Here is a 72089-nt window from a genome sequence, read left to right as displayed (position 1 = left end):
CCACTATGCCACCTAGCTGCCCACTATGCTACCTAGCTGCCCTTCTTTCCTTGTTCTAAAACCACATCACCACCTGTCTTTTTGTCTCAGAGACATCCAAAACATGGGACAGGAATTATTTTTTCTTAAATACTTGTACTTTTCAAATGTTCATATTTCTACGAATAACAATTTTCCAGTTTAACCTGGTTCTCAATTCCAGTACTGTCTTTGACTTCTCACTTGAACTTTTCCTACATATTCAACTTTCGAACAAGACTTATCATATCTCCTTTAAAATCATTATTCCAGTTCTTTTCCTCTTCTCTCCAGTCACATGGCCACCACCCTGGTACAAGTTTTCATCTCTACATGAATATAGTGATAGTTGGGGTTTTTTGCCTCAAAAGTTGGTCTTTTTGACTCGTTTCTCTTCACCCCAATCTGTCTTCTCAGCTGCCAAAGTGATTTTTGCTAAATGGCAATTCTAAACACGTGACCCTCTCTATTCAACTTCTAATGCCTTCTTATTACCTCTAGGATCAAATTTAATTGTTTATTTGAGATGTAAATTTCTTTGCAACCTGGAAATTTTTCTCCTACTTTTTCAATCATCTTACATTTTCATCCTTGTGGTTCCTGGCCTAAGGCACATCATTTATCAACTTCATGCTTTCCTACTAGTTGTTCCCTATTCCTGGATTACTCTTCCTCCTTACCTCTGTTTCTGACTTTTTATGACTTCCTTCAAGACTCAGTTCTACCCCACCCACTTCCATAAAACCCCAAAACCAAACAAAAAGCTATTCTTGTCCCCTCTACTGTTGGGGCCTTCTTACTGAGATTGCCTTCTAGGTATAGCTAGACCTATATATCTTGTATATACACAGTTGTTTGCATTTTGTTTCTGCCATTCTCTTCAATAGCATAGGTTTTCTTTTGTATTTCTAGACCTTAGCACAATGCCTAGAATATAATAAATTGCTTATTTATTGACTAAGAGACTGCTTGACAATACCTGAGAGAGGGAATTCTGAATTTGAAGTTGAGTGCTAAGAATTGAGAGCAGGATGAAATATTGTTCTTACTGGCCACATAGGGATGTGGTAACATCAACCAACTCAAGAAAAACACCATATACTGCCTTTTGCAAAAAAAAAAAAATGAGGCTTTCAATCCATGATTCAGAGGCTTTTTATAAAGTTTAATTAGAATCACCCTGAGAATAATGTGTAGACAATGTAGAAGTTAACTTTTAATTCAATATAAAAAAAAAGTTTTCTCAATATTTAGAATGATCTAGAAATTAAATGGGATTCCGCAAAGGCCTTTAATAAATACAATCATTGTTAGGTACAATCATGTATGTATTAGATGAGATGAAATGACTTGATAATCTTTCAATTTCTGGGATTCTCTGACTTTACTGTAATAAAATCTGTCCTACTTCTATTTGAGTTCCTATTTCAGGACTCTATTCCTTAGTACTACTACTACTACTACTACTACTACTACTACTACTACTACTACTACTACTACCCTTTCCAGCCCCAGATAACACCTATTCTTAGAACAACATGCCTTCCATCTAGCCTAATTCAAAGTCTAATAAGACTCAAAAGCCAATTTATGCAAGCAAAGTGCTTTACAAACTTTAAAAAGTACTATGTAAAAGATGTTGTATTATTAACATTAATTATTCTTAGCAATTGTCAACTCTGCAAAGGCGGTTTTCAGACCCACTATGACCTTTAATGAGACAGTGGAAACTATCAAAACATAGCATCATGATTTGCTCAGCTCTTAATTATTATGGAAAGGAAAGCCTCTCCAATATTTAATACACTGGACTTTTGTTTTCATTTTAAATCATTAGGAGAGAAAAAAAGGTAAATAAGCTTGTACATCAACTAGTGACCCCCTTCTGTTGTGACTTGTCGCCCAGTCAGCTTCTTTAGTGCTCCCTTGACATCCTTGTTCCTAAGGGTATAGATAGTGGGATTGAGCATAGGGGTGACAACATTGCCAAAAATCTGAACAGGAGTCACTAGCACTTCACTCAGAGATGGCTGGGTATAAATGAGTGCACAGGGCCCAAAAAACAGAGTGACAACAGAGAGATGAGACACACAGGTAGATGCTGCCTTGCGCCGGCCCTCAGCTGAGTGCATCTTCAAAATAGCAAGGACAATGCGGATGTAGGAAGCCAAGATAAGGAGGAAGCAGGTCATGGGCACAAGTCCAATATTGGTAAAGCTCACTGTTTCAATGATGAGGGTATTGCCACAGGCCAACTTGACCACAGGAAATATGTCACAGAAGAAGTAGTCTACTACATTGGAACCACAATAGGGTAATTGGAATGTTAGTGTGGTAAGAATAGTGGCATGGAAGGAGCTGGTGAACCAGGTCCCAGCAGCCAGGACAGCACAAACCCGGTGGTTCATGATGATGGTATAACGCAATGGGTGGCAGATGGCAGCAAATCGATCATAGGCCATCACAGTATAAAGCAGACATTCAGTACTCCCCAAGAAGTGATAGAAGAAAACCTGGCACATACAGCCACCCAAGGAAATGACTTTATTCCTCACCAAAAGGATTGATAGCATCTTGGGTGTACTAACTGAGGAAAAACCAATATCTAGCACAGATAAGTTGCACAAGAAGAAATACATAGGTGTGTGGAGACGGGAATCAGACATCACAGCCACAAGAATGAGAAGGTTCCCCAGCAGGGTACAGAGGTAGAAAATTAAGAAGACAACAAAGAGCATTCGTTCCTGCCCCTCAGTGTGTGGGATGCCAAGCAAGATGAACTCAGTCACCATAGAATGGTTCCTTATCTCCATAGGCATCTGATTTGTTCCTTTAGAAAGGACATAAAAAATAAACACATAGTGAGAATATTATTCTAGCTAATTGAAGTTTTCTTATAATTAAGTACTCTGGAGCCTCTATCAGGATGTGCCTTCTTCAGGAATTTACCCCCACCCCCTCCAGACATTCCATAGGTGATTTGGCCACATTCCAAAGATTCCCGGAGCCAGCCATTCCTTGGAATACACAGGTAGTACTGGGGAGAACTGGCTATTATCACAGTACTGACTTTATTCAAAGTAAAACCTTCTGGCCCCCTATGGCATTTCCTTGAAGTCTTCAAACTGCTAGACTTGTAGCCTTTTCCCATATTTCTGTTAAAGGAACTCAGGAATCCCTCCCAACTAAATTAGCAACTAGGCTTCTTTGTTCTCCACTGATAAATACTCTGAGGCTCCAAGCATTGGAGGGAATCTCACCCATGGTGAGCTGATTCTGCCTGGGACTGACTTTCTTTCTTTCTTTCTTTCTTTCTTTCTCTCTCTCTCTCTCTCTCTCTCTCTCTCTCTCTCTCTCTCTCTCTCTCTCTTTCTCATTTCTTTCTTTCCCAATCAGGACTCAAAGGCTGAAAAGAACACAGGATCCCCCCAGCCAGGGACTGTTCAGAGTTGGTGCTCCCCCAAATTGGTGATGTTATCTTTATCTTTTTCTTCTACTTTAATTATAGTATTACTAACCCATTGTCTTTAATATATTAGTTGCTGTATTGGATGTTATTGTAACCAATCTATTCCTTGGGTTGTGTAATTAAAATACTTTCATTCTCAACAGTGTCAGTGAGAGTGTCATTTGCAGGAATGAATCAGAACCTCATTTAAAATCACAATACATTTGATTCTTTCTCTTGCCACTGCTTCTTGGATTTTTCTTTTTATTTTATGTGAATGAGTTTAGAAGATGAACAGAGAAAGTTTGCAATGAAACCTTATATAGAGGTGGAGAAGCTTTGAATCTAGTCTCAGCTAATAACCCCAAATAGATAAAGAGGAAACCTGGTTTTGACATTTCAGAAAGTTCTGGTAGGTATGAGTGAATTCTAAGCACCCCAAAACTAATGATGGCCTGGTCCTTTGGGATTTGCTCAGTCTGAATTACAGACATTAGAGCCATTTGAATGGAGATTCTGCTATTTCAAAAGTTACCAACAACAAAATTCTAAACCTTACCTGATAGAGTGGTAAATCAGTTGGCCCTACCACAATCTTCCCTCTAAGTCTCCTTCTGATTCTATGTTTCCTAATAGAAATGGGGCTACAAAAAGGAGGAAGATAGTCTTCGACTTTAGAAAACTTGTTTTGCCTACATAGCTCTCAACTGTGTTGAAAGGCTGCATCAACACTCACAAAAGATTTTTCCCTAAAACAGAAACAATTAAATTAGATGAGTACTTCTTTGTTTTGAAATGCTTTTGTTTTTTACTTATAATTTGGGGTCTGCTATGGTAACCACTGTTTGAGTTTCCTTTTTCAAACATAATAATCATATTCAAATGAAGAAATTTTAAAACTTCAGAATTTCTATGTAATTTATATTTGTATACTTACATGCATACATATATATACATCTATATCATATACATATATAGATACACATACATACACACACACATATGTGTATACATTACAGTGGTTTTCACAATGGTATATTACAATGTTTTCCAGAGGACCTGGATTTGACAGCTAGAGTTCAAAAATTAGCTCTGATCTTCACCTTCTTTACCTGGAAAATAATGGATTTGCACTATATGATTTCTTCTAGTTCTAACATTTTGTGAAAATATTTGTTTATTAAAGTGATAATGAAAAGACAAAAAAAGAAAATATTTGTTATATCTGAGGATCTCAGGCACATCCTTCAGGAATGGAATCTCAGAACAGACTCCATATCTTGATGGAATCTGAATTACCTTATAATTACAGACTGAACCCTAAAAAAAAAATCTAACCCTCTTCATTCTATCCCTTAATAAGGTAAAAACCACACAATACTGTATAAGAAACAGTCAAAAGAGAAAAACATAAAACACACAGCTTCTGTTGACATTAACCAGCACACAAAAAGGGGTCACAGAGATAACTCACCAGAAAAACTTTTAGGAAAACAAATAACGCAACTTTGTTCTTTCTGAATGTGGTCATCTTATCTGACTCAACCATGAAATCTACCTAAAGGAATTGAATGTATGGTAAACTTATTTATTCTCACAATAGTCATCGCCCTTCTATGCCGTTGAGTATTGCAGTCTAATTTCCTACTTTCACACACATTTAAGAAGAGTTCTTGTTTCCAACTTAGTTTCTCTATTTACAGGACTGATAGTATTCTCTTTTCTAATATGACTTATTCTCCTATCTTATCCAGCCTTAAGGAGAGATGTTATTTGATGACCTTACATGTATCTGAAAAAAGATTAAATATTATCTCATATTTTATAATGTAATAGCCTCTCCAATAATTTAATCTACCCACTTATTCTTATTCTTTCAGGCTTCTGCCTTTGGAAGTAAATTCTGTCCACTTGATTTTTTTCCTCTTCCTCATTTCTAAACAATGTCCAAAGCTTAAATTTTACTTTTATCTGTTAGATTATTCTCTTGTAAGCAAGTGACTCAGAACTTCAATTTTGATGGCAAATAAGGTATTAGATTGCCCTTTATTAATGTCTGATTCCTTCAAACACGCCCATACAGAGAAGGGGCACGTTCTCAAAACAAGGGCTGCATGAGAAATGAACCACTTATAGTGTAATTCAACTTGGCAAAGAAAAATCAAGACTTGATTTATTGTTTCGTTGATTATCTAGACTTAAAGAAAGTGACAGAAAAAATCAATAATGTAAGATTAAGCTTTTAAACCTAACAAGTCTTTTTTGGAGATCCAGTTATTAAATATTTACTAACACATCCCTAGAGCTAATATATCTATTTTATCTATATTTTAAAGACTAGGAAATTGAGGTTCAAAAAATTATAAGGCCTACTTCACAAACACATAACTAACAGGTGTAAAAGGCAAGGTCTATCCCCAGTTCTTTCCTTATTCCAGTTCTGGTTCACTTTCAATGATATCATCTTGCCTCTCAAATAAAAATGGTACCAAGTGCTGCCATAAGACAATGTTAATTACACACCGAGACATGCATACTTCTCTAGCTTCTTCCCTGTCAGAGTGCTGGATAGAAGTTTAAGGACACATCCACATTAAGGAAATATCTCTTTGAAAAACACCAATAATATTTTAGAAGGAGGACTTGAAGACTCAAAGAAGTCTTAATCTATCATTTTGAACAAACTACAGCAGTTAAAGGAACAAAGATCAACCAATCAATCAAATCTATTTGCACCAGTAGCTTCTTTCTGTACTCCTTCTTAAACACCCACAGGAAAACTGCAGCTTCTCTTCCTATAACACATAAACTTCTATTGACACAGTAACAAGATTGTGCAGTAGAAACATGACTGAATGAGGATCCAGAGCACCTGGATTTGTATGAACTTTGCTACTTATCACTCACTACCTACTTTGCATATTATTTTCATCATATGTAAATTTATGAGGTTGGACATAATTAGCTGTAAGTTTCCTTCCATATCTAAAGGCTATGATTCTGTCATCCCTGGCAATGTCATACTGGTCAATAGTCAGTGGAATGGTTTTTCTCCTGGACTTTGACAACTTGGTAAAGAAAAATAATAATTTTTTAAAAAGTCTTCCTCCAATCTACTTTACTTCTATAGTCTACTTCACCACAAGAAGTATTAGTTTTTAATATTGGCCAAATCAAACATAACTTACATTTATCCAGCCAAAACACAATTGTTTACCACATCTCCATATGCATCAGACTTCTTTAGTTGTTTACTAATAATTGATTCTATAGTTGTGCCTGGTTCTAATTAATCAGAAAGTCTTCGAGTCCTAATCTGTTATTTGAATTGCATTACTAGGGAACTGGCTACCAGGTAATATTTTCCAGTCCTTGGCTACCAGGTAATATTTTCTAGTCATTGGAATTCAAATAAAGAGATAGAAAGGGTAAGGGGAGAGAGAGAAAAGAAGGGATAGCAATGAGAGAGAGAGAGAGAGAGAGAGACCTTTCATCAACTATTTGGACCTGAATGTTTGGGGTGAGTACCCCCAACCCAATTCCCAATTATCCATTTAAAATAAAGCATCCAGTCTAGAGTGTCTCCCCATTTCCATTCCTCAATACATTGCCCAGCAGGAATATGTTCAGAGTTGGAATAATATGAGTCCAAGAGCTGCCAGTTGTCTTAGCATTAGAAGAATCAGATTACCCCAACAAAATCTCCTCTAATTCTACCCTCCCAACATTCTGACTTTAGTGAATATTTAGCCACTTTACTCCCTGGATCCTAGTAGAAACTCACAGAACCTGTCATTCATTTCACTGTTTGCTTTGACTAAAGGGAAATTGGCTACTAATGATCACAAATGGTTTTGGTTCCAAGAAAGTAACTCAAGAAATAACACATAATTATGTGATGTATACCTTCCAAAGACATAACCATTGAGTTATAATTTTAAGGGAACAGGAAGTCAAGAAATATTTCCTTTTAATATGAGACTATATATTCTTTTTGCAGCAGTTAGGAAGGATTAACTGTTAAATATTTCTCAAAACAGGTGATGAAAGTCTTTAATAATTCTATAATATCCAGAGGATAAGAGCACTAGTGCTCCCTTCTTCTATGCTAAAAAATGGAAAAAGTGCAAGTTTCCTCCCTTCTTTCTCCATATACTGCTGAACAAGGGAAAAAACCCAGACAATCTTTTTCAACCACAATGTAAAGAATATATCAGGTAATAAGATGAAAAGTAATTATTTTCTATCCAGTTACATGGAAGATGTAATAAATGGGTTTGTCCTGAGAATATAGGAGAAGAAATTCAGTTCTGCTTTAAAGAAAAATTTCCTAATTGGAAAGACTACTGGAGGCTTGAGAAATGTCACTATTTGAAGGTCAACTATTTCTCTTACTATGTAATTCTGGATGCTAAGACTCAGTGAGGGGTGGCTAGGTGGCGCAATGGATAAAGCACTGGTCTTGGAGTCAGGAGTAGCTGAGCTCAAATCTGACCTCAGACACTTAATAATTACCTAGCCATGTGGCCTTGGGCAAGCCACTTAACCCCATTGCCTTGAAAAATCTAAAAAAAAAAAAGACTCAATGAAAGGTTATTTTAAGTTGCATTATGAAGGGTGTGACATATGCAAATATGTTGGAGGCAGATAATGGTTACATCAATTTGGGGTCCTGATAGTGAAGCAAGAAAATTATACTGTTATGATAAAGTCATTTCCAGTGCCAAAAACATATCTGGAAAAGTTAAAGACGCATATGCCTCTAACATTAGAGAAAACAATATAAAATTATCTATTTTTTCAAAACTTGGGGACAATCAATGTTTATTGATCACCCACTATTCATAAAAGGTTGGATAAATTATGAACCCCTCTGGAACAAACCCTTTGGGTCCCCACAATCACTGTCGTATTTTACCCTCAGCATGCTGACAAAAGTACATAGGCTAGGGTAAAGCATGTAAGTAAGCATTAACCTTGAGTACTTTGTAGGAGAGTGAAAATCTGAATGAAGAAATAACTTGAAAAGCATTAAGTGCTTCCTATGTATCAGTAAGTATGTCAAAAAATTTTTTTGAGAAATGACACTAAATTATCACATGAGATCTCTTTTCAGTAAGTACCACAGTAGTGGCATGCCAGAAGCAGGTAGAACGCTAATTATGGTGGAGTAAGGACACTAGTTCACATCTTTTCTTCAGACATTTACCAGCTGTGTGACATGAGACAAATCACATAAACACCTATTTGCCTATGAGGCAGTTATGTGGTTTGACAGATAGAATGCCAAGCTTGGAGTCAGAAGGAACTGAACTGAAATTAAACCTCAAATATTCACTATCTGTTCGACCTTGGGTTAGTCACTTAACCTCTATTTGTCTGAATACACTGGAGAAGGAAATGGGCAACTGACTCCCAATATTTTTGTCAAGAAAACTCATATGATCTATGTGGTCATGAGGTCAGAATGACTGAATGATTGAACAACAGTATAGTTGGAGCTAAGTCAGTAAGTCCAATGAAAACAATACTGGATTAGTTTCAGATCTAAGTCTGAGTTCAAATTCAAGCTCTTCCATTAATTTATCGTTTGAACTTAGATAAATCACTTCTCTGGCTCCCCAGTAAAATGACAAGATTGCGTTATATGATGTTTTAGTTCCTTTTCAGGTCCCTAAATTTTCATGATCACACCTAAAACTGATTTCTTACCTATTGACTAGCTAAAACTCTCTTCTCCACAGTAAAATGTCATTGTTTAAGCACAAAATACACTAGGTGAACTTAGATACAAACTTTAAGATCTCTTTTTAATTAAATGATTCTCCAATTTTCTATTTCTAATTGGGTTATAGTATTAATCACAAAAAAGTGACTTACCTTGCATAATTCTGAAAACATAACCTTACATAATCAATCCAACAAACATAAACACCTACCATATATGAGTTATTTTGATAGGTTTGAGGGAGGAGAGAGAGTTAGAAGACATAAAAAAATTGCCCCTGACCTCAAGCAGTTCACATTGTATTGAGGTGGGATGTTACATGAAAACAAAACCAAAAAAGTAAACACAAAACCTATAAGAAATAATTTCCAGAGTACTCATCCCTGAGGAGATAGAAGAGATCTCTTGAAACTTGTCTCTGAGACATGATTAGAAGGAAGCTCAAAATTCTGGGTAAAGAAAGGATTTTATTCCTAATATGGAGAAACCATGTTTCAAAAGCATAGAGGCAGGGCATTCAGTGTTAGCTAGATGAATAGTGAAAATAACATAAAAAGGATAATTGGAAATAGAAACTGGGAGTAATAATATAGTACCTTGTTAACATGTGAATTTCTTCTTTACATGGACTAAAAAGTACTATTGTATCATCAGAACATTGACTAAGGAAAAAAACTCACAAAGAGGGGAAGATAAAAAGGACAGACTAAAACAAAGAAAAACTAAAACAAATATTGAATAAGAAATGCTTACACCCTTCATTTGTGTAAGTCCAATAAGTCCACTTATTTCTGGTTCTTAGATGTTACCCAAGGATAGATCTTCTGAGTCAATTCATTGAAAGTGGTCCTATAATTGTGCCTGATTTCTTCAAATTTGTAATATTTCTTTTTCTATAATGAGACCATCAGGAAGCAAAGAATGAATGCCCCCACCATCATAGAGTCCCATGGAACCCCAGATCCTTCGTAAAGGTTCTGAAGCTTTCTAAGAGTTTGTATCAGAGGCCTAAATAGTATCACTGGCACTGAGGGACTAGGTCCCTTGAAACCTACCCAGGCTTCCAATGTTTACATCATTATGCTTTTTCTAATAAGTTAGGTGATACTAATGATCTAATATGCCTACTGTGCCTACTGTGGTGAAGTTTATAAAACACCCTCCATCAGCAGTTAATATTTTGAAAATAATGAAACTCTTTCTCAGTGCTATTTTGTATTCACAGCATAGGTATACTAATAACTGAGAGGGTCATAAACTGAAAGAACTGTAGCTGGAAAGGCCATCTAATGTGACTCTATTGATTTATAGATGAATAGCATATCATAGATGCCATGGATTTCATCTATGGGACAAGCTTTGCGTTGTTAAAGAGGAATGAATTGGGATTGAGGTACATGTGCATTTTAATTGATTGAAGTATCCCACCCAATCCATATATACATTTATTAAAATTTGCTAAGTGAAAGACACTAAGGTTACAAAAGCAATATGGAAAGTGGTCCTGACTTTGATAAAATCTAATCATTTCTCTAAATTTCAATTTCTCAAAAGTAAAACAATATTTTCTCAACTTCCAATTGAAGAAAGCTGAGAAATTTATAACAATGAAACTTTTTGAAAGAGAGAAGGAAAGAAAAATATTTGCTGTTATTTAAGAGAAAAATAATGGCAAGTGAATTATTTTGACATGGTTGCCACATATAATTTTACCCTTGATCCTTTGATTGCTTGTGCCTATTTTGTCCCTATGACTTTGTTCAAATATACTTTATATGTGAATATAACATTCAAGGCAAGTTTTATTTCATACTTATTTTATACTCCTTTCATACTTCAGATAGTTATTAGAAAGGTAAGAGTTGTCCAAATTTTCATAATTTCCTAACTTTTTTTTTCAAATCACATCATTAGGAGACCAAAAATTATTGGCTCACCTCTCATACTCTGCATATTATAGATGTTAATAAATGTTTAAAACAATGCTGTTATTGAATTCTCAGTCTTCTGTTTATATTATATGTGATTTTTTCTACTATTTGCTGTTATAGTCTTAGGAAGCTATAGTCTGGATGGAAACATGTATATAAATATAAGAATGACATCAATTTGATTAATTCTCCTAATAACCTTACGATACCTTTATCTGTAGTCATCTGAAGATCATCTTACAAGGATATAGGCATGTACAGTTTCTCCTTTGAGGACATAGAAATCCTTTTTGACTGACGCACAGTGACTAAGATTCAGGGGGATTTTATCAAGGGCTGACTTTGTCTAGTGTCTGTAAAAATATGAAAGTGGGTGAGTGTCTGTTTTTTTAACTCTTCAGGCTGCTTATCTGACTTTTTCCTTTGCTTCTTCTCTTCAAAGTAAAAATTAGAGGAGGATAGACACTTTTCTCTTTCTCCTTTCCAGTAAAAAGATGGGAGACTTATAGCAGAAATCCCAAGGCAATGTGAAACAAATGTTTATACATGACCTAAATAGTATAAAAATACCTTTCTTAAATTCCAGTTTTCTGTGTAGATAAGTAATTTTTCATTCCCTAGGTTGTATGACTCCAGGATACAGCCTTCTTGCTAAAGAAGGGAGGATTCTTGAATAGTATAAGCTTTGCGAATAGTCTTAATAAGTAATCCCAGGTTTAAGAGTTCTAGAGTTGAAATGTGTGGACAAAAGGACCTTATAAAGATGAATTTTCCTCAGCATCATGCTTCTTGGAAAGGGAAGAGGACCTTTCTAAAAATTCCAGATATCTCAAAACTTTCAATATATTCAGAGATACCAATATAAAACTTAATTAGTACTATCTATTACTCCATGCTAAGCAAGTGGGTTCAAGAGACCTATGCTATCTTGTATGCCTTCTATTATTTCATAATACAAACAAAAAAAAATTATCAGTCCTGAGATGCCATACCTATGTTCTTGGTTGTATATCTTTCCTGTTTTGTCAAAGTCTCAACTGGAAGATATCATTCTGACTCTTGTATAAGAAAGGTTGTTAGACTGCTCTAGTTTGGAAGTACTGGTCTTTGATCAAATCTGAGGCAATCACTTAACTGCTCTTAGTACTTTTCTCTTGCTGATTTTCCTCCCTGTAAACTAGGGAAGCTTTAGTTTCATTTTCCCTTTTGAATCTCAGTCTTCTTGTCAGAAATTTATATTTTAAGAAAAAGAACAAATAAAATGCCAAATGATTGGACTGCCATCGTCATACACCTCATTTCTCTGACACTCTTTTAATAGAAATTGAACCTGATCCAATGAATGACACTTTTAGTTCATTCAAAGTTGGCATAGGTAGGCAAATCTAAGCAAAATAGAAACAAACATGAGCCAAATAAATAATTAATTTTAAGAGACTTTTAATTTCATTTGTAATAAACTAAAACCTGTGTTGAGTCAAGGAATGACTATTTTACAATTTACTGGTATGGAAAAATTACTTAAAACAAGAAGTCAAGAGAGTTTCACTCATGCAAAGTGGAAATGAAGTGAAATAAGTTAAGTTTGGATAGTTACCTGTTGGGTTGTGCAAGTATGGCAACCCAAGGAGGTGTTAGAACAAGGGACCTTTGAGTAGAGCACAGACTTAAATGAGAACTTAAAAGGCTGTTCCATGTGAGCAACTGTTGAACATGGTTCAGGCTCTGAGAGATAGGTGAGTACAATTCCCAAGGGATGGTTTATGACCTCCATTATCCTCAGTAGACTGAAAGGGAGTCAGGTGGTCGTAATAAAACCTGGTTAAGAAATAGAGTAATGGATAAGTGGATTAAGATAAGTTCAAAAGAAGCCACAGTAAATGTCTACCATAATCTGCTTTTTGTGAAACCCAAAGACATCAACTTCTGGTAAGAACTCACTATTTGATAAAAATTGTTGGGAAAACTAGAAAATAGTATGGCAAAAACTGGGCATAGATCCACATCTCACACCTTATACCAAAGTAAGGTCAAATTGGGCACAAAATTTGGGCATAAAGAGCAATAGTTAAATTAATAGATAATGAGATATTCAATCAAACAATGTAAAGACTAAGACTACCTTCTATAAGGGGCTGGGGGGAGGGAAGCAAGAATAGGGGAAAAATTGTAAAACTCAAAATAAATAAAATATTTCTTAAAAAAAATTAAAGTAAATGACCTTTTTAAAAAAGGGGGAGAGATATTCCATCAGATCTAAGAATGGAGATAAATGGATGACCAAACAAGAATTAGAGCACATTGTAAACTGCAAAATGAATGATCTTGATTACATTAAATTAAAAAGGTTTTATACTAATAAAATCAAAGCAGCCAAAATTAGAAGGAAAGCAGAAAACTAGGAAAGAATCTTCACAATTAGGAGTTCTGATAAAGGTCTCATTCCTAAAATATAAAGAGAATTGCATCAAATTCATAAGGTCACAAGTTGTTCCCTATTTGATAAATGGTCAAAGGATATGAACAGACAGTTTTCAAATGAATAAATTTAAGCTATATACATATTATATATATATATATATATATATATATATATATATTATATCATGATAGGAAAAAATGCCCCAAATCATTATTGATTAGAGAAATGCAAATTAAAAAAACAGTAATGTATCATCTCACTCCTATCAGATTGGCCAAGATAAGAAAAAGGGAAAATGATCAATGGTAGAGAAGTTGTGGGAGGATTGGGACATTGAAGCATTGCTGGTAGAATTGTGAATGGATCCAACCTTTCTAGAGAGTAATATGGAACTATGCCCAAAGAGCAATAAAACTGTTCATACCTATTGACCTAATTCTAGGTCTATATCCAGAAGAAATTATAAAAAAGAGAAAAGATCCATCCACATGTTCCACAATATTCATTGCAGCTATTTTTTGTAGTGGCAAATAATTGGAAATTGAGATGATGTCCATCAATTGGGGACTAGTTAAACAAGTTATGGTACATAATTACTATGGAATACTATTGTTCTATAAAAAAACTATAAATGGCTGAACTTGAGAGAAACATGGAATAACTTATGGGATCCGATGATGAGTGAAGGGAGTAGAACCAAGAGAATAATGTACACATCAACAATAACATCGCAAGATGAACAATCTTGATGGAAGCAGCTCCTCTCAGCAGTACAGAAGGCTAGGACAATTTGTATTAGACTGGCTAAGGATTATATTTTCCCCATTCAGGGAAAGAAAACAAAACAAAACAAAGCACACACAAATAGATACACACACAACTCTTTAGAATCTGTTGAACACTTTAAAAAAATCTCATATATCTCTTTCCCTTAATCCTAATTCCTCAGACCAAAAATTACTTATATGTAAACACGTTTATCAAAATATGTTTGTACAATGCTAACTTAACTATTCATTGCTGAGGGGAGTTGGGAGTGGAAAGGGAGAGTGGAAGTAATTTTGTAACTTAAATATGTACATGTGCATATGGATGAAATTTTTTACAAAATGAAATGTTAAAAAAAAAAAGAATCCGGGGGGGGCAGCTAGGTTGAGCACCGGCCCTGGAGTCAGAAGTAGCTGAGTTCAAATCCGGCCTCAGACACTTAATAATTACCTGGGTGTCTGGCCTTGGGCAAGCCACATAACCCCATTGCCTTGAGAAAACCTTAAAAAAAAAGAAAGAAATCTAAAGGAGTCAGGTTCAGATCCTTGAAAGCAGAGGAGTGAGAGGGCTCTGTAAGGTGTCTAATATTTGGGTAATGTGACTGATCCAGGAGATGCCAGAAGGTTCCTTGGGGACAGACATGGTCACCTTGGAATGGGTGACTAGGAGTCCCTGGTTCCATTTCAGGTGAGAGTGAGCTCTAGGGAGTGTGCTAACAGCAAAGCAGTCTAATCCTATGAATGGCAAGCTAACAATGCCTTAGTGTCAAAGATGTTCTCAATCTGAGAATGTCTGAGAGAAAAGACTGAGAGACAGTTTAGGATTTGTCAGGTTGTTGCATTCTATCACCTGATATCACATCCAGATTTTGCCTATTGTGGATGGTGATCCATGGTGATTTTCTGGTATTTGAGCAAAAGAAACCAAACTAAGGTCAAAAGACTTCCAAAGCAGCGAGACCATCTCCAACAGTCCTGTTTCCTATCAATCAGGTCAGGGGGTGGAACAATTCTGGTAAAGAAAAGTGAGAAAGATCCCTTGCACAGCATACTCCTCACTAAAATAAACATAATTGTGAAATTCACACCTCCAATCACTTGGTTAGTTGGTATGATCCTCTGGCATACTGAAAGACCAGTAGTATTTAAATTTTTTTAAATGCTTGTTAAAATGTTTAAAAGTTATTTACGTTTTTAACTTATTTAACACTTTGTTATAATTTTCATATATATGTGTATATATGTATATATACATATATATATATATATATATATATATATATATATATATATATATATATAAATATACAGAGCAGGGTTGTCCAACCTTGCTTATCTTAGGGATGCATTAAAATAAAATAATTATTCAAGGACTGCCTCCAGAACAAGAATTACAGTCCATGGAGTCCAGTGGAGGTATAGTTATGTGTGGGCTTTGGGGCCAAGGTTTTTAGATATAAAAGGTTATCATCAATAAGACATGCAAAGGTGCAAAGCAGGAAAGCAAACACAAAACAACAAAGTGACAACACAATTGTATGAAGATAGGTGCATTCTGACTAGTCTGCATTGTACAGATGAAAGGAAAGGCATCCCACAAATTGATTGAAAATTCCATGTGATATGTTCCATCATAATACTGCATTAAAACACCAAAGAAAATTAATATCACTGAGATTATTTATTAGTGATGAATTTAAAAATCTAATATGCATTCCAAGCAAATAATTATTATATTTTTTCCCTTGAGAAAATTAAAACCCATAGGCAGGCTAAATAAAAACACACTGTTGGATGCAGCCTGTGGGTCATATTTTGGACAACCCTGACCTAGAGTATACTAGTCAGTAATAATTCCTTGGAAGGTATGGTATGGTCTTCATAATCTTTATTAGCTTTGGTCTTTTTGTCATCTCACAAGTGTTTCATTTCAGAAATATTAACTTCTTCTGCAGATGGTTGCTCAGTAACATCTAAATTTTCAAACATTGTAAGCTCAAACCTCTTGCCTCATTAGCATAAGTTTTCACATATTAGGTCTTTCCTCTCCTGAATATCTGAACAAATGGGGGATGGGGTCAACATGGAATGCTGTTAGCTTGCTAAATACGGAGTATGAAAACTTGTGTTTTAATATCATCTGATGTCTAGTTTTGTGACCATGAGTGAATCAAATACATTAACCTCTGATTGACTAAGTATCTTCAGTTATTAGATTATCACATATGATTGCTACAGAATTCAAAATATAAAATAATTCCAGAAAACATTGATTTTAAAATGCAAAATAAATGTTAATTATACTTCTTATTAAATATATAAATATTAACCTGAACATAAATATTATTTAGTTGAGCAATGATCCTCTTATATCACAGAATCCAAAAACAGCACACTTGGGAATACAATCAAATGGAACTTCAGCCCATTAAAAACTATAATGGAGAGGAAGAGAATTTTGAAAAATGTTTTCTCATCACCATGTTTTTGATTGTATCCATTTAGATTTCTTTTAGGTTGTAGGCATATAATAAGGGTTTCTTTTCAAGATTTGTACCAAAGCTCATTATGTCATAAAAACCAGAGTGATAGTAATAATAGAATATATTTTATATAGTAGTTGATATATAATTTTATTTAATCTTGATAACTATAGATGTAAGTAGTGTATTTATCATGATCCCATATTTACAGAAAAGTAACCTGAGGTTTAGAAAATAAAAGAAATTGACCAAAATACTTCAGCTTAAAGGCAAAATAAAGAGTAAGAAATCAGAATTCAAAACTATTTTTGACTTTTTAATAGAGCACATAAATACGAATGAAATTCATTTTATTATATTTTGGGAATACAAAAGTAAAACAACAGAGTAAGAAGGTGAATTGTCATTTATAGGAAAGACTCTGGATTCTTGAATTCCAATATAGTTCTGATAGTCTATTGTTACATGTTGTGACATTTCAAAGAAGTCATCCAATAGTGTAATGGGTGATGTTTTCAGTGCTCCAGATACCACAATATCTTCTAGGCTATTGGTTTAGTCAATCAATGAATATTTAAGAAACACTATTTTACTAGACACTGTGCTAAGACCTGAGGATATAAAGAAATACAATATATAAATCCCTCTTCTCAAGAATCTCATAGTCTAATAAGGGATACAGATGTTACATACAAACTATAATATACAAACAAAATATATACCAGCTCAACAGAAGGGAAAACTTCAAATTTTTTTAAATTAATCTTTTTTTTCAAGGCATTGGGGTTAAATGATTTGTCCAAGGTCACACAACTAAGTAAATATTAAAGATCTGAGTGTGGAGTTGAACTCAGATCCTCCTGACTCCAGAGTTGGTACTCTATCTACCACACCACCTAGCTGACCAGGAAAACTTCACAACTAAAAAAAGATCAGGGACAACTACATGACACATTGGAGAGTGTGCCAACTCTGGAGTCAGGAGGACCTGAGTTCAATTCCTCCCTCAGACCTTTATTACTTACTTGGTTGTGTGACCTTGGGCAAGTCACTTAACCCCATTGCCTTGCAAAAACCAAAGCAAAAACCAAAAAAACAGAAGAAGCTTTCTGAAGGGTGATATTTTACCTGAGATATAAAGGAAATCAGAAAATTCAGTGAGTATAGAAGAAATGAGAGAGCATTCTAGGCACAGGGAACAGTTACTAAGAATCTTGAGAGTTGAGTGATGGCACTTCTTGTTTGAGGAAGTACAAAGAGGGTGAGTGTCACACTTCTGCAGAATATGTAGTAGAAAGGGAAGGGTTAAATAAAGGTGTAAATTTATAATAAGAATGTAAAGCTGATGAGAGAAGCTTATAAAGGGCTTTGAATATCAAACACAAAATTTACCTAATAATAACTGCTAAAATTGTATATAAATTTATTCTATAGCAGATACTGTGTTCCATGCTTTATAATTAATATATCATTTGGTCCTTACAACATCTCTGAAAGTAAGGTACTATTACTAAATCTGTTTCACAGTTGATGAAACTTAGGTAGGTATCCCACATTATTCTACAATGTTTTCCCAGTAAAAGATATCTTCTACCATTTCCTGGGTCTCTATACTTCTACCTATAAAAACACAGTAAATTGTTTCTAGGCATTAATCTGGTTAAATTATCTAAGTGAATAGTTAAAGTAGATAATCCAGTCCCCATTTCCATACACTGAAATCCCCTTTGAATTTCTAAAAAATGGCAGTGTGTTTCAAAATAACCAGAGGGTTACCAGTTTCCTTTTCCTGTGGATGGGTAAATCTGGTAGCTCTTGACACTCAGGATATAGTCACAAATTTATTGATGATTTGGGGGATATCAAGTCACTCTAACCTAGAATATAGGAATTAATTGGCATTTTCTATCTGCAATCCCTGATTTGTACATTCATTCTTGCTTATTGCCAATTTCATGGTAAAGTTTTCAAACCATAATCAATTGAGTGAAATTGTCTCCCAATGGCAAAACTAAACTGGGAAATTCCCAGATTCTACATACTAGTTTGCTGTTAGTGAACATGTCCTATTAAATGTTTCCTTTTTAGAAGTAGAATTACATTAGGGGTAATCAGCTAAGACATTGAGTCACTAGAGAAATCAATATGAACTCAGTGTTAATGGTGCAGGTGCATGTGTTCCTACTTCTTTAGGACTTAGCAATGCTGGGGAGCAACACTGCCTATACAATATCCCACTACAAGCATTTTAACAAGGCCCAGTGCAATGTCAATACAATTCCCTTGTTGAACAAATCTCTTGGCTCATAACTCACAATTAGAGACCAGGAATGAAGATGTAAAAAGGAGAAGTTATAATGAGTCTCAGAAGTCATGCATTGATGAACAAGTACCTTAGAGATTCATTAAATAAAAAGTTGTGCTTTCAATGAGTACCTTGGAGAGCATTTACCAGGGTGATGTAAGAGTGAGGAAATGCTTTTCCTGACTGAATTTCATTTCTGTTACCCCACATAAGGTCCTTACAATCATTTAAAAATATATTTCATCTAAATCATATTAATTAACACTTTGACTACTACTCATTAGGATGCTGAAACTGGTATTTTGAAGAGGTATTCTCAGCAAAGAAAAAGGAAAGGCATCCTTAATCATTCAACATGATTAATATTTCCAAAATCTCTTCTTTTATTTATGTCTAACTATATGTTAGTGATGCAAGCTTCACTTCTTACCACATCTTCTCAATTCTTGCTTAATCTAAGTAAAAAGTAATTCTTCCCTTTTTGCATCTTACTGTATTTACCACCCCCCAAAATCATCTTCTTTAGCAAATAAAACTAATTATTAAAAAATTGTGCAGTATATTGCTAAATTTTATTATTTCAACTTGAGAAGAGGTCTCATTTATCATTCATCCTTTTTGGATCATTATTTCAAAAATGTAAGATCATAGGTCTGGCTATGGAAGAGAACTTAGAGGCCATTTATTCCAAGGCTCTTCATTTTACAGATCAGAAAGGCAATCTAATAAAAGTGACACAAATTCTCCAAGATCATACATGTATTAAGAAGGAGATTTGAACCCAGATCCTCTGATTCCTAATCTAGTACCCTTTCTTAGCACCCCACACTTACTAATGCTTTGACAATAGATATCACAAAGGTTCTACAAATTTGCTTGTTATGGCTAAAATTGGAATTATGGTTTTAGCATCAGTCAACTTTAATCAATTAACTTACATTAATAGTCATCATTGTATGAAAATGATACAGATGCAAATAGACAAGTCATGCAAAAATCCAGAGGACTTACACTCTAATAAAATCATAATCTCACTGGCACAGATAATTCCCCAATCAGAATAGAATACTTTTCATCCAGACCTTAATATCTTTTGTTATTTTTTATTTATATCCTTCCCCAAATCTGCAGAGTATTTACCCATAGTCTTAGGCCATTCTCTGTGGGTTTAATACTTTGAGCATTCCAGGATTAGATTTGGTCTTACTAAATGGCAACAATGGATGAAGAGCTGGGTTAAAAGTCTCTAGTCAAGGCCTTAGCCTATCTGAAGACAACAAGAACAGTAACAAAAATATTAAACAAATACTAGTATTTTTATGGCACCTGATATGTATTAGACATTGGATTAAGCATTCTACAAACAATATCTCATTTGATTCTTACAATAAACCTGGGAGGGGTTATCATTATCTCAACTGAGTTGAGAAAATTGAAGCAAACAAAGGTTAAGTGATATGCCCAGCATCACAGAGCTAGTAGTATATGAGTATCTGAGGTTGAATTTGATTCCAGTGTCCTATCCATGACATTGCGTACCTGTCTCAAGACACTTACAGCCTATATCTCTCTGACCAAGTAATTTACCCTCTCTTGGTCTTCGTTTCATTATTTGCAAAATGTGAGCACTGAACTGGATCACCTTGCAGAACATTTCTAGCTCTAAATCTAAGACCTTATTCTCCTCTATTGTTCCCTTCTTCAACTACATGACCATTTCTCCTGTGTTTCCAAATATTCATTTGTTTGAGGATTTCTTTTTTTTTCATTTACCATAGTAATGACATTAGGAATGACATGGTAAAAGTCTATTTATAGTCATGCATCTTTTTATTTCTTTTCATTCCATTAAAATCATAAGGTTAGAGCTTTGTAGCAAATCTAGATCTAGCCAATCATTAAAATGTAGTGTATGTTCAAGACATATCTATATATCTGTCTACAGATACAACTATCTATAGAGAAATATAGTTATATAGAGTTCATTACTTAAAAAACCACCCATCTAACCACACAGCATAATAATAATAGCATTTATTTTTATTCTCTCAATATTTTCTGTATGGATTTTTAGGATATAAATAGATATATAGATAGGTACATGCATAGTTTCATACATAGATTACTTAATAAACTATCCATCCAACCATACACTCTGATTTGAACAATATTCGTTGTAACTATTTAATATTTCCTACATATATTTCTAGGATGATATCTTTTAAGTGGCAATGGGTTTCATCACAAAGATTCTAGTGTGTTGAATACATTGACACAATCAGAACATCTGCAAATAGTTGCTTCTGGCAAATTTCATCAGTTATAAAAATTCCTCTTTGAATTGCCTGTTTGCGGAGGAAACATGGATTGATGATGGCAGCAACTTTCTTTAAATATAAATGTTCTTAGTTTGTAACTCCCTTGATATTGAAAATTTGAGTATATAAATAAGTTTGTAATTGTTGTCAAAATATGAAAGAAACTTATTTTTTATATATGTGCATGAGAAACATCTTGTTAAAGGATTATCTTAAAAGTGTTTGTTTTATTTTATGTTTCCTTTAGTTCTTTACTGAGTGTATAGTTCAAGATTTCTGTGTACAGGAAAATTTAGGAAATTTTAAAAATGCTTTTCCACTAAATTCCAAGTAAAATTTATCACATTTCCCAAGTTTTTGAAAACAATATTCTAATATGGCGTACATAGGCTGCACTAGACAGTTGGTGTGGACTGAGACATTCTGAAATGGTTAAGAATTCCTGCTTCACTGATTCTATTTGCAATAAATAATAGATTAACTCAGCAGCAGCTAATAGTTTGTGTGTCTTTCCATACACTGAGTGACTGTTAAGATATGGTTTACCATGGAGAAAGGTGAAAAAAATTAAAAAAGGTTTCAAATTGTCACTTCCAGCCAAGATGGCAGAGAGAAGAGACACACTGTACTAAGGTCTCCTGATCTTCACTCATATATAATATGAAACAAACTTCTTAATGGAAATGCAATCAACAAAACCCAGAAAAAGAAGCTAGAAAAAGAACATCTGCCTCAAGGTTTGTCTTCAGTCTTCATGGGTAAGCCGGGGGCAGAGAGAATAGAGCCTGCCAGGATGGGCTGAGAGCGAGTAATATGGGATGAGAGCTGGAGTAACGTAGGATGAGCCAGGGAGGCATTAACTATGGTACCTGTATTCTAAGCCGCATCCAAATAGGGCATAGAGGCAGGGCTGGAGGACTAATTGCATGTCTTCAGACATCAGTCCTCTGGGTTACCCTTGTCAGGAGGACCTCAGACTCCATATTTTCACTTCAGCAGATTCCTCTTCCCAGAACAAAAACAATAACAGCCCCCATCCCCACCCCCAGGTTCAGGCATGGGCAGCAGTTTCCTCAGCTGAATAGGAAGAATAATCACCTTGCCCCAGGGCATAACCCACACTTTTCAAGGATAAATGGATCCAGCCCTGCAGTGCCACCCAAACCTCCACATGAAGGGAAGGGGCCTCAAATCAAAGTCACAGACATGGCAGGGAAAGCAACCAGCACCCCCTACTGGTTGGTCCACTTGGAGTTGATAAACCCAGTGAGTAAACCCTCCAGGGATCTCTAGACCAAACTACTGTCAACCAGCCCCTCCCCCAACACAAGATCTCAGGAAAATGAAGAAAGGCCAGCAAAAAAGGGGGTCCATAGAAAACTACCAAGAAGTTAAAGACCCTAACTCAGGAAGATCTAGAACCTCTGAGAAGATTATGATTTGGTCTCCAGCCCAAAATGATTTCCTTGAATAAATCAGGAAAGAGTTTAAAAATCAATTGGAAAATTTGGGAGAGAAAATTAACACCTTGCCACAGGAAAACAAATCCTTTGAAAATACAATTGGACAAATTTAAAAAGAAAATAATTCTCTCAAAATCTCAATTGGGCAAATAGAAATCTCTTTCAAAAATAGAATTGACCAATAGGAAAAGGAGTTGAAAAAAGCTAAATGATGAAAATTCTTCTCTTAAAAAAACAAGAAGAATCTTTTAAACAAAAACAAAAACACACAAAAAATAGAAGAAAATTTAAAATACCATCAGCAAAACCCCCGACCTCGAGAATAGAACCAGGAGAGACAAAGAATCATTGGGCTTCCTAAAAAATATTGAAAAGAAAAAAAAGAATGGACTTAATATTAATATTATGGGATTTAATGATGGAAATTTGCCCTGGCTTCATGGAAACAGAGGGGAAAATAGTTATTGAAGGAATACATTTATCCCCTCTGGAAAGGGATGACAAAATGAAAACACCAAGGAATATTGGGCCAAATTCCCAAACTATCAGATAAAAGAGAAAATCCTGCAAGCAGCCAAAAAGAGACAATTTAAATACCAAGGAACCACAGTAAGGATTATACAGGGCCTAGCTGCATCTACATTAACAGATCGAAGGGACTGGAATGTGATATTCCAAAAAGCAAGGAAGCTTGGAATGCAGCCAAGAATTCACTATCTGGCAAAACTGATCTTTCTCTTGCAGGGGAAAAGATGGACATTTAATGAAGTAGGAGACTTCCAACTTTTTCTGATGAAAAGACCAAAGCTTAATGGAAAATTTGAACTTCAAACAGGAGACTGAGGAGACACATGAAAAGGTTAAAAAAAGGGGGGGGGTATGGTAAAGAAAATATGCTATCCAATAAGATAAAACTGGCTATATCCCTACCTGGGAGAAAGATTCTAATAACTCAAGAATTGTAATTCTTTTAGAATATACTTAGCCCAAAATGATAGACACTCAGGACTTCCAGAATGATTTAAAAACAATACCTCCTTAAAAAGGGTGACAGTAAAGAGTTGGGAGGATGGAGGAGACTGAATGGGGTAAATCTCATTACATTAAGAGGTACAAAGGACCTATTGAAATAGAGGGGGAAGAATGGGAGAGGTGGCAACCACCTGAATCTTACTCTCATCAAATTTGGCTTGAAGTTAATATACTCTCAGTTCAGTTAAGAAACTTAATCTTACCTTTCAAGTATTAAAAGGGGAAACGGAGAGGAGGGAGTAAAAGGGAAACTAACAGAAGGAAGGAAGGAATAAGGGGCAAATGTAAAGGATTGTGTGTGGGAGTACTAAGCAAACTTTTAACACCTGCTATTAGCAAGTATCAGGCATATTTGACTTGTAATTAGAGAATTCCTTAGGATGGAGTGAAAAAGAGTATTTAAGCACTTGTGTTTTGTTGAATAAATGGAGAACTTTCCATCTTTGTCTCCTGCCTCTTCAAAGTTCACTTGAGTAAAGGAGAAGATAGCCAAAAGGAACCCAACAAATGGCGCCCAATGTGGGGCACAAAGGCAAGAAAAAATCTGATTTCATGGCTATCTCCTCAGAGTCCAGGATAAGGACCAGCAGATACAAACAAGGAAAAAAATTCCAGGCAACATCCTGGAGCAAAAGACTTCAGAAAGGTAACAAGCTACCATGGGGCAGTTATTAAAGAAGTTGGAATAAGGAGGTGTGGAGGAAAGCTAAGGGAAAGGGAAAGTGTATTCACATCCATGGCCTGAGGTAGAAGAAATAAATATTATCAAGAAAAGCCTAAGATCAGCCCTAGTGAAGAAACTTCAGCATTATAAAAGGCCATTGAAGGGCAAGAGATCAGGGAGAAAGTTTGGGGAATTTAGGAACTGACTTTCAGTCATATCCTGTTATTAAGGATATCCAGGAAACCTTAGGCAAAGACATAAGCCACTAGATATAAAAGCAGTCAGAGATTTAAAGAAGGCTTTGGAGGAATGCAGGGCAAGATTACCTTTTGTCTGGCTACAGTTGGATACTCTTGTATACTCCATATCATCACCTAATGATTAGAAGCAGATAGAGCATGTTTATCACCCAGATAATTGGTCTTTTTGATGATGAAGTTTATAGAACAGTGTAGACAGATGGCTTTGAGATATAAACAAGGTCCTAATGCCTCCATCATCCAGCTCTACAGGAGTGTTTCTCTTTTTGTCATTGTTGGTAACATTCTTAAAAAAGTCCTTCACCAGGAAGATGCTAACCTCCCTTAGAGCCAATGTCGCTTCAGAAATGGGTGAGGAATAGTTGATATGGTGTTTGCTGCCTGATAGCACCAGGAAAAAATGCCAGGAACAGAACAGAGGCAGAACTGAACCCAGGTAACCAGCAGCTACATTTTTGTGAGTTTTATGTAGTTGCTCAAGGATATATTAAAATTACTTTGACTATTTCAAGATTTTCATGAATATATGAAGTTCCTCAAGAAATTCTGTTTGATTCCAAATTATTTTTTGTTGATTGGTCTTAATTGGCGCATTATGTGTCTGTATGTGTATTTTGTCATCAATATGACCTTTTCACATCTCTCTACTGACCTGGGGAGGTGGGAACATGTTTCTATATTCTGAGGTATGGTACTGGCCAGGCCAGGATATCAATCTCAGCTTGGTAAATGTATTTCAAGAGAGTTGTTTCTGTTGTGTGTGTGTGTGTGTGTGTGTGTGTGTGTGTGTGTGTGTGTGTATGTGTGTGTAATTCAGAAGGAAATTATATTGGAATGGATTGTATTTCTAGGATTTGGGGAATATAGAATCATATAATTTATTGATTTCTTTTGGGAAAGAGATGTTTGTACTACCTGATCTGTTTTGATGTTAAATTGATATAATTGTCAAACAGTTATGTAAAATATTACTCCTTTTGGTATCTGTTTTGAATTTAATTGATTTGGGGGAAAATAACAAGTAAAATTGATAAGGTTTCATTACAAGTTCTTCCTCCTGATCATGCTGAGTCTGAAAATAATCTGCCCTCTTGTGGATGGCTTACAGGAAATTAGCCTCAAATACAAAAAAGGGGGATTTGTAAAGGACTGTTGGATGTGGGAGTACTAAGTAAACTTTTAACACCTGCTGTCCAAAAGCACTGGGAATTATTTGACTTGTAATTATAGAATGACTCAGGATTGGGAGTGAAAAGGGTATTTATGCACTTGTATTTGGTTAAATAAACAGAGAACTCTCCATCTTTGTCTCCCACCTCTTCAAAGTTCACCTGAGTAAAGGAAAAACTAGCTGGTAGGAACCTAAGAGGCAAAGCGAAAGGGGAAAGAAAGGGGGGGGTTGGATATAGGGGTCAAATACATGAAAGGTGGGGGTATTCAGAAAGAAAGTACTGGAGAATATGGATAAAGGGGAAAAAGGGGAAAAATACACACAGTGGGAAGATAGCATGAAGGGCAATAAATAGCTAGTAATTGTAACTTTGAATGTAAATGGGATGAACTCTCCCTTAAGAAGTGAGTGAATAGCAGAGGGAATCCTACAATATGCTGCTTATGTGAAACTCATTTTAAGCAGAGACCTACATATAGAGAAAAGGTAAAAGTGTGGAGCAAACTATATTTTGCTTAAGCTGAAGTGAAAAAAAGCAGGGGTAGCAATCCTTATCTCAGACAAAGAGCTGTAGCTCAGCTGCAAAAGTAGATATTGTTAAAAGAGATAGGGAAGGAAACTATATCCTCCTAAAAGGTACCATTGACAATAAAGTAATTTCAGAACTATATGTGTATGCACCAAATGGTATAGCATCCAAATTTTTAGAGGAGAAGTTGAAGGATTTACAGGAAGACATAGACAACAAAACTCTCTTTGTGGGAGGCCTCAACCTCCATCTCTCAGATGTGGATAAATCTAACTATAAAATAAACAAGAAGGAAGTTAAGGAGGTAAATGAATAGATTTTTAGAAAACTTAGACACGATACACCTATGGAGGAAATTTAATGCGGATACAAAGGAATATACTTTTTATCCTGTAGTACATGGCACTTACACAAAAACTGACCATGAACCAGAGCATAAAAATCCAATAAACAATTGAAGAAAGGCAGAAATATTGAATACATCTTTCTCAGTTCATAATGCAATAAAAATCACATGGAATATTGGTCCAGGGTGATATAGACCCAAAACTAATTGGAAGCTAAATAACCTCATTTTGAAGAATGAGTGGATCAAACAACAAATTATAGAATTAATGATTTCATCTTTCATAATGACAATAATGAAACAACATACTAAAACTTATGTGATATAACCAAGGCAGTTGTCATGGCATATATTGTATCTTTAAATACTTACATGAATAAATTAGAGAAAGAAGAAATCAATGAACTAAACATGCAACTAAAAAAGTAGAGAAAGAACTAATTAAAAAAACTCAATTAAATATAAAATTAAAAATTCTACAAAATAAAATATATCACTAGTGAACCATAGAAAATTATCAATTTAAAAATTAGCCTGCTATACTTCATAAACATTTCATTAATCACTCCTAAATTTCATTTAATTTTATTGAATTTTGATTCCCAGCTGTAGTTGTTGTAGAAATGCCAGACCAAATGATTTCATGTGCCTTATATGCCCTATGAACTGAATGTTCCCTCTCTCAGAATTAAATGATGATAATCTAAACATGAGATCCTTATCTATTGCCTGGAGAAATGATACTAATATGATGATTGATATTCATCCAATAAATTGAAATTAAATAGATAGAAATCCCCCATAATTTGGAAGAGATAAATAAAAAAAGTAAATGGAATTGATTTTGTGATACATGCACAGACCAAAAAAAGAGACAAAAACTTAATATTTTGAATATGGAGAGTACTTATTTCAATTATGCTGTGATCTAAAACTTCTATATCTAAAGTGTGACAATTTCCAGGAATACTTGATCATCTTGTTTTACAGTACTTTCTTTAGGGTTAAGGTTTAGCAGAATAGAAGAAGCAGAAAGACAATGAGATAAAGATTTAAAAAATGAATAATGCATAGTTGAACTGGTCAATTGATGCATAATAATTATGAAGGAAGGAAATTTCATCTGGAACAAGGGATTTTAAAATTACAAAGATAACTTTATAAAGAAAGAGCAAACATACAAATTTAAAACTATTATTTTATTTCCCAAATTCAAAATACAGAGATTACCTATTCTAGTTAGACTTTCTTGTTTAAACATCCTTCCCACTTTTTTCCAACCTGTTTGTATGTGGAAATAGTAATGAAATTAGGTATTCCAAGGCATTCTGATGAAAAGACAAGAATTCTTTTAAAATTTTGGCACAGAAACACATGCATCCAGAGTATCACAGAAAAAGTAAACATGAGCATGAAATCATAAAGTACAAGAAAATTTTAAACTGTTTCCATTCTTATATGAGGAGAAGATACATACACACACACACACACACACACACACACACACACACACACACATATATCTATATATCTAGAGTATTCCATTATTGTCAGGAATAACTAATAAAATATATTAATAGAGAATCAAAAGAGATACTGGGAGTGATTCTCTTATGTTTTTATAATTTAATTTAATTTTATTATTTGTTTATTTTTATTGAAAAAGCAAGCAATCTGATATAGGTTATTAATGTGCAGTCATGCAAAATATTTTCATATCGTCGTGTTATAAAAGAAAACATAGATTCCTCTCCCAAAAAATACAAGAAAAATAAAGTAAAATAAAAGTAAGCTTTAGACATAATCAGTTCTTTCTCTAAGGATGGGTAGCATTCAGAGTTGTCTTGAGTTACAATACTACTTTTTTTTTTTTTAGGTTTTTTGCAAGGCAGTGGGGATAAGTGGTTTGCCCAAGACCACAACTAGGTAATTATTAAGCGTGGCCGGTTTTCAAAGTACTCCTGACTCCAGGGCTAGTAATCCTATCCATTGCACCACCTAGCTGCTCCAAAAGTTACAATATTACTGAGAAAAGCTAAATGCTTCACAGCTAACAATTCTACAGTATTAGTGTTACTTTGGACACAATACATTTCACTTTTCATCAGCTTTGCTAAGCTTTTCCAGGTTATTCTCAGTATTTTTTATAACAAAGAAACATTCCAACACATTCACATACCCCAAATGATGGACATCCATCCCTTTACTTTCCAATTCTTTACCACAAGAAAAGAAAATTGCTATAAATATCCTGATACATATGTTTTGTATTTTATTCTTTTCTTTTTCATCATTTTTGGGATATATAGACTATGTAGTGACTTAGTTAGGTCAAAGCATATGCATGGTTTTATAGCCCTTTGGGTATAGTTCCACATTGCTCTACAGAATGGTTCAATCAGTTCATAACTCCAACAATAGTGTATTAACCTCTTATTTTTTCTCACATCCCTTATAACATTTGTCATTTTCTTTTTCTGTCCTATTAGCCAATCTAATAGATATAATGTAGGATTTATTTCAATTTACATTTTTGCAATAAATAGTGAGTTAGGACATTCTTAATATGGCTATAAACAGCATTGTTAACCTCATGTGAAAACTACTCATAAAATCATTTATTAATTGGTGAATTACTCTTATTTTTATAAATCTTGTGTTATCCTTACTGTGACTCCATGTTACTTGAATTGTTTTTATTTTGGTTGCTTGTGATATTTTCACCTTGACCTGGGAGTTCTAGATTTGTCTATAATATTCCTAGGAGTTTTCATTTTGGCATCTATTTCAGGAGGTGCTTGGTATATTCTTTCAATTTCTATTTTACCCTCTGCTTCAAAAACAGTTTTACTTGATCATTTCGTGAAAGAGACTGTATAGGTCTTTATTTTTTTGATCTTAGTTTTCAGGTAATCCAATAATTTTAAAATTGGGTCTTGTACCTACTTTCCAAGTCAGTTATTTATTCAGTGAGACAGTTTATATTGTCTTCTATTTTTTCATTCTTTTGATTAAATTTTATTGTTTTTTGACTTCTCCTAAGGTCATTAGCTTCCATTTGCTAAATTATTATTTTAGGTAATTATTTTCTTCAGTGAGTTTTTGTACCCCCCCTTTTTATTTGGTCAATTCTGCTTTTTAAGGGTTTTTTCCTGCAATGAATTTTTGTGCTTTTTGCATTTGACCCATTCTCCTTCTGAACTGTGCTGGTGGGGCCACACTGGATTGTACTCCTCTCACACCCTGACACAAAAGATCTTTGTTGTTCTTCATTGTTTTGTATTGAAAATTGTTTCATTCCATTTTTTGGTGCATTCTGCCACTCTATAATTTGCTTAGATTCATTTTTTTTTGCAAGTCAATGGGGTTAAGTAGCTTGCCCAAGGCCACACAGCTAGGTAATTATTATGTACCTGAGGCCAGAATTGAACTCAGGTCCTGCTGACTCCAGGGCCAGTGCTCTATCCACTGCACTACCTAGCTGCCCCTTAGAATTATTTTTTAATGTATTTGGATGGGTTTGAGGGTTAGCTCTGGAGTTTCCTTGCCTTAACTCAGCTTTCTAGGGTTCCAATAATGGATAACTTTAATATAGTTTCAAGATATAAGGTAGATTCACATAAATCATCATTTCTTTATAAATCCAACAAAGCACTGGACCAAGAGATAAAAAAGGAAAATTCCATTTAAAATAACTTTAATCAATATAAAATACTTGGGAGTCTATCTGTCAAAATAAACCTAGAAACTATATGAGCACAATTACAAAGCACTCATCACACAAATAGTGGTATTGCTGGATCAAAGGATATACACATTTTTGTTGCCCTTTGGGCATAATTCCATAATTCTGTAATTCCATAATTCCAAATTGTTCTTCAGAAAGATTGGAAAAATACCAATTGTTTATTGATGGGTTGAGCCAATATAACAAAAATGTCGTTTTGGTCTAAACTAATTTACTTATTCAATGTTACTTATTATTTATTATTTACTTATTCAATGTTAATTGAACTTCCAAAAATTATTTGATAGTCCTAGAAAAAAAATGCCAAAATTTCATCTGGAAGAGCAAAAGTCAAGAATGTCAAGGGATTAATAAAATATAAAGGAAGGTGACCTAGTAATACCAGATCTCAAACTATCATTTAAAGCAATAATCATCAAAGCTATCTGGTACTATCCAAGAAATTGAACTTTGGATCAATGGAACAGATTAGGTTCAAAAGTCATAGTAGTCAATGACCATAGTAAACCTAGGTTTGACATCTCAGATTTTGGGATAAAAACTCACTGACTCAAACTGAAAAGAAAACTGAAAAATAGGACACAAAATAATTATAGACCAAAATCTTTCGCTGCCACAAGGCAAATGACTACCAGAAGAATTAATGGCAAGAATGTCCATTGGTCAGGGTCCATGAAAAAGGTCTTTTGATTTATTCTCTTGTGACTTTTTAGCGTCAAGTCTCCACAGTGTCACGAATGATCCATAATCACTTCTTTTGGGTGTCACTCCCATTCACCAGTGCCACTTTTATTAAATTCTGACTTGGTCAGAATGCTAAATATCATGGAAAATCAGAACTAGAAGAGACCTTGGAGAAGTCTTTTAGTTCAGCTCCCTATCTTATTAGTGGGCAAACAAATCCAGCCAGGGTAAGCATTACTGGAAAAAAATATATAGGATGAGAACCCAGATGTTTTGACCCTTGGTCCAGTGCTCTTGTATTCCATGCTTCTATATGAAGATAATATGTGGCTTTTTAAATATGAAGTATTTATGATGGTTTTTAATTGTTTTGGGGGGTAATTAGATCAGAAGGGACCTTTTCTTACTAAATATCTTAGTTAAGGAGGGTTAAAGTATACTATATCAGAGGATGAAAGGATAACTAGAATAAGACATAGATTAGGAAGTTATATTTTCTTAATCCATACTTTGATTAACAAGGATTTAGTACCATGATTGGGTTCGTAAATGGACAAAGAGAAAGACTGTATCTGATACTTTGGTTGGAGAGAGTTGTAGGGCTATGGTTGAAATACTATGAAGAAGGGAGAGAGTGTACTTAGAGGGACTGGACATGAAAACATCATGAAGACATTTTGCTTGGCTTGACACTTTGGGAACATTTGGAGGGAGTGTGCTTGTGAGAGGGAAGTACAAATGGTTCATGAAACAATTTGACTTTGTATGATGCTTTGGTTCAGGAGGATTGTGTACCCATGGAGGGTACTTTAAAAGGGAGTATGGTATAAATTGGCTATAATTTGATGTTATGACTCTTGTGAAGTGTATTGCTAATGAGTCATAAGAGGGGAGGGTGCTTAGTGACTGTGAGGCAGTACTGCTTATAAACCAATCAAGCAATCAATCAACCTTTGAGAACAGTATTTCAAGAAGGTCCAAAAAAAAGAGTATTCATTTTTTCTCATCAATGTTTTTCTCCCCTTCCCTTCTAACTTTTCTTTTAAATTTTGGCATTTGACATTTAACATTTGACAAAGGAATTGTAGGTACTAGAAAGGGCTAAAACAATTAAAAAAACATAAAAAGAAGGATTATACTAGAAGGCAAGGCATTTGTAGATAATTAATACCAGCTGAAGAGGTACAAAGACCTATTATAGTAGAAGGAAAGAAAGGAGGATGTGAACACAGAAAATTCTACCTAATAGATTTGGTCTAATTGGGTTTTAAAAAAATCTATCTTACCCTACAGATAAGAAGAGGGAAAAGAGAGAAAAAAGAAAAATATAGGAATAAGGGACTGATAAAAGGGAATGTGAAGGTAAAAGTGAAAGCAAAGCTGAAGTTAAAATTTAAAAGAAAAGTTAAAAGGGAAAGGGAGAAAAACATTGATGAGAAAGAATAAGAGGAAAATAAATAGAAAAGTATAAATGGGGGAAGATAACATGGAGGGAAATACAGTATTAGTAATATTTACTATAAATGTGAATAGGATGAGCTCTCTCATGGAATAGAAGCTGCTAACAGAATGGATTAAAAAAGCCAGAATCTTACAATATGTTTTTTACAAGAAATACATTTGGGGGCAGCTAGATGGTGCACTGGATAACGCACTGAACCTGGAGTCTGGATGAGTTCAAATCCTGCCTCAGACAATTAATAATTACCTAGCTGAGTGACCTCAGACAAGTCATTTAACCCCATTGCTTTGCCACCCCCTCAAAAAAACCCAAGAAATGCATTTAAATCAAGAGAGATACACACAAAGTAAAAATAAAAGGACAGAGCAAAATGTATTATGCTACAGTGGAAGTTAAAAATATCAGGGGTAGCAATTGTAGTCTCAGATAAGGCAAAAGCAAAATTACATCTTAATAAAAGGATAAGGAAGGAACCTACATTTTCTTAAAAGGTACTATAGGCAATGAAGACATATGAGTATTACACATATATGCGCCAAGTATTATAGCATACAAATTCTTAGAGAAGAAGTTGAATGAATTGTAAGAAGATATAGAAAGCAAAAAAATGATAGTGAGGGGCCTCAACCTCCTTCTCTCAGAAAAAGCTAAATCTTAATATGAAATTAACAAGAAGGAAGTTAAGCAGGTAAATAAAATCTCAGAAAACTAAGATAAGAAAAATGAAAAGGGTGAATTCACCATCAATGAGAAAGAAATTAAAGAAATAAATCAGTTATTTTGCCCAATTGTATGACAATCAATTTAACAACCTGAGTGAAATTGATGAATATTTACAAATCTATAAACTGTTCAGATTAATAGAAGAAGAAATACTCAATCTCATATGAGTAAAAGAAATTGAAGAAACCATCAATAAACTCACTAACAAAAAGTCTCCAGGCCTAGATGAATTTACAAGTGAATTCTACTAAACATTTAAGAAACAATTCTAATTCTACATAAACAATTTTAAGAAAATAGGAGAAGGGGCAGCTAGGTAGCACAGTGGATAATGCAATGGCCCTGGACTTAGGAAGACCTGAGTTGAAATCTAACCTCAGAAACTTATTAATTGCCTAGCTGTGTGACCTTGGGCAAGTCACTTAATTCCATTGCCTTAAATAAATAGAGTTTAAAAGGAAAATAGGGGAAGAAAGAGTTCTGTCAAATTCTGATCTTGGTATTTTGCTGATACCAAGAAGAACCAAAACAGGCAAAGGAAATTCTCCCTAACATTGATGCAAAAATTATAAATAAATTTATAGCAAAGAGATTACAAGTTATTACTGGGATAAAACACCATGATCAGGTAGGATTTACATCAGATAAGTAGAGGTGGTTCAATATTAGTAAAACACTCAACATAAATGAGCATAATAACAAAACCCACAAAAATCAAATGATTATCTTAATAGATTCTGAAAAAGCCTTTGACAAAATACAACATTCATTCCCACTAAAAACAGTAGAGAGTATAGAAATGAATGGTGTTTTCCTTAAAATAATAAGCAGTATCTATCTAAAACCATCAAAAAACATTATATGCAATGAGGATAAACAAGGAACATTTCCAATAAGATTAGGGGTGAAACAAGGATACCCATTATTACCACCACTATTCAAGTATTAGAAATGTTAGCTTTAACAATAAGAGAAGAAAAAGAAATCAATGAAATTAGAATTGGCAATGAGGAAGCATAACTTTCAATCTTTGCAGAATACATAATGGTACATTTAAAGAACACAAGATTAGAATAGATTGAGCTAATAGAATAAAAATGGCAATTCTTCCCAAATTAAATTATATATTCAGTGCCATACCAATCAAACCACCAAAACCCCAATGTATAGAGCTAGAAAAAATAGTAATAAAATTCATCTGGAGCAACAAAAGGTCAAGAATATCAAGGGAGAGGGCCAGATAGGTGGCACAGTGAATAGAGCACAAATTCTGGAGTCAGGAGGACATGAGTTCAAATCCAGCAGCAGACATTTAATAATTACCTAGGTTTGTGACCTTGAGAAAGTCACTTAACCTCACTGCCTTGCAAAGCCCCCCTCCCCCAAAAAAGAATATTAAGAGAATTGATGAAAAATGCAAAGGAAGGTAGCCTAAAGTATACTTATAAAGTGGTAGTCATCAAACTGCCCAGCACTGGGTAAGAAATAGAGTACTGAACTAGAGGATTAGAACATACAAAAGATACAGCAGTTAATGATTATGATAATCTATCATTTGACAAACTCAAAAACATTAATTTCTGGGATAAGAACTCATTAGTTGACAAAAACTGCTGGGAAAGCTGTCAAAAACTAAGCATACACTTATATCTTATACCCTAAACCAAAATAAGGTCAAATTGGATACAGGGTTTATACACAAATGATAGTACCATGGAACAATTAAATCTATCTGTTGGATCTATGGAAAATGGAAGAAATTTATTATCAAACAAGAAGTAGAGAACATTATGAAATGCAAAATAGATGACTTTGACTATATTAAATTAAAAGGATTTTGCACTAATACAACTAATGCAGTCAAGATTTGAAGGAAAACAGAAAGTCAGAAAACAATTTTCACAGGGAGAGGTTTTGATAGTCTCATTTCTAAAACATAGAGAATTGAATCACATTTATTAGAATACAGATTATTGTGCAATTGAAAACTGGACAAGGAATATGAATAGGCAGTTTCAAACAAAGAAATTAATGCTTTATATAATCCTATGAAAAATGATCCAAATCATTATTGATTAGAGAAATGCAAATTAAAACAATTATGAGGTTGTTTCCATTCATTTCTATACTATCAAATTGGCTAAAATGACAAAAAGGGGAAATGATCAATGTTAGAGAGGTGTGGGACAATTGGGACATTAATGCACTTATTTTTAGGTTTTTGCAAGGCAAATGGGGTTAAGTGGCTTGCCCAAGGCCACACAGCTAGGTAATCATTAAGTGTCTGAGACTGGATTTGAACCCAGGTACTCCTGACTCCAAGGCCAGTGCTTTATCCACTACACCACCTAGCCACCCCCATTAATGCACTCTTGAGAGTTGAGAACTTATCCACCCATTCTGGAGAGCAATATGGAACTATTCCCAAAGAGCAATATAATTGATTGTACCCCTTGACTCAGCTATGTAGACCTATATCCAAAAGATTTTTTTTAATGGGAAAAATCACACATGGTCAAAAATATTTATAACAGGCTCTTTTTGTAGTGGCAAAGAATTGGAAAATGAGGGAATGCCAATCATTTGGGGAATGACTGAACAAGTTATGGTATCTGAATGTTATGATGTACTATTGTTCTATAAGAAACTATGAGTGATGGAACTTTAAGAAGCATGGAAACTTTAAGCATGTATCCTGTGAAACTCTGGTATCTCTTTTTCTAGAAAAATAAGATTCTAGTCTACCTGAGTTTTGTCTCTTTTATAAAGTCTCAGAACACCCACAGTTTAATTATTCCCCCAGCTCAAGAGATTTGAATTTCTGATATATCCAGAGGTGAGATCCCATGGGGCTATCAAGACCAATTATAAAGGCACATTTCAACCCCCCACTCAACTCCTGGGGTTACTGAAGTCTTGGAAAGAATCACTGCAGTGGATAGGAAAAGTCACTTCTGTGTTCTCTAATTTGGGTAATTTGGTCTAATAAGCAAAACATCTACAGTTGCCAGCTACATACCCTTGTTATACCTCATGGAAACTAAAATAGAAGGCACAGATGGTAAAACTACTATCTTTCTTCCATGAGAGCATTGAGAAAAGAAAGAATTCTCATCCCCAGTCAACTGTGCTCTCTTATGAACATGTAAGTTTACCCAATTTTTATCTATTATTGCTCTCATGGTGAGGATTGGGGAAACATAGATTGGGTCGCACTATTGAATGACTTTCAAGTATAGAAATCATTTTCCTATAATTATCTCAAGAACAGAAAATGCAAGGAGAAAAATACATTCTATCATCAGGATCTGGGAATGATTGTCTTTGCTCCTTAAACCTAGAGAATTCAGCAGTTTTTTACCTAGTTACACAGAAACAAAAAACGAAGACAAAAATTTTATCATACTTCCTTAAAGAATCACCTCAATTTCCTCTATCAGCAAATCTTTTGTTGATTATGGAAAACCAATGACAGAATTGGCTCTTTGTTTTGGGGTTATGATGCCTAATCTAGCCTCTGATATTTAAGCTTTGCAACTTTCCCCAATTCACTTATTCTCTTTGAGACTATTTTCTTGTCTATCAATAAGCATAATGATACCCATAGTCCCTACTTAATAAGGTTGTTCCCAAGCTCAAAGAGATAATGGAGATAAAGTGTTTTATTCTTTAACTACTGCGAATGCCATTAGTCATGATCATTTTCCATATTATAAAAGAGAAGTCAATGCCTGAAGCAGTGTTTACTGGGAATTTTTGAAAATTGAGTTTTAGGATTAATTCTCCAACTTCATCTTTTTTGGATTTAAATTTCTAGGAATGCTACTTGATAAAGGAGGAACATCTTTGCACTCCTGTAGGATTACTTTTAGGTCAGAATATGGAAATGATTTTTCTACTTAGTGATGGCATATTCTCTACAACTGATGTCCCCTACTCTGTCCTAGGCCTTGGCTGAGACTTTCACACAATCACTGTCAAAATTACTCTAATATCTGTAACCTTTTACTTTATAAGTAGGTGTCTAGGGTTGATGATCTTCTAATTCATAGGAATGGTAAAGGAAACCAGCATAAAATAGAAGTAAGGAACCAAGACTGGTGGATTCATTCATTTTGGCTTCTTTTTTTCATTTTATGTGATGGACAATTTTTCTTCTCTTATTTCAGGTGCTTATTGTATAGTATTCTTTGATTAAGAGCAATAAATCAAATTTTTCTTCTCTTATTTCAGGTGCTTATTGTATAGTATTCTTTGATTAACAGCAATCAATCATTCCATTCATTTCTTTGTGATGCCCTAAATTCATACACTTCATAACTCCATTTTACTTGTCATGTTGATTGAAAATTGAGGGTAACAGTCTCAGGTTAATAAGGTAGATTTTCTCTTAAAATGCTATAATCTTTCCAAGTAGTTCTACTAAAAACTTTTGAATATAAACATAAATTGGTGATCAAAGATTGTGTCTTGCCAAACCAACTCACCCTTTGTATTTGATATTTGAATTTACCCTGGACTTTTTTCTGTCTTACTCCAGGGCTGACTTTCCTATGAAGATAAACAATTACACAGAGGTGACTGAATTTATACTCCTGGGAATTCCTCATACAGAAGGACTGGAGACTGTGCTCTTTGTCATCTTCTTATTCATCTATATCTTCACCCTGCTGGGGAACTTCCTCATCCTAATGGCCATCATCACCTCTTCTCGACTTCACACACCCATGTATTTCTTCTTGGGAATCTTATCTACTTTTGATATGTTCTTTCCTTCAGTGAGTTCTCCTAAAATGCTTGTTTTTCTTTCAGGAAATAGCCGAGCCATTTCTTATAGGGGATGTGCCTCCCAGCTCTTCTTCCATCATTTTTTGGGGTGCACTGAGGGTATTCTATACTCTGTGATGTCCTATGATCGTTTTGTTGCCATCTGTCATCCACTTCGCTACACAATCATTATGAATCCCCGACTTTGTGTAATCCTTGCCACTTGTACCACATTGATAGGATGTATCCATGCCACTATACTGACATCACTTACTTTCCAGTTGCCTTACTGTGGTCCTAATGAAATAGACTATTACTTATGTGACATTCCTGTAGTTCTACCTTTGGCCTGTGCTGACAGCTCACTGGCCCAGAGGGTGGGTTTCACTAATGTTGGGCTTTTGGCATTAACATTATTTTTCACCATTATTGTCTCCTATACCCGCATTGGGATAGCAATTTTGAAAATCCATTCAGCTGAAGGCAGAAGAAAAGCTTTCTCTACTTGCAGTGCCCACCTTACTGCAATCATGTGTGCCTATGGACCAATTATTATCATCTATTTTCAGTCCACACCCAATCCTTTGCTTGGAGCTGTGGTTCAAATTTTGAATAACATTGTGTCACCTATGCTAAATTCCTTAATCTATTCTCTGAGAAATAAAGAAGTAAAAAGAGCCTTGAAAAGAGTTTTATGTGGGGCAAAATTAACTTTAGAGGACTAAATTAGGAAGCTTCAATCTTACCGGTCAGTCCCTGTTTTAACTGTATATGGAAACTGTTGATTAGATATCCTTCATAAAAGGGTTACATGTCCCTACTCTCTCTCTCTCTCTCTCTCTCTCTCTCTCTCTCTCTCTCTCTGTCATCATTCTCTTTTCTCTTTTGTGTATGCAAACATAAATTAGGGCAACATTGGGGAAAAAAGAACTAGTTGAGTTCTTTTTTCTCTTAAGGGACTTTTCTGTGGGAATTCACTTTCAATTTGGAGTTCATGAAGTGTCTGTGACCAGAAAGGCAATTCTTGTCTAATAATTCATTTGAAATAATTACCTTAAGATAAATTCATTTTTGAAAGCACAGATCATTTTTATGGAAATAGTTTTTTAAAGTGTTTTCCTCAATCTTAAAAAAAAATCTGCTTATTTTTTTATCAATTTATACCCTTAAGGTTTTATGCTTTACTTTTCTTCCTTGACAACTGAATTCCTATAAAAAATTGTCTATATTTTCTCTCTCAATCACTTTTCAGACCTTGCTAACTAGTTCCTAATCTCATTATTCAATTGCAATAGCTCTAAAGCTACAGGGGATCTGCTTAATTGTTCAATCCAATTGTCATTTCTCAGTCCTCATTCTTCAACTCTGCATTATCTTTTACTGTTGAAAATCCTTTCTCACTGTATACTTTTTCTTCTTTGCTTTTCATGACACTTTTCTCTTTTAATTCTTTTCCTATTTGTTCCTTCTCTCTCATGTTTCTGGTTCATCATTCCTACCTTATCCTCTAACTATGGATATGCCTCAAGTTTCTATCTTGGGATCTCTTCTCCCTCTCCATCTCCTTTTCTTTTGGAAAGTTCAAAAGATCCTAAGAGTTGAATTGTCATCTCTACCTGATAACTTCTAGATCTAAATATGCAACTCTATTCTCTCTCCTGAACTCCAGCTCTGAATTTCACCTTGTCCCTCATTCCTGGAATTCACTCATTCCCCACTTCTACCTCTTAAAATTTCTAGCTTTTTTCAAACATCAGTACAAAAGGTACTTTCCAGTTGAATACTTTCCCCATACACCCCATCCTAAGATCTTAGTGCTTCTCTCACTCCCTGAAATTAACTTATATTTTACTTTCTGAATGAAATTCTCTGCAAGCAGAGACTGTTTCAGTTCTTGTCTTTGTATCTTTGCCATTCAATGCTTGTTGATTGGCATACTAAAAATGTAAATGTCAAACTTGATTTATTCCACAATGCAGATCTTCAATTTATCTGTATTTTTTTCTGCCATAACAAACTACCTGAAGTACTGAGAAGATAAATGATTTTATCTTCATAAAAGAGCCAGCTTGGTCAAAGGCAGGACTTTATCTTCAGTCTTCCTGACTACAAATTACTCTTCTTGCCCAGAACAAAAGGGGAGAAGTTAATGATCATGGACAATACATAAAAGAACAATATAGTCAATTTCCATTTGATCTGCCTGGAACCAGGAAGGAGACTCAAGGGTCTGGGTGGAGGACTAGATTCATTGCCTTGTGAATAAGGCAATGATATATGAGGGGTTTTTTTGTTCTTTTTTTTTTTCCTGAGGAGAGAAACAGTGAAATTTTGTTTCATGTGGATACTCATAAGATTTTTTTTGATTCTTCACACATTTCTTCTCTTATGAAGTGAAGATGATCACAGTAGAATCATTACCTCCAAATTTTGTTGTGGAAGAAATGTCTACTATTTAGTTTGTATAATTCATGTTATTGTTGCCAAATAAATCTTCTACAATACAGAAATTATAAAAGTAAAATCTTTTGTCTTATTATGTGTAAGCACAGGTTCATGAGGTAGAAAAATAATTCTGAATAAAGATTAGGTTTTTCAATGAGGTTTCTTAAACAAAAAATTATGTCAGAGAGAGAAATTATTTTGCAAATACAATAATCTAGTACTTCTTAGTCCTGCAAAGTTAGAAATACAGATCAATAAATCCATGTTTCTCTCAATGTCATTAAGGTTGAACAAATTAGTAAACAGACTAACATAGATTTAAACACTGAATTTTCATAAAAACTATATTTATAGAACAAAAACAGTTATGTTTTATCATTTTAAGGATAACATCATTTATTGCTATGCTCCCTAGTGGTTTTTTTGGTAAGGCAATGGGGTTAAGTGGCTTGCTCAAGTCCACACATCTAGGTAATTATTAAGTGTTTGAGGTGGGTTTTGAATTCAGGTCCTTCTGACTCCAGGACTGGTACTCTATTCATCTCGCCACCTAGCTGCCCCCAAAAGGTTACATTTTAAAGAAGTCGTGATGGGTTAATTGGGGGAAATGATGCATATATTATAAAGATAACCATAAGCTTTGGATCAGAGAAATAATTCCACAAATAGTTATCTGAGAAATTCTTCCACAAAAATCTAAATCACTTTGGGAAATTCAGAATTTTCTTTGATTTCTTTCTTGGGGACCTATCAAGATGCTTTCCCTTACTCTCATTATTCCATGAGTCAGGTTTTTTTTTTCAGTTCTAAGTTTATTGTCATGGAGAAAAATCCATGAAATCATCCTTAAATATATTCTGTGTCCTGTCTTATGCCTTTAATCTTTTCTTTTTCCACACCCTAGTAATCTCCCATCTGATTTCACTCTCTTTAAGTAAGTATTAAAAAGCAAAGTGCTCAATTTAGTACTGCAAGAAATGTATTAATCACATGTCTATTGGTCCAGGTGTGTGCTGGTAGATGTTTAATATCTGATGGCTTTAGATAATTTTTTTATTAATTTAAAGAAGTATCCATTTATGCAGTACTTTCAAATGAAGTTGTAATTTATCAAAAGTCTTTTTTGCATCTATTGATATAATCCTATGTTTTTTTCTTTTATTAATTGAGGTAAAGAATTATGCTAATAATCTTTCTTATGTTAAGCCATTCCCGAATTCCTGTTATAAATCTACTTGGTTATATCTTAACTTTATAAAATTGTGTTGAAGTCTATTAACAAATATTTTATTGAGGACATGTTCATACATATTCAATAAATTGTCTCTGTTTTGACTCTTCCTAGTTTAGAAATCAGCAATATATTGATTTCATAAAAAGAGTTGGTAGGATCCCTTCTTTGCCTATTATTCCAAATACTTTATTTGATATTGGAATTAGTAGATCTTTAAATGCTTCATAGAATTCACTTGAAAATCCTTCAAGACCTACTTCATTTCTCTTAAAAAGCTCATTTATGGGGTGGCTAGGTGGCACTGGGGCAGCTAGGTTGCGCAGTGGATAGAGCATGGACCCTGGATTCAGAAGTAACTGAGTTCAAATCTGACCTCAGACACTTAATAATTACCTAGCTGTGTGACTTTGGACAAGCCACTTAACCCCATTGCTTTGCAAAAAACTAAAAAAAAAAAAGCTCATTTATGATTTAATTTCTTTTTCTAATGTATCTATTAGAATATTTCATTTTCCTTTCCAAATGTGGTCAATTCATATTTTTGTAAATATCCTTCAGTTTCACTTCAATTGTTAAATTTATTGGCACATAAATGGACAATTTAAGCTACCATCTCTTAAAGACAGTATTTTCTGATACTCATAATTGCTCATTTTTCTGGTGGATATAGCACTAGGGCTTGAGTCAAGAGCATTTGAGTTAACATCCAGCCTGACACACTTGCTAGCTTTTGTGACCCTGGGCAAATCATTTAAGTTTTGTCTGCCTCAGTTTCCTTAACTGTAAAATAGATATAATAATAATAATAATACATACATACATACCTCCTAGGATTGTGAGAATCAAATGACATACTATTTTCAAAGTTACAATTGCAGTTGAAGACATAAGATAAACACTTGCTTCCTTCTGTCCCTTCAAAGATTACCTTTTTTATTTAACTGTTTAAATGTGTATTTCTAAGAAAGATGTAAACTTTTTGAGGGTAAAAAATGTTTTGTTGTTGTTATTGCTATTTGTGTCACCAGTGGCTAGAACTTTTTGCTTTGTTCCAACTTCAATATCACTTGTGCAGAGAAATCCTGTGAAAGAAGCTCTTTCCACTAATACAGATGATAACTCATATTTAATATATGGTCTCAGAAAGTTACCTGAGATACTGGGAATGAACTGATTTGTTCAGAGTTATACAGCTAGAATATAGATAATTTTCCTATCTGCCTATTCTAATTTCAAACTCAAATAATTTCCTACAGGTCACAGATTGATATTAAAAACTGCAGATCAACATTATTTATATAGTATTTTTGTGTATTTTTTATCTTTATCAAAGATTTCTGTTACATTTTAATATGATTCAGAACACTGACTGTTTGGGACCCCTGTGGTAAATTTGATACCCATGCACCATGATGATATAAAAACATATTTTTTATGTTTAATAGGGATTTTTTAAAGTTAAGGAACAATGAGGGAGTTCTGGTTTGGTGGTGGTGAGGTAATGGGGTGAAAGGTCAGGGAAACCCTTTTTTATCATTTATTTCTAATCCCCTCAATTTCACCCTCTCAAACATAAAAGACATTAATATGGAATTTTTGCTCTCTATAAAAATAGCTCAAAGTATGCCTTAACAGAACAACAAAGGTTGGGGAGAAAGAGAGATACAGATTTTAGATGCCAATACAAAGTCAATGCTTGGGAAGAAACTTTTGGAAGGAAGAACAAGAAGAAGCAAAAGTTCACTTGAAGAGCAACTAGGTGGCGCAGTGGATAGAGCAAAATGGCACTGGAGTCAAGAGTACCTGAGTCTAAATCCGGCCTCAGACACTTAATAATTACCTAGCTATGTGGCCTTGGGCAAGCCACTTAACCCCATTTTCCCTTCAAAAACTTAAAAAAAGTTCATTTAATTTCACAATTTCAATTGAAACTTAGTATGTAGATACTGTTTTCAGTTTCTGCATTGCTAAATGAAAGAGTTCTTTCATCTACTACTTTACCTACTGGCAAAACTTCTTTTTTCCCCTTCCTGTTTTTGACTCTATGCCTTACTATAAGAAAATGAAAGTTTAGTTGAAAGGTTCTTTATCAGCAAATAAAGCATGGAAGGAAAATTCAAATCCTTCATTAAAATGAAGTAAAATATGTTCTATTTGGCATTTAGATATTAAAAAGAATTCACTTGACATAAAGTAGCAAGGAAAAGAAGTTTAGGTAAAATGATGTATCTTATTTTTTATCTACTTGAGTTATCAGAACTGTATTTACTCATTCATAATTTATTCTTAATGATGTATAAACATATATTTCAAAATTGAAAATGATTTTGATATTTTGAAAAATTCATAATTTGACAATTGATTAGTCTATAATACTAGAACATTGGAATGGGTGGGGTTATAGGCAGTATACTTTCACCCCACCTTCATTCCCCCCCTCAAAACATCCTTATTCCAACTTCTCTGCTTGATGGTCAAATAATCTATATCAATTTCTGACCAAATAGATAGATAAGATTAGGATTCACCTCAATATTGTCAAATAAACTTTTCCAATTTTTCTTATTTATACATACCACTTTATCCCCTTGATCATATAAGATACCACAGAAGATAATGAAACAATGAAGATGTAAGATTCAAATGTCTGGATAGCAGTAAGGGTTGAAAATAAAAGAAAATCAGAGACAGAAGAAACTTGAGCTCATTCACTCCAATTGCCTCTTTCAAAGATGTTGAACTAGTTATTGCTCAGAGGGACAGGTCTTAGTAAGACATGAAAACAGGTCTCATGATTTTTAGTACAGTTTTCCTTTTAGCACAAGTGAGAAAAAAATTGGCTGAAAACTGACTTTCTTAAGAAGACTTTTGTGCAATAATAGCTGTGTAAGGTATTTTCTTGAATTAGTATATTGGTAGTAAACTTAATTGCACATGCAATCATCTAAGCAAACCTAGGAAATCCAGATAATAAAATAAAAAAAAATAAATCCCATTAATAAAAGATCAGATTTGTGGCATTAATTTGAGTTAAAAAGTTTTGGTAGAGAAATCAAGACCTTAAGTAGATACCATAGTCCAAACAACAAAAGAAAGAAAAATTAAAAGAAAATGTGAAATATCTCATTGAAAAAAACAACTGAACAGAAAACAGATTCAGGAAAGATAATTTTAAAATTATTGGGCTACCTGGAAGTCATGATCAGGAAAAAGAGCCTTGACATCATTTTAAAAGAATTACTACAGGAAAATTGCCCTGATATCCTAGAAGCAGAGGGTAAAATAGAAATTGAGAGAAAATCCACCAATCTTCCCCAGAAAGAGAGATAAAAAAAAATCAGGAATATTATAACCAAATTTCAGAACTCCCAAGTCAAAAAGAAAATATTACAAGCAACCACAAGGACACAATTCAAATATCACAGTGGATAGAGCAATGGCCCTGGAGTCAAGAGTACCTGAGTCTAAATCCGGCCTCAGACACTTAATTACCTAGCTATGTGGCCTTGGACAAGCCATTGACTTAGCAGAGCACTTTCACACTCAAATTCAATTCATGTGCTTGTCAATAGCATAACTTCCCTGATGTCCTGGTCTTCTTTGAGAATGAAGGACAAAACTATTAATGATACAAGGCTTCATGTATATAAGATGTCAATTTTTTCTCTCCTTCCATCCTTCCCTCTCTCCTCTCTCTCTTCTCTCTCTCTCTCTCTCTCTCTCTCTCTCTCTCTCTCTCTCTCACTTAACTGTCTCTTCAAGGTAGAATCTCCAATAATTGCTTGGCTAACTTAATGACAATTTCATCCTTCAAAAGGTAAATGAACCAATATGAAAAGTTATTTTTGCTGTAATTCTCACCAAGAAGTAGAAGTTGCTAGATATAGTAGAAATGATTGAAGCTTGGGGAAAAGGAACCATCTCATCTTTTGATGGAGGAGAGTCAAGATGGATGCAGTATGATGTTTACCCTATATTTGGGGAAAGCAGAGTTCAAAAGCTTCAAAACTGGAGAGGTAGCATCCCAGGGCTTAAAACTCTACCCAAGAATTTAGTCAAAAAATATTAATTTCTCATTAATAAAATTCTATATATCCAATGAGAATTTCGAGAAGGAGGAAATGGAATTTTTACAATAAGAATGATATGGAGTCTTCTGGAAAACTTGCTGATAATCATTAAAATGCACTAAATAAAGCAATGAGAATAAACAAGTTAGAAGATACAACTTCATACAAAGTAAATTCTCCAGAGAAATAAAAACAATGTCATAGTACATGGCTCCCATTATTTCCTATATTTTGTCCTTGTGCTGGGCCCATAGTCTAAATGGCTTGGGAGAAGCTATTTCTTGGGGCTTCATTTCTTCTCAATATTATCAACCATATGCTCTTTACTCCCTAATGCACTCTGTTTTGGTATTGTGAAACAGTTGCCAGTGTAGGGGATGAGGAGCATGGCAGCATAGGCAGACTCTGGTCCTACCTGAAACTGAAGACAGGGGACTTCTGGAAGGGATAATTGCCTCTCTATTTAGCAATACTAATACACTAAAAAAGACACAAAATAAATGAAAGTTGGGGAAAAATAACTATAACCAGAGAAATGAAGGGGGATGCCATTTGAAGACTTACTGATGAACAAGTAAAGGATCATAGCTAAATCAACCTCCACATTTTTCATTATAGTCTCAACTATTAAAGAAGCAGGGAAGATAGAAAAGGAAAGAAGTAATGACAGGGATGGGATCATTGATAAGCATGCAAAAGAGGAAAAATAGAGGGAAAATATGCATTTTTCCTCAGTTTTTTGGTTTCTAGATCTGTATTTATTTTTATCTTTGCATTGACAATTCATTGGTCTAACTATATGTGGAAAACTGAAGAAAAGGTACCTATCTCACATCAGTAACAATGATTCTCCACACCCATACCTTAGTAAAAAAAGTGATTTCCTCTCTATTGATTGTATAGAAAGAGTTAATTTCATTTTCTGTGACATTTCTCAGTGTTTACATGTTCAAACAATAGATAGACAGATATAGATAGATAGATAGATAGATAGAAGATAAATAGATAGATAAATGAAAAGTTCTCCAAACTTGTCCTCAAAGACAAAGTAAGAGGGACAAATGAGGGAAAATAGTCATATACAGGGCTTCTTAAGAATAGACCTCTTTGGCAATTTGATGAAACAAGTAAATCCCTTTTCCAAATGTTGTTCCTAAATGCACAAAATAAAATACGTAGGATTGCTCAAGACATGAATTATATTTAAATGCAGTTATCAAAATGCATATATTTTTAAAATAAGTTTCTAGACCCCAGGTTAAGACTTACCTCTGGACCTAATAGAATTACTCAGTACTAGGAAGTGTTAAAAAGTTAGTAAATGAGAGGGTTGACTTCAGTCATAGGGTTACCTTAGTATGCTTGACAAACTCACCTGTAGAGTTTGTGCCTTAGTTAGTCATCAAGTAATTGGGTTCTCACAGGGAAAAACAGCACTAAACTTCTTCGCGGTGAAAAATCTTTCTTAAAATTACTTACATGCATCATCCTAGTCCTTAAAGAGGTTGAGAGTACAATTAAGTTAGACAAAACAAACATGGTGTCAATTGAAATTAGTGAAAAATTATAAAAATGTGAGAAAGAGGAAAGGGGAGTTAGAAATTATCTTAGCAAATTCCAAAAAGGGTTGACTGAAACTGGAAGTCCAACAAGTAATTGTTGGACACCCAGTCTCTGAATGTTTCATTTTGAGATAACAATAAGGTATTTCATAACAAGTATGACCTTCCTGCCCACTCATACTATCTGTACTCCTCACCTTCCAGCTCCCCTCTTGGCAACAATCTCATCCACAGAATAGGATAGAGAGGGCTACTTGAGCAACCTCTCAGAAATTGAGATAAAGGGATAAGGAGTAAATGGTCCTGTGACTTGCATTCCTGAAATGTATGTTATTTGGTGCAGTACTTTTCTCAAGGCCTATTTCACCTCTTTTTTTTCCTCAGGATATAAATTAAGGGATTCAGGGAAGGAGTGACAATTCAGGTCTTTTTCAAGACCTGAATGATTGAATCCAGTCAAGGAATATAAGCAGGTCTGAGACAGATGAGGACCACAGATGAGAACAAGAGGATGGAGGTCAGGTCGGTGTTGCAGGTGTAGAAAGCTTCGTGTTTGCCTGCTGATGAGTAGACTTTCAATATGAAGAATACAGTGGTAATGTATGACATGACAATGAGCAGGAAACATAGAAGGGCCACAATGTCAGCATTGGTGAAACTCACCAGCTGAGCAAGAGAGTGTCTGTACAAGTTAGGGGTAACACCATGAGGAGATCACAAAAGAAATAATTTGCCTCATTTGGCCCACAATAGGATAACTTAAAGATGAGAAATGGAAGCAAAACTGCATTCAGACAGTCTCCAAGGTGAGGATAGTACATAACCTTTGGTTCATAATAATTGTATACCTCAGTGAATGACAGATTGCTGCAAAGAAGTCATATGCCATCACAGTATAGAGGATACACTCAGGGCTTCCCAGAGAATGGTGGAAGAATAGTTGAGATGCAGTCATGGAAAGATGATGTAACTATATCCCATGAGGTAAAACATCATTTTAAGAGAACTAATTGAAAGAAAAATACATCAATCAAAGATAGATTTGTCAGGAAGAAATACATGGGGGTGTGAAACTGGGAAGAAGAAATGATGGCTGTGAGGTTGAACAGGTTTCCCAACAAGGTGAGAAAGTAGGGTGTCAGAAACAGGATAAAGAGATTGGTCTCCAGTCCCTTCATGTGGAGTATGCCCATCAGGATGAACTTGATCACTACTATGTGATAATTCAGCTCCCAAGAAGAATTTATTCTGAGACAATAAAAAAAATCCAGATAAAATTTCACAAGTGACAGAGTAAGAGATTCAGAGAAATTTATATTTGGAAGGTAATTCAAAGGTCATCTGGTTCAACCCATATTTGAACAACAATTCCTGATACATCATTGATGCCACTCATGAAATCCCACTTCTGCTTGTAGACCTTCAACAATTAAGAACCTACTATCCAAATTAACACATTTCACTTTTTGATTTCTTGAACTGAGAGAAAAGTATAATATAGCATCAAAAATCTAATTCTATGGATCTCTATCATTGTTTTTACTTGTAACTTTTGGGACCAGACAGACTAAATCACATCAAAAGCATTTTCTTATTAGAAAATAAACTTTTAGAAAGCAAGGACTATCTTTGCTTTTGTGTTTGTATTCCTATCACTTAATACATTGTTTTAAATAAAACAAATGCTTAATGAATCCTTTATATTTTCAATGGGTGGTGGACTTCTCAATCTACTTAAAGTTGGTGGTTCCTCCTCTCTTCCAGGTCCTGTTAGCAAATAATCAGCTCAGTTTACATCAAAATAATCACTTTTGCAAGAAAATATATTGTTGGGGAAAGAAATGTTAAGGAAGTAAGGATGTAATAGTTCTGGGATTTGTTAAAAGCTAAGAAATTAAAAGCCAGATCCAATTCTAGGTGTTCTGAAGAGAGCTTGGCCAACCTACCTGTAGAGTTTCTAACATGGGTGGTGATCATGCATCAATTGGATGCCCAATGGGCAACAGAACCCCTTAAATTCTCAAAAGAACCTTTAAAAAACCACACAAATACACTTCTTAAATAAGCGTATGGTTGAATAGGTTGGAAAAAATGCATGTCTTCAATTGAAATATGAAACTACTAAATTATTAAAAAAGTGAACTAAGCTCCTGATGTTTTATTTGCACACAAGAGAGAATGGATCAGAGAGAAAGTAATCCTCAGGATTCCCCAGAAGTTGGTAAAGTACCATAGATCTGAGATTAGATAGGACCTTAAATCATTTAGTTCAACCCTTTCATTTTCCAGATGAGGAGGCTAATGTTGATGGAGACTAAGTGCTTTATTCAAGGGAAGTGTCAGAGGAAGAACTTGAACACAGCTTTTCTGATTCTAGAGTCAGTGTCCTTTTCCCTATTCTATATCAGTGTCCCTTGGAGCCTCCCTTGTCTCTGTTGTGGTAAGCAGTTTCCAACCACAGAAAGCTACAGCTTTGGGGATGGGTCTAAGACTTCAGGAAACTATAGCACTGGATAAATTTCAAGTACATTTAGCCCCTTGTTTCTGTTTTCCTTCTGGAATTTGGAGTGTAGAGACACATCTAAATCAGTTCCTAGAAAAACTGTCTTTGCAGAAAAAAATCTTATTTCAGCTCAACATGAGAATAAAATTTTAATAATTTAATTACAATCTAATAATAATTAGCAATAAAATAGTTAATTTGATAATCAATAATAAAATGAGCTACCCAGTAATTTATAAGCTCCCCATCAATAAGAGTTTTCAAGGAGATCTTGGATGATTCTGTCATGCAAAGAAGAGATTTTTGCAATGATTGTTTTAGTACCCACAATCTCCTTATGGCTAATGCTATTTAGTTCCTACCTTAAAGCATAACCCTTCACAAAGTACTATAATCAATCCCTAGGCAGGGAAATGAAAGGAACCTTAGATGAAGTTAAGTAGTTCAAGTGACTTAGTATTGAGTCAGTCTAGTTGTTAGTCTACCTGTGACCTTGGACTTAGCTGTAATAATTCAGTTCTTCCCTTATCCAAGATAGTTCTCCCACCTTATGCACTAGCTACTCAAACTGTATTCATTTTGTTTCTTTGGACCTAAGTCTTTTGTCTTGAGTCTTGTATTGATCTAATTTGTTTTCCTTACAACTGAAACCTTAACCACAGCCACTACAGCTGAGTTCCTTATTGTTATCCTATACTTAGTCTCTCCTTTTTTGTCACTTTCCTAGATTTGTACCTAATAATTGAAGTAATTGTTATGTAATTACTTCAACACCTGACTTTTCCTGCCTATTGACCTTTGATGTCTCTCACAAGCACCATCTATCTATTCTATGCCATTCTCCTTTGATTCTTCACCCATCTGTTCTGCTCTACATTTTTTTAAAATATTGGATTCATGATTTAATGGGTACAACAGTGCTGATTGGAGCCTTCTTTGTAAATTTATAGTCTTTGAAAGTTTCTTGAGATACTGAGACATTATGTGACTGCTATACAACCTAGGTCTTCAAGACATTGGGGCTAGTTCTCTTTCCATGATACTCTCCTGACTCTACTGCTCCATTTTAATGGTTATCAAACCTCAGTTTTTGTCATCTGTAAGGGATGACAATATAAATTATCTCTAAGATCTCAAAAGTCTATGTCCATGAATGTGAGTAATTTTCAAATTTCTATTAGTTCTATTAATTTATACAAATTTATATAGTCAACCCTCAAAGGGGTGTTTGTACTTGAACTATGAGTTGTATTTATACAGCAAATTCTGTATTTGTAAGAAATTGGCAGATATATCGGAGGGCTAGAATCTTTTCCTAAAGGCTCTAATATTATGTTTAAAAATGGTGGTCATTCTATATTAAATCCTATGAGAAATGGGGCATAATATCTACTTTCCTAGAAATTCTCCTTTATTCCTAAATGCCTCCTTTATCTCTCTCTCCTCTCCAGAAGGCATAAACATGGAAGCCAAATAATAGGAGCTGGTACAGTGAATAAAGCACCATCTTTATGTCAGAAAACCAAGTTTCATGTGCTGCCTTTGGCACCAAATCTGTGTAACCTTGAATAAGTGATTTAACTTTCTCAGTATTCTCCTTTGTTAAATGAAGGTTCCATATTAGATGGCCTCTAAGTTTCCTCCCAAATCTAGATCAGCGCTCCCCATGATCTAAGAATATAATGACATGTACATAAGTAGGTCTTCAAGACTTTGAGACCAGTTCTCTAACCATGATATTCTCCTAACTCTCCTGCTCCATTTTGATAGTCAAGAGTCTCAAATTTCAGTACTGGTATCTATAAGGGATGAAAGAATAGAGTTAATCTCTAAGACTTCATTCAAAAATCCATGAATGTGAGTGATTTTCAAATTCCTATTAATTTATATGAATAACACATTTTATCAATTAATGAGTAACTAATTTCTCCTTCCCTGGTGTGTAGGATGCAGGGAAGAAAGGAATGGATAGAAATAAAAGGTAAAGTCTTAGACACTTATATGGTTAAATTAGTTTGAGAGAAAAATTATCCCCATGTTTTCCCTTTTAGAAATGAAAACCTCATGAAAACTTCCTTCTAAGGTGAAATGGGGAAGGGGTTCCAGAAGCAGAAATTCTTTGATATTCTTTCCTTTGTCAGAGATTATCAAATGGAACCACACAGATCTGACTGAGCATTTGCCCTTGCATAATTTCTATTAAACTCTAAGAACTTTGATATTCCCACAAATAGAGGAGCTTTCTTGTCCATTCTCTGCTATGCTCCTGACTCTTTAAGGAGCCTGATGAACCAATTTATTCAATATCTTTTCTTTCAATCTCAAGATTTAAGAGCAATATGAACTATGAATGTCACAGATATTATCAAAATTGAAGAAATAATGATCCTGTTTAGTTCATCCACACCATTTCTGCTTAAATTCTGGCAAACCTCCCCATTTTGGTTTAACTTACACTCATCTTGAACTGTTTCATTATTGACAATCTAAATTCATTGAAAATTCCATATACTTTAACAGAAACTTCAAATAGAATAGAAACACATATAAACATAAAATGGAACAGGATTTCTGACAGCAGGCTGAGCTTGAGTCTTTCTCTCCTCTAGCTTCTTCTCACAGATCAGAGGGAAAACATGATTTTAAAATGGCCAGATGAATAAAGAGATTTGATGTATTTTCCAAACAATACAATGACACTTTAGATGAGTACCGTGAACTGGACTTCTGGACGTCTCATGTCATTGCAGCTCCCTGCTCAATCATCTCTTCTGCTTTGTTGTCACCAGATTGCCTCATCTTATCTCTCCTCAACTTCATGCATGCTTTTCTATGTTACAATATCTCCATTCCTCTTGTTTTTCCTGCTTTTTATTATGGGGTAGCACTTGGCATGACTGCTCACAGTCTTCTTTTGCATCTTCCTCTTCACATAGGTTCTCTCTGTCTTAGCTGTATAACTTCCTAGAAAACCCTTTCAAAAAGCCTGAGAATGAGTAATTCTGGGCAAATGTATACATTTTCACATAGAAACTTAAAAGTTACCAAATCTCCATGGCAAGACTTTTGTGGAAGTGGTGATATTCTCCTTTCTTTTAAAAATCCATTAGTATAATCCATAATCATAACAATACATATGGATTCAAACAGCATGATTAATATAAACACAAAATATCTAGAAAGATTATTCCTAGATCATAGCTAATGACTGCTTCAGTGATTTAATGGCTAATATACTTGCAGAACATATTATGTGCACACATCTTAATTGTATATACATAACCATATATACTAGAAAATAGTTACATGCAGTAATAACAGGTACAGAGCTATTAGGAATAATAACAACTGGGCTATAATAATACATGCAAAAAGAATACTGCAGAAACTTTATTTATATAAACAGGAAGTGCATAATCAACAGACAGGTATATCTTTAACATATAACTAATGCTAGTATAAAACAAAATAGATATAAACTGTAAAATGTATCACAGAATCATCAGTATGATGCATGCATCAATAAATGCCCACATAGTAAAGACTGTGCAAGTGATTTATTACATAAGTAAATATTCATTTCATTTGGTTATAAATATCACAACTTCTCATTTTCATTCTGCAATACAATGTAAATCTGATCATGGATCAGATGCATTAGCTCTTTGTTACCAATTAACTTTTCTGTACTTGTTTGAGTTTACTGATAACATAGTCTTATCTACATCAAAATCAGATCTACAATTGTATATTTTCACTTGGTGAAACTTGGTGAGAGCTCAGGATGGCTCTCAGCATTCCCAGATACAATGAATTGCCTCTGTACTATATGGTTACAGAATCTCAAGTTCAAAGATCCCAATGCATAGTTCTTATTCAAGATTTTGAAACTGGGGCTGCCCAAAAAGTATTATACCTGGTTTTCAAGACAGAAGCAATAAAAAGAAATCAGAAGATACTCTATGATAACTGGACATTGGATGAAGTGCATATTTGGAGAAAGTGGAGGGTCTGAAATTCAATTGAGAGCAAGGTAAGGTTTCTTAGAGGAGTGATCCTGAAGAATGACTTCATTCTTTCATGTGGCAAGAACATATCATAATTGCTTCACAAGCTAAAGCCAGTGTTGGATTATTGTAGAAAACTGAAGCAGAAACTCATTCAAAAGAGAAGAGAGTTCCTGAGCTTTTTTTCTCAGAAAAGTAGTTCTGATAAAGTTCCGTTCCAAATCTGTGTAAGACCCCTGCTTTCAGGGAAATTCTGAGTTTAGCTGATAGGATATGGATTTTGATCCATTCCTTTATTTTAACTTGATATGATTCAAGTGTGCTTGATGCTTTCTAATCCAGTCTTCTATCATCTTATATAATGCTTGGGCTCATTTAAATCATGGTCACATTAAGCATTAGTTCTGTATTTTTCTCCATTTTATTCATATATACATTTTCCTTCTCTTTCTTCCCCAATTCCCTCTTCAAAAAGATGTTTGAATGCACATTTGTGCTCTATTCTTGACGCAATCTGTGCCTGATATCCTACCCTTCTTATATTTTTTGTTTCTTAGACCCTAGTTTCTTGAACTTTGCTCATTCACCCCTTCCTCTTTTTTCTTTCATTCTTTCTCTTTCTTTATTCTTCTTTCCATCCTCTATTCCTCCAATCCTTATTTCTGTTCCTTTGTCCTTCCTTTTCTTTTAAAATTTTTTTATTGCTATTTAATTTTATTTTCCCAATAACATATCAGAAAAAAAATTTTCAACATTCTTCACTTGCATATTGATAAATTATACATTCTTCTACCACTCTCCTGTCCCAACCCCATCCCCTCAGTGGAAGTATGGTAAAAGTTGTACATGTATATTTGTGTTTAATGTGTTTATATATTAGTCATTTTGTGTATGAAGAATTAGGAATAAGGGAAAAGAAAGAAAACCATGAGATAGGAAGGAAAACATAAGAGAAAGTTTTAAAAAATGAACATAATATTCATTCAGATTCTGTATTCTTTTTTCATTTGAATGCATATGGTGTTGTCCATAACAGGTCTCCCAGAGTTGTCCTAGATTTCTGATCTGCTGAGAGGAGCATTGATCATAGTTTATCAACTCATAATGTAGTTATTAATGTGTACAATGTCCTCTTGGTTCTGTTCCCTTTGCTCAACATCAGTTCCTGTAATTCTTTCCATGCTTCTCTGGAGTCCAACTATTCATGATTTCTTGTAAAAGAATAGTAATCCATAACATTCATACTAAAACAGGTTCAGCCATTCTCCTATTGATGGGCATCCCCTCAATTTTCAGTACTTTGCCATTACAAAAAGAACTGCTATAAATATTTTTGAACATGCAGGACTTTCCCCATTTTTATGATTTCTTTTTGATACAGTCCTACTATTAGTATTTTGGGTCAAAGGCAGTTTTATTGCTCTTTGGGCATAGTTTCATATTGATCATCACAATGGTTGAATTAGTTCACAACTGCACCAACAATGCATTAATATCCCAATCTTGCCACAGCCTCTCCAACACTGATCATTTTCCTTATTTGTCATCCTCACCAATCTCTAATCAATAATTATTTGGAAAATTTTTCATATGATTGTATATAGTTTTAATTTTTCATTTGAAAATTACCTATTCATATATATGTCCTTTTATCAATTATAAATGACCTTATAAATTTGATTAAGTTTTCTTTTTATTTTAGAAATGAAATATTTAACAGAACACTGAATTTTGAAATTATTTCCCAGCTTTCTGTTTTCCTTCTAATCATGGTTTCATTAGTTTTATTAATGCAAAACTTTTAAATATAATACAATCAAAATCATCAATTTTGCAATTGATAAACTACTCTATTTCTTGTTTGATCATAGATTTCTCCCCTTTCCATACATCTGATAGTCTTTCTTAATCTGTTAATCGATCTGTGGCATTGCCCTTTATGTCTGAATCCTGTATCCATTTTGACCTTATTTTGTTATAGGGCATTAGATATGGTTCTATGACTATTTTTATCACACTGTTTTCCAGTTTTCCCAGAAATTTTTGTTGAATAGTGAGTTCTTATCCCAGAAGCTAATGTCTTTTTGTTTGTCAAACAGTAGATCACTAAAGTCATTTACTCCTGATTCTTTTGTAACTATCTTAATCTACTAGTCCATTACTCTATTTCTTATCCAGTCCTAGGCAGTTTTCATGACTTCCACTTTATGGTACAGTTTTAGATCTGTTACAGTTAGACCTCTATCCTTTGCATTTTTCTTTTCATCAATTCCCTTGATATTCTTATCTTTTATTGCTTCAGATGATTTGATACAATTATTCCTAACACCGTAAAATAGTATTTTTTGGTAATTTGATTGGTATGGCATTAAATAAGCAATTTAATTTCGATGGGATTTTCATTTTTGTTATATCATTATCATTGTCATTGTCATTGTCAGTCATTGTCATATTTATTGTTATTATTATAGTAGCTTGGCCAAACCACGAGCAATTGAAGTTTTTCCAGTTGTTTAGATCTGACTTTATTTGTATGAAGAGGATTCATCCATCTACTGGATTTGTCTTAGGAGGTAGATTTACAAGTATTTTATGTTGTCTGTAGTTACTTTACCCTTGGACTTTGCTATTCCTATATAGAAATACTGATGATTTATGTGGGTTTATTTCATGCTCTGCTACTCTACTGAAATTGTTTCAAGTAGATTTTTAGTTGATTTGCTAGGGTTCTCTAAGTATATCATTATATTGTGAGTAAAAGTCTTACTTTGTCATTGCTAGTACTAAATCATTCAAATTCTTCTTCTCTTATTGCTAAAGTCAACATTTCTAATACTATATTGAATACTAATAGTGATAATGGGAATCCTTGCATCACCCTGATCTTATTGGAAGTGCTCCTAGTTTATCCCCATTACACACAGTATTTATTTATGGTTTTAGATAGAAATTGCTTATTATTTTAAGGAAAACCTCATTCATTTCTATACTCTCTAGTGTTTTAATAGAAATGAATATTGCATTATGTCAAAGAATTTTTCAACATATATTGAGCTATTCATATGATTTCTGTTGGGCTTTTTTTATTGAAATGTTGACTTATGTTGAATGTTTTCCTAATATTGAGCCATCCTACTTAAGATTTTTGCATCATTGTTCATTAGGCAGTTTGGTCTATAATTGTCTTTGTCTGTTTTGACTCTTTCTGGTTTATGTATCAGCACCATATTGATGTCATAAAAGGAATTTGGCAGGACTACTTCTCCTATTTTTAAAAATAGTTTATGTAGAATTTGAATTAATTGTGCCTTAAATGTTTGGAAGAATTCACTTGCAAATCTGTCTGGCAAAAAAAAAGACTTTTTCTTAGGTACTTTATTGAAGTTTTCTTCAATTTCTTTTTCTGACATGGGGTTATTTAAGTATTTTATCTCCTCTTTTCTTAATCTGAGTAGCTTATATTTTTATAAATATTCATCCATTTCACTAAAGTTGTCAAATTATTGGCATACCCAGTAGGGCAAAATAGCTCTGAATTTTATCTTTAATTTCCTCTCACTTGTGGTGAATTAATCCTTTTCATTTTTTATATTGGTAATTTGGCATTCTACTTTCTTTTTTAAAAATCAGATTAAACAAAAGTTTATCTATTTTATTGTTTTTTCAAAAACCAATTCTTAGTTTTATTTAGTAGTTCAATTGGTTTCATGCTTTTAATTTTATCAATCTCTCCTTTGATTTTCATAATTTTGAATTTGGTATTTAATTAAGGATCTTTAGTCTTTCTTTTTCTAGCATTTTTAGTTGCATGCCCAATTCATTGATTCTTCTTTCTCCATTTTATTCATATAAACATTTAGAGATGTGAGATTTCCTCTAAACACTGCTTAAGCCACATCCTATAAATTTTGGTGTGCTGTCTCATTATCATTTTCTTGGATGAAATGGTGGATTATAGAGATTGTTTATTATTTTAAGGAAAACCTCATTCATTCCTATATTCTCTAGTGTTTTAATAGAAATGGATGTTGTATTATGTCAAAGAATTTTGGTTTTCTATAGTTTATAGTTTGATCCACTCATTCTTTAGAATTATTTAGTTTTATATTAATTTTGGTTTATCTTTCCATGACTCTTCATTAAATGTAATTTTATAGCATTATGACCCCAAAAGTATGCATTTATTACTTCTGCCTTTCTGCATTTAATATTAAGGGTTTTACACCCTAGTATAACATTTCTTTATGCACTATACTGAAAAAAGGTATATTCTATTTTATCCCCTATATATTGTCTCCCCCCCATCTAGCCCCTATCCAGTTTTCTCCAGAGATCTATCATATTTAAATTTTCTAAGATTTGTAAGATTATATTAATGCAAAAAACCTTCTTAATTTCTTTCTTATTTATTTTGTGGTTAAATTTATCTAATTTTGAGAGAGGAAAGCTGAGGTTCCCCACTATTATGGTTTTATTGTCTATATCTTACTATTTGTTCAGCTTCTTCTCTAAAAATTTGTATGCTATTCCACTTGGTGCATATATGTTCAATAATGATATGATGTCACTGCCTATGGTGTCTTTTAAGAAGATGTAGTTTCCTTCCTTGTCTATTTTAATGAGAACTATTTTGTTTTTGTTTTGTTTGAGATCAGGATTGTTATCCCTGATTTTTACTTATGCTGAAGTATGTATTTTACTCCCACCTTTTACCTTTACCTTCTGGGTATCTCTCTACTTCAAGTTTCTCATAAATAACATATTTTAGGATTCTGGATTTTAATCCTTTCTACCATCTTTTTGCATTTTATGGAAGAATGCAGTGCTTTCATATTTACAGTTAAGAATACTAATTCTGTATTTCTCTTTATGCTATCCTTCCCCATTTATAATTTTCTCTTTCCTTTCCTCTTATTCCTCATCACTAATGTTTTCCTCCCTTTCCCCTTTAATTTTTCTTTTAAATTTTAACTTTAACTTTACATTGACTTTTACTTTCACTTTATCTTTTATCAGTCCTTTCTTTCCCTTCCCCTCTCTCCTCTGTAGAATAGTATAGATTTTTAAACCCAATTTAGAATGTATGTCATCCCCTCTCTGGGCCAATTCTATTCAGAGTAAGATTTACTCAGTGTTTACACCCTCTCTTCTTTTCCTCTAACATTCCTTTCCTCTTCATCTGGGGTTATTTATTCATTAATGCCTAGTCCCTATAGTATAGTCCTTCTTTTTAAATGCCTTTATTGTTTTAACCTGTCATGGACCTAAAGCTTGTTTATCAAAATGTATTCCTTTTATCTGTCCTGCTTTAAGTACCATTCTCAAAGCTTGATAGATTCACTGATAAGGAGCATTGTTTCAATGTCACTAAGAACACTCCTTTCTTCTGTTCCAATAGAAATATACCTCTCAAGAGACATAAATAACATCAAATTATAATATCTTTACACCACACCCTCATTTCAAGTACCCTCCATGAACACACAATCCTAATGAGCCAAAGCAGCCTGCAAAGTCACATCATTACATAAACCATTTATAACTGCCCCCAGTTCTCAAGTACACTACCTGCAATTGTAACCAAAGCATCAAGTGAAGCAAAATTGATTTATGATATTTTCATATCCAGTTCCTCTTAGTACATTCTCTCTCTCCCTCCAGCTCTATAGTAGTCCAACCCTGTAAGCCACCCCAATCAAAGTATTGGGTACACTCTCTTTGTTGCTTTAATACTATAACCACAGCATTATAATCCCTGTTAGCTGAAGTATGGATTAAGGCAAGATAAATTCCTGATCTATTTTCATCAGACTCTTCAGTATACTCCTACCTTCTGTCCCTATTTTACTATAACCCTCCTTAACTAAAGTATCTAGTAAAGTAAGGATACTTCATAATTTAATATGTATAGAATCTGTGGGTATTCTCCCTCCTTCTGTCTCTAAAGGAATATCACCCTTATAATCAACATCTCTTCATGTCTCATTTATAGTCATATCCTCTAAGTACAATCCCTTCAAGTATATTCAGCTCTTCAATTGTCTTTAAAGAAATGCAATTCTCAAGAGTTACAAGTGTTATCCTCCCTTGTAGGATTGTATAGGGAAGGGGATTTTTCTTGATGAGTATTTTTTCCCCTTTCCACATACCTTTTTTATGTAACTCTTAAGTATTATATTTGAAGATTGGATTTTCTGTTCAGTACTGGTCTTTTTACCACTAAATTTTGGAAGTCGTCTATTTTATTGAAAATCGACTTTTGCCCCTGATAAGTACCGGTCCTAGCTAGACCCTACTTTCCCTTTTCCCCTGATGAGACAAACCTTCACTGAAGATCTCAGTGAAGTCCATCACTGACAACTTGTTTTGCTCTTTTTTTTGTTGGGATTTATAGCTTTAGTGTTTATGTAGATGAAAAGCTACAGGAACATGCTAGCTTCATGCTGCTATCTTGGCCCCACTCCAGATATCCTCCCTTCCTTCCTTTTCCTGTAAATAGAATTAACAGGACTTAGCAAAAGATTGGCTATGGGTGAGGTGGTGAGAATGAAGAGAGAGACAGGGATAACATCTAAGTTATGTATGTAGGTTTTTGACAGAACGGTTCTAACATGACTAGTAAAGGGCATATTAGGAAGAAAAATGTTTGGGAGGGAAATAAGAAATTCAGATTTGAACATGTTGAGTTTAATATGTTCAATGGATATTCAGTTCAGGAAAGGCAAGTGGACATTTAAGACTGGAAGTTATCAGAGAAATTAGAATTAGATAAGTAAATATGAGAATCCTAATTATAGAGCTCATAATTAAATCACAGAAGCAGATGAGATGACTCAAGGAAGACAATACAGGGGAAAGAAAAGCATCCAGGACAGAGCTCAAAGGAGGACCCACCATTAGTAGGCATGGATATGAAGGAGAAACAGAAGAGAAGAATGTCACTAAAATATAGAGGGAAAATCCACTAAAATTGATTACTTTTAATGATTATTTTACTTAGATTGTCTGCCTCTTTTCTATTTTTACCTTTGTTCCACCTTAAATTTATTTATTTATTTTGAATTTTACAATTTTTCCCATAATCTTGCTTCCCTCCCCACCACACCACACAGAAGTCAGTCTGTTAGTCTTTACATTGCTTCCATGGTATACACTGAACAAATGAATGTAATGAGAGAGAGAAATCAAATCCTTAAGGAAAAAAAATAAAGTACGAGGAAAAAAAATTACAAAAGATGATGTTTTTATTAAAAATTAAAGGAAACAGTTTTTGGTCTTTGTTCAAACTCTCCAAGTCTTTCTCTGGATTCAGATAGTATTCACCATTTTGGATAGCCCAAAATTGTCCTTGGTTGTTGCACGGAAGGGATAAGCAAGTCCATCAAGGTTGATCATCACCCACATGTTGCTGTTAGGGAGCACAATGTTCTTCTGGTTCTGCTCCTCTTGCTCAGCATTAGTTCATGCAAAGCTTTTCAGACTTCCTGGAATTCATACCACAGATTATTAAGCCATTCCCCAAATGATGGACGTTCACTCAATTTCCATTTCTTTGCCACCACAAACAGGCCTGCTATGACTATTTTTGTACAAATGATATTTTTACCATTTTTCATAATCTCTCCAGGGTATAGACCCAATAATGGTATTGTTGGATCAAAGGATATGTGAAATTTTGTTGCCCTTTGGGCATAATTCCAAATTACTCTCTAGAAACTTTGGATGAGTTCACAGGTCCACCAACAGTGTATTAGTGTCCCAGATTTCTCAAAAACATTGATCATTGTCCTTTCTGTACATATTAGTCACTTTGAGAGGTGTGAGGTGGTACCTCAGAAATGCTTTAATTTACATTTCTGTAATAAGTAGTGATTTAGAGCAATTTTTCATATGACTATGGATTGCTTTGATTTCCTCATTTGTAAATTGCCTTTACATATCCTTTAACCATTTGTCAAATGGAGAATGGTTTGCTTTCTTTGAAAATTTGACTCAGTTCTCTGTGTATTTTAGAAGTGAGTCCTTTGTCAGAAGTACTAGTTGTAAAAATTGTTTCCCAATTTACTACATTTCTGGTGATCTTGGTTACAGTGGTTTTGTGCAAAAGCTTTTTAATTTAATGTAATTGAAATTATCCAGTTTGCTTTTAATGATGTTCTTCATCTCTTCCTTGGCCATAAACTGCTTCCCTTTCCATAGATCTGACAGGTAAACTATTTCTTGATCTCTAAGTTTTCTTATGATATTTTTATATCTAAATCCTGTATTCATTTTGATCTTATCTTGGTAGAGGGTATGAGGTGTTGATCTAATCCAAGTTTCTGCCATACTAACTTCCAATTTTCCCAATAGCTTTTATCAAAGAGAAAGTTTTTATCCTGAAAGCTGAACTCTTTGGGTTTACCAAACAGCAGATTACTATAATCATTTCCTGCTATTGCACCTAGCCTATTCCACTATCCACGACTCTATTTCTTAGCCAATACCAGACAGTTTTGATGACTGGTGCTTTTTGCACATTCTTCCCAATTCTAATTTCTTCAATTTATTTTTTTACTATTATTGCTGAAGCTAACATTTTAAATATAATATTGAATAGAAGTGGTGATAATGGGTACCCTAATTTCACCTTGATCTTATTGAGAATGTCTCTACCCTATCCCCATTGCATATAATGCTTGTTGATTGTTTTAGATAGGTACTGCTTATTATTCTAAGGTACAATCCATTAATTCCTATGCTCTCTAGTGTTTTTAGTAGGAATGGGTGCTATATTTTGCCAAAAACTTTTTCAGCATCTATTGTAATAATCATATAATTTCTGATAGGTTTGCTATTGATGTAATTAATTATACCAACGGTTACCCAAAAATTGAACCTGGAAAAAATCCTACTTGATCATAGTGGATTATCCTAGTGATAACTTGTAAACATTTTGCTAAGATATTATTTTAATATTTTTGCATATATTTTCATCAGGTAGACATGTGTATAATTTTTTCTCTCTGTTTTAACTCTTCCTAGTTTAAGTTACAGCATCACATTGCTGTAATAGAAATAATAAGGCAGTTCCGACCAAGATGGCGGAGAGAAGACAGGCACAGTTCTAAAGTCTCCTGATCTCTTCCCCATCTATCACATGAAACAAACCTCTTAAAAGAAATCCAAACCAGGAAACCCAGAAAGAAAAGCCAGGAAAGGAACAACTACCTCAGGATTTGTCTCCCGCAGCAGCCTTGCCTGAGTACCAGCAGGTGAGTCTGAGCTCTGAGGGAAGATCAGCCCGGGATCAGCCAGGTCAACCGCTGAATCGGAACCAGGAGTCTGAGGGCCCGAGAGCCGGACCTGCTGGATCAGCAGTGGGGCTGGACGGAAGGGGTTTGGGTCCGGGGGAAAGCATTGGTGCTGGTGTTGGGGCTGTCCCCCTGGAGCTTGGGGAATGGGCTGCGGGGAGAGGTCTGGTTCAGGAGAGCTGCAGACACCATCCCTAGGCTCCTTGGGTCTGAGAAACTCTGAATCCAGGCCTCCATTGCACTGAGGCCTCCTCCCAAGCAAATGCAAATTACTTCTGCCTCAGGCTCAGGTGTGTGAGCAAAAGAACCAGCCCAGCTGAGGAATCATCTCAGGCCAGGGTAAAGCCCACCACTGATTGAAGGCAAAAGAATTCAATAGCTCCAATTCCCTCCCTCAAGCAAAGGGAGAAGGCCTCCCAACCAAGGTCACAGACACTCCAGAGAGGGCAATCATCACCTCCTACTGGCCAGCCAGAGAAACTGCACTCAGTAAAGCCTTTAGAGATCCCAAGCCCAGGTGAACCAGGCCTACCCAACTCAAGGTCTTAGCATAATGAAGAAGGGTCAGCAGAAAGGTGGATCCATAGAAAAATTCCTGGAAGGGAAAGACCCCAACCCAGAGAGACCTGGAACATCTGAGGAGAATACAATCTGGTCTCCAGCACTTAAAGACTTCCTTGAAGAAATAAGGAAGGAGTTTAAAAATCAACTGAAAAATTTGGGGGAGACAATTAATACCTTGCAACAAGAAAACAAAACCTTAGAAAATAGAATTGGACAATTACAAAATGAGAACAATTCTCTCAGATCCTCAAATGAGCAAATGCAAAAAGAAATTAATTCTCTCTAAACCTCAATTGGTCAAAAGTACAATTGACCAATTGGAAAAGGTTAATGAAGAAAACTCCTCCCCCAAAAAAATAATGGAGTCTACAGAAACTAATGACTCCATGAGACAGCAAGAGTCAGTTAAACAAAATCAAAAAATAGAAAAAATAGACGCAAATGTGAAATACCTCATTAACAAAACCACTGACCTCGAGAATTGATCGAGGAGGGGTAACCTGAAAATTATAGGACTTTGTGAAAACATTGAAGAGAAAAAAAGCCTGGACTTAATATTACAGGATCTAGTGATGGAAAACTGCCCTGACATCATCGAATCAGAGGGCAAAGTAGTTATTGAAAGAGTACATCGATCCCCACCAGAAAAAGATCCTAAAATGAAAACACCAAGGAATGTTGTGGCCAAACTCCAGAACTATCAGATAAAAGAGAAAATCCTGCAAGCAGACAGAAAGAAACAATTTAAATATCGAGGAGCCACAGTAAGGATCACACAGGACCTGGCTGCATCAACTTTAAGGGATCGAAGGGCCTGGACCGAGATATTTCGAAGAGCACAGGAGCTTGGAATGCAGCCAAGTATCTACCTTCCTGCAAAGCTGAGCCTTCTCTTCCAGGGAAAAAGATGGACATTTTTTCTACTACTTGTCATGAGTGAAATTTTTGTGTGACAATAATTTTCTGTATCTTATAAAATATCTCTCAATTACTCTATTTTATTAAGATGTATGATCAAACTGAATTAATAGATATCTTTAGGTTTCCTCCGAGTTCTTTGATTATGAAATCAGTTCTTTATATTCAATAGAATTTTGTATGGCTTCTCAAAATTAGATAATTGAATTTTATATTTTGGTGAGAGTCCAATAACTATAGCTATCTTGCTATCCTCTAATGCATTGTTTTAAAATGATCATTTTCTTATCCAGTTTTGTTTATTTTTTTTCCCACATTCTGCCCCTTTGCCAGTTTGTCTTTTAGGAGAGCCACAATATTTCTCAGTAAATTTATTCTTCTTTCTTAATTCTTATTTCAACAATTATTTCTTGACTTACCCATTTGTAAAATTTGAATTTATTTCACTAACACAAGTTTTATGATGTTTTAATTTAACTAAGCAATTGATTTTACCCTATAATAATATCATTAAGTTTTGCTTATCTTTAGCTGCTTTTTGATTTAAAAATAAATTTCCTTTTACTTGGGAGGACTTTGGGATTCACCTTTAATATGGAAGGTACAATCAGGATTTGTTTGTTGCCCTCAGGTTGGTTGTTTAAAATCAATAAACAATAAAATGGTAAATGAAATCCAAATCTACCCTCTTTTATTGTTTGCTGAAGATGGTGTAAAATTTCTTTGTTCTGCTTATTAATAATAACTTTTCTTACTGCAATAAACTTTTCTGTATTTTAAGTAAAATTTTTAAGTGCACCTTTCTCTTATACTTAAATTAAAACCAACTTCACAATTAATGCTCCAAAACACCAGAAGTTGATCAGCAAATGCATTTCTTTTTAAATTCTGAGTTGGATTATTTAAGTGCTCAAAGAGTTTTCATTTATTTTTTCTATACTATCTCCAAGTTTTTCTTATTTTAACATTTCCCTAAATGCCTATTTCACCAAATTTCTCCTGAATATATTTCATGATTAATAAAAGTTTTTAAAATTCAAATTTAAACTACAGCTTTAAATCAATTCCTGGAGGAATAAGTGATCTTTGAATTGTTTATTGTTGTTGATTGATTTCATTAAACTCGCTGGAGTTTCTTAGTAGTATCCATATGCTCATCAAAATACTTTATGAAGACATTCAGATTATATTTTAGAACTAGAAAAATGATTACTTTTTCACTATTTGGTTTCCAATATCTTTTGGATCTTAACTTTTAATTATTTTCTGAATATATCTTTCATCTCAGCAATTTCATACACGACCAATGTTGAAAAAGAGGGAAAAAGACAGATTGATCCTCTTTTTAAAAGCTTACTTTTTGGCAGAGCCTAGATGGCATCAGGAAAAGAGCTTCTCCTGGGTGCTTCCTCCAAAATATTTCAAAAATCTTAAAATTATGACTCTAACTAAATTTTTGAGAGATAGAACCCACAGAAAGATCCAGTGAGACAAATCTCCAGTCCAAGGTAACCTGGAAAATAGTGGGAAAAACTCCATTCCTGGGGTTGGGGGTGGCCCACCAGGGTAAAGAAACTTCAGTTTCCCAGGAACAGCCCCCAGAGCACCTGGGAGCCCTGGCTCTTGGCAACAGAAGCAGTTTCCTGATCTGTACCCCAGGGAGCACTGGGCACAACTTGGAGGATCAGTGGGGCAACCCTTGCCAGAGTGACCCCAAAACCCAGGCCATCGTGGTAATCATGGCAGTCAGCTTGCCCAGATCCAGGAAACAGAAGCAGGAATCAGCAAGCAGGAGCCCCAGGCAACTACATCCTGAGTGCTCAGCCAACCAAAGGTAGGGGAGTAGAGGGAGACATCCAAGGTTTGTCCTCTGTCTCTGCAACAGGACTCTGGGGCTCTGACCACATTCAGATACTGGTACCAGTCTAGGCCAACCCATAGAACAGGGACCCCACCCCAGCCCTGTAGCAGGGGGGTATGCTTGTGCTCATTCACAGACCAGGATATAAGTCAGAGTCCCTTGTGGGGAGGGTGTCCCAATAATACTCAAAATCTCAGGAAGCACCCCAAAACCAGACACAGGCTGGGGAAATGATTAAACAGAGAAAAAAGAGGAACCAGACCATTGACAAATACTTTGTCTATGATCCCAAGGAGGATCAAAATATTCAGTCTGAAGAAGAGGAAGTACAAGCTTTTGCATAAAGACTTCAAGAAAAAGGAAGTTCAGCTCAGGCTGTGATAGAGCTCAAAAAAGATTTTGAAAATCAAGGGAGATAGAAGAAAAATTGGGAAAAGAAATGAGAGAGATGCAGGAAAAACATGAAAACAAAGTCAGTAGCTTAGTCAAGGGGATCCAAAAAAATGCTGAAGAAAGTCACATGTTAAAAACCAGCTTAGGTCAAATGGATAAAACAGTTCAAAAAGTTATTGAGGAGAAGAATGCTTTAAAAAGAATTGGACAGATGGAAAAGGAGATAAGCAAGCTCTCTGAAGAAAACAAATCCTTCAGCTGTAGAATGGAGCTAAAGGAAGCTGCTGGCTTTATGAGAAATCAAGACACAATACTTCAACACCAAATGAATGAAAAATTCGGAGAAAATGTAAAACATCTCATTGAATAAACAACTGATCAGGAAAACAGATTCAGAGAAGATAATTTAAAAATTATTGGGCTACCTGGAAGTCATGATCAGGAAAAGAGTCTTGACTCATTTTTAAAGAATTCCTACAGTAAAATTACCCTGATATCCTAGAAGCAGAGGGTAAAACAGAAATTGAGAGAAAATCCACCATTCTCCCCTAGAAAGATCCAAAAAAAAAGCAACCCCCAGGAATATTATAGCCAAGTTTCAGAACTCCCAAGACAAAGAGAAAAATGTTACAAGCAGTCAGAAGGACACAATTCAAATATCATGGAGCTACAGTCAGGATCACACAGGATTTAGCCACAACTACATTAAGGGCTCCTGAGTCTTGGAATATAATATTGAGGAAGGCAAAAGAGTTTGGAACGCAACTGAGAATCAACTACCCAGCAAAACTGAACATCCTCTTCCAGGAAAAGATGGACTTTCAGTGAAACTGGAGAATTTCAAATGTTCCTGTTGAAATGACTAGAGCTGAACAGAAAGTTTGACCTTCAAATATAGGACTCAGGTGGAGCATAGAGATCAGAGGAGAATATAAAATTAGGAGGATGAATTACATGTATTCCTGCATAGAAAAATGATGCTGATAATGCTCATATGAACCTCCTCATTTGATAGAGCAGGTAGAAGGATCTTTTTTTTTAGGGTTTTGCAAGGCAAATAGGGTTAAGTGGCTTGCCCAAGGCCACACAGTTAGGTTAAGTGTCTGTGGTTGGATTTGAACTCAGGAACTCCTAAGTCCAGGGCTGCTGCTCTATCCACTGTGCCACCTAGCTGCCCCAAAAGATATACTTCTTATAAAAGATACTTCATATAAAAGACATTTTTTTTTTTGCAAAGCACTTTTGGAAAGGAGAAAGGTGAGGGGAAATGAGGGAACCTTCACTCTTATTAGAAATGGCTCAGATAGGAAACAGCATATACACTCAATAGGGTATAGCCATCTGGAGTAAGGAGGAGAGAAAGGGGACAGTGGGAAAAGGTGGGGATATGGGTGCTGGAGGAGAGGATAGTACATGGGAGAGAGTAGTTTTATATAATGCATTATCATTTTTACATTTAGCAAGGTGGCCTTTCTGGGACCATGGGGCAGGGTGCTTGCTGGGTCTTTGGGGTGGTATATGGGCTTAGGGGCCTCTTGACCCCAGCGCTGGTGCTTTGTCTGCTGCACCATTTGACTACCCTACAGTACATTTTGGAAGAAGAATGGGGTGAAGTGAGAGAGAGAATATAGGATATGATAGTGGGGAGGAAAGGATGGAGGGAATTATGTCAGAGATGGCAACTGTGGAAAAGTATGGAGGTGCCTTCTGTGATGGATTTATGATGAAGAATACAAGACAGAGCTGATGGTATCAGAACACAGACTGAAACACATTTTTTCCACTTTGTTTTACTTTATTTCTCATGAGGTTCTATATTTTTGTGGGGGAGGGGGTATTTTGCTTTCTCTTAAACAAGAATATTTTAGCAATGTATAAAGCATTGTGGAGTTTGACCAGAGACCAGAGACCATTACCTTTAGGATATGATTTCTCTCTCATCACATTCAACTTGGATCAATGTATTCTATGAAAACAATGTAAAGACTAGGACTACCTTCTGTGGGGGGTGGGGGTGGGGAAGCAAGAATGGGGGAAAGTTTGTGGAATTCAAAATTAATTAATTAATCAATTAATTAAATTTTTAAAAAAAGCTTGCTTTTTTACTAACCTGCATTTTTGGTTTATCATGCAAAAAAGAAAAGGCATAAGTAAAAACTAATGTTGGTCATGGTTATCACAAAACCTGAATAGCATCTCACAGAAAAATATATACTTCTTTTCCATTCTTTTACAGACTATCTGAATTATATAAGATCTTTTTTTCTATTTAATGCAAGGAATTCACTGTTACTAAACTTAGTTTCATCATTTGCAGAATGGACACACATAGAATGTATAATAAGACAAAACATTAAACCAGTTCTGAACTTCTTCTGTTTGTCTCTAGGGGATTTTGAAGTCAGATCTTACCTTTTACTTCTAATAACTATAGGAATTATGTTCATCTTGTGACTGGGGTCCTGCTATCAGACTAAATTAATTTTTCTATTTCCCAATGATCTTTGCTTTTATAAACTCATCAAAAGTCAAATTCAGTAAGAATGAAAAATTGCTGTAGTTTAATTCACCAGTTGCATGCAATCCATTTAAAGCGCACATATTTAGAATAAGACTCCAATAGCTTGAAGAACAATTAAAATACCATTCCTCTAGATTTTTTTCTAAAGTATAAAGAAAGAGGAAGTATTTAGCAATTTCAATAGTTCATTTATTCTAAGCTGATTTGGAAAAGCTGTTCAAAAAATTCTGTAACTTTCTAAGTAATCAAAAGTTCCATGCTTTTGCCACAACAATCTTCTTAACTCTTTGTAATCTCAGGCTAAATTTATACATCTCACTAGTTCTTTCTTCATTCATCCCTGGACAGGAAGTTCACCCTTGTGGGGATGCTGTAGGATAAATCTCTCTTCTTTTGCTTGACCCTATCTCTCCCATGGGCATCTCTAACCAGGGTTTGCACTCCTTAGAGGAATTTCTGAAAGAATTAAATGAAGTCCCAGAAGTACTTGCCTTTTGACTAATTCAAGTGTGTTCTCCACTGAAGATGCTTGAGATAGTTCCTTTAACATTATTTCTTATTTAAACGTATAATTGGTATTTTATTTCCCACAATACATATGAAAAAAACTTTAACACTCATTTTTATTTAAATTTTTTAAATGTATTTCTTTGATTGTTTCTTTGTTTGTTTTTGGTGCCGCAATCAGGATTAAGTGGTTTGCCCAGGGTAACACAGCTAGTATGTGTCAAATGTTTGAAGGCAGAGTTAAACATAAGTTCTGCTGACTTCAGTGTCCATGTTCCATGCAGTGTTCCACTCAATTGTACCTTTAACATTCATTTTTTATCATTCATTTTAATATTTTAGTTGTAAATTGTCTCCCATCCGTCCCCACCCCCAGCCTTCCTCCTCATTAAGAATGCAAGCTACTCAATATATATTATGCATGTGTAGTCAGCAAAAAGTCATTTTGTGAAGGAAAATTTACAACTCCTTCAAAAAAACTTCAGTAATAATAAAATAAATAAAAATATGCTTCAGTATCTATTCTGAAACCAATTAGTTGTTTCACTTGGAATGCATAGTATTCTTCATTATAAGGTCCTCACAATTGCCTGAGGTCATTTTATTATTGGGAAAATTAAGTCATTGAGAGATAATCATCTTAACAATATTTATGTTTATTATGCAGGAATTTCACTTTGCCACAACTTATGTAAGTCTTTCCAGGTTTTACTGAGAGTATACTCCTCATATCTTATAGGAAAAATGCATCCTATCATAATCACATATGACTATTTGTTTAGTCATTCCCCAACTGAGGATATCACTCAGTTTCTAATTCCTTGCCACAAAAAGAGTTGCTATAAATATAGTACCTATAAATATAGGTGATTTTCCATTTAGTTTTTCATCTCTTTTGAAATACATATCTAGTACCTCCATTGCTAGATCAAAGGATATGTGTCAATTTATTGCTCTATGTGTTGATTGAGTCAACTCACAACTCTGCCAAGAGTGCATTAATGTATTTTTTTTAGTTTTTTTTTTTTTTTGCAGGGCAATGGGATTAAATGGCTTGCCCAAAGCCACACAGCTAGGTAATTATTAAATGTCTGAGACTGGATTTGAACTCAGGTACTCCTGATTCCAGGGTTGGTACTCTATCCACTGCTCCACCTAGATGCCCCGCAATAATGTATTTTTTTCCACACCCCCTCCTCTTTTCTGTCCTATTAGTCAACAATCTAAAAGGAATAAGAATTGTTTTAATTTGTATTTATTTAATCTATATAAGATTTTCTCATATGTCTATAGAGAGTTTAGATTACCTCGTATGAAAATTGATCATATCTTGTGAAAATTTATCATTTGTCAGACAGTTCTAATTTTTATTTTTTAAATTTTATACACCTATACCTCAATATAGTATTAGAAATGTTAGCTGTAGCAATAAGAAAAAAATTAAGGGAATCAGAATTGGCAATGAGGAAGCTAAGCTTTCACTCTTTGCAGATGATATGATGGTATACTTAGAGAACCCAGGGAAATAATCTAAAAATCTCATTGAAACAATTAACAAATTCGGCAAAGTAGCTGGATATAAAATAAATCTACATAAATCAACAGAATTTATATATTTAAAGTCACTATAGACAACATCAAATACTTGGGAATCTACCTCCCAAGACAAATCTAGAAACTGTTTGAACACAATTTTAAAGCACTTCTCACCTAAATAAAGTCAGATCTAAATAATTGGAAAAATGTCAATTTGTCATGGCTAGGTTTAGCTAATATAATCAAAATGACAATTTTACCCAAAATAAATTACTTATTCAGTGCCATACCAAAATCCCAAATACTGAACTTCCACTGAGCTAGAAAAAATAGTAACAAAATTCATCTGGAATTCATCTGTTATTCTGGTCAAGAATAGCAAGGGAACTGATGAACTACCAGATCT

The 72089-nt window shown here is 34.5% G+C and overlaps 2 protein-coding genes and 1 pseudogene across 2 annotated transcripts; 1 reads left to right on the top strand and 2 right to left on the bottom strand.

Annotated features, from left to right (window-relative positions):
- Positions 1 to 1889: 1889 nt before the first annotated feature.
- On the bottom strand, positions 1890 to 2831 carry LOC141505970 (olfactory receptor 10D3-like). Its single transcript, XM_074212343.1, has one exon. The coding sequence runs from the start codon at positions 2829 to 2831 to the stop codon at positions 1890 to 1892; it is 942 nt and encodes a 313-aa protein (XP_074068444.1).
- A 35224-nt stretch (positions 2832 to 38055) lies between these two features.
- On the top strand, positions 38056 to 47487 carry LOC141505964 (olfactory receptor 10N1-like). Its single transcript, XM_074212331.1, has 3 exons — positions 38056 to 38965; positions 45374 to 45402; positions 47443 to 47487. Exons 1-3 carry the CDS (start codon positions 38056 to 38058, stop codon positions 47485 to 47487), a joined length of 984 nt encoding a protein of 327 aa, XP_074068432.1.
- Positions 47488 to 47830: 343 nt separating this feature from the next.
- Positions 47831 to 48773, bottom strand: LOC141505958 (olfactory receptor 10D3-like; annotated as a pseudogene).
- Between the last annotated feature and the right edge of the window lie 23316 nt (positions 48774 to 72089).

This window comes from Macrotis lagotis, chromosome 1 (assembly GCF_037893015.1).
Source record: "Macrotis lagotis isolate mMagLag1 chromosome 1, bilby.v1.9.chrom.fasta, whole genome shotgun sequence".
Lineage (NCBI taxonomy): Eukaryota > Metazoa > Chordata > Mammalia > Peramelemorphia > Peramelidae > Macrotis > Macrotis lagotis.
Note: the sequence above shows the minus strand (reverse complement) of the source record. Positions and strands in the feature narration are given on the sequence as shown.

Bases quoted from the DNA above. Each gene is read 5' to 3' on its own strand.
- LOC141505970 (XM_074212343.1), bottom strand. From the start codon at position 2,831: ATGGAGATAAGGAACCATTCTATGGTGACTGAGTTCATCTTGCTTGGC.
- LOC141505964 (XM_074212331.1), top strand. From the start codon at position 38,056: ATGAAGATAAACAATTACACAGAGGTGACTGAATTTATACTCCTGGGA. The intron at 38,966-45,373 runs GTGGGGCAAAAT...CAAATATCACAG, and splicing joins AGCCTTGAAAAGAGTTTTAT to TGGATAGAGCAATGGCCCTG. The intron at 45,403-47,442 runs GTACCTGAGTCT...GGGTTCTCACAG, and splicing joins CAATGGCCCTGGAGTCAAGA to GGAAAAACAGCACTAAACTT.